Source organism: Musa acuminata, chromosome BXJ1-6, assembly GCF_036884655.1.
Source record: "Musa acuminata AAA Group cultivar baxijiao chromosome BXJ1-6, Cavendish_Baxijiao_AAA, whole genome shotgun sequence".
NCBI lineage: Eukaryota > Viridiplantae > Streptophyta > Magnoliopsida > Zingiberales > Musaceae > Musa > Musa acuminata.
Genome location: NC_088332.1, coordinates 33,036,794 through 33,108,882, shown reverse-complemented (window position 1 = coordinate 33,108,882; position 72,089 = coordinate 33,036,794). Strand labels below are relative to the sequence as shown.

General features: G+C 37.2%; 2 protein-coding genes across 5 annotated transcripts; both read right to left on the bottom strand.

The window, feature by feature from the left end:
* Window positions 1–11,494: 11,494 nt before the first annotated feature.
* Window positions 11,495–14,336, bottom strand: LOC135676685 (transcription factor bHLH68-like). 4 transcript variants are annotated; one of them, XM_065188134.1, is made up of 9 exons: window positions 13,974–14,135; window positions 13,504–13,828; window positions 13,216–13,341; window positions 13,034–13,099; window positions 12,776–12,841; window positions 12,537–12,587; window positions 12,311–12,358; window positions 12,091–12,141; window positions 11,495–11,968 (listed from the first exon to the last, which is right to left on the bottom strand). In XM_065188134.1, exons 1-9 carry the CDS (start codon window positions 13,985–13,987, stop codon window positions 11,810–11,812), a joined length of 906 nt encoding a protein of 301 aa, XP_065044206.1. In that variant the 5' UTR covers window positions 13,988–14,135; the 3' UTR covers window positions 11,495–11,809. The 4 variants fall into 4 exon arrangements, with proteins under 4 accessions (XP_065044206.1, XP_065044203.1, XP_065044204.1 ...); XM_065188131.1 differs by having other exon boundaries at window positions 11,544–11,968; window positions 13,945–14,335; XM_065188132.1 differs by having other exon boundaries at window positions 11,544–11,968; window positions 13,216–13,287; window positions 13,945–14,333.
* Window positions 14,337–37,920: 23,584 nt separating this feature from the next.
* Window positions 37,921–52,369, bottom strand: LOC135677495 (alpha-galactosidase 1-like). The gene is made up of 16 exons (XM_065189856.1): window positions 52,233–52,369; window positions 52,105–52,163; window positions 51,961–52,017; window positions 51,836–51,870; window positions 51,607–51,710; window positions 51,441–51,516; window positions 51,305–51,363; window positions 51,164–51,229; window positions 50,992–51,075; window positions 50,860–50,924; window positions 50,703–50,785; window positions 50,506–50,596; window positions 50,377–50,426; window positions 50,135–50,291; window positions 49,946–50,058; window positions 37,921–38,460 (listed from the first exon to the last, which is right to left on the bottom strand). The coding sequence occupies exons 1-16, from the start codon at window positions 52,367–52,369 to the stop codon at window positions 37,921–37,923; spliced, it is 1,776 nt and encodes a 591-aa protein (XP_065045928.1).
* Between the last annotated feature and the right edge of the window lie 19,720 nt (window positions 52,370–72,089).

The window sequence follows — 72,089 nt, the reverse complement described above, 5'->3', positions numbered from 1 at the left end:
ACCAGCAAATTCTTCACACTTTTTTTGCACCTTCGATATCACCTTGCTTTGGACAGTAGGCTTGTAACTTTCTCTTTTTGTATAGCCTTCTTTTGAACCATACCGAGAACTCTTTTCAAACTTCTATTGCTTCTCAACTTTTAATGTCAGCTTGCTCATATCATTTAAAGACCAATATGACTGCAGTTGAACCACTTTAGCAATATCATATTTCAGACCTCATAAGTATCTTACAATGGTTTGCTCTTCCGGTTCCATAAGCTCTCCTTTTAACATCAAATTATCAAATTTTATAGTGTACTCCTCCACACTAAGATCATTTTGCTTGAAATCATGGATTTTGAGAAAGATCTCTTACCTATAATTGTCAAATAAATATTTTCTCTTTAACTCTCTTTTCATTTTTCCCCATATCATAATCTTACTTTTCCCCTCATGTTCTCTTTGTTTCTTCATATTTTCCCACCAAAAAGATACATTTCGTCTAAGTTTAAGTGCCACAAGTTTTACCTTCTTTTGTTCTGGTAGTTCATAAAAATCGAAAATTCTTTCCACTATATTAAGCCAATCAATAAAGTCATCAACATTAATTTTACTTTCAAACTCTGGAATATCCAATCTTATGTTGTATTTGTTCTGCCACTCGTCTTGGACTCCATATCTTGCTCGAAATCTTCTCGACTTCCTTTGATGAGGAGGTGTATCATCATCAAAAGAAAATTCATGGACATCATTTTCATGTTGGTTGTGTCTACTTTAAAGTTCTTCGATTATTTCATTTTTTTCTTGTAGATTACGCAGCACAATCTTCGTAGCTGCAGCCTTAATGACTCAGTATCATCTTCATGGCAACTACCTTCACCAACTATATCTTTTCCATTCCACCTTTCCATGATCTCTAACCTTTAGCTCTGATACCAAACTAATACTGGGGGTGATACAGAATGAGAGGGTAAAGCAGAATAGATTTTGATAGAAAACCAATAGCAAAGCTGTATTTGCTAGAATGAATATTTCGGATAGAAAAGTCATAGTAGACAAGGAATAAACTCTCGAAGTAAAAATCACAGTACAATTGTATTTGTTGGAATGAGTGTTTTAAATAGAAAAAGCATGAACTCACGATAAAACTTAAATAAGATCGAAAAATAGCTCACCACCAAATTAAAATCACAAAGGAATACATAAAATTTACCACCCTAAGGATTATAAACGATGATATAGAACTGAAAACAAAAGACTCACTACTCAAGGACGCATCCAAGAGATATAGAATTTAAAAGAGTACTCCAAGAGAGCTTTTGTCAAAATATCATTGGTTTCTGAAGTCCTTTCTAAGCTCTAAACACCAAAATAAGTACTAGTGCATGAAATAACCCTTCATGCATAGAGAATTTCGAAATTAAGTGTTTAACAACTACTAACCAACTCCTTTAATGCATTCCTTGGTCATGAAGAAAAGCATATTGAAACAGTTTTAATTTTGTGCAGGGAATATGCTGATGAGTTATCATATTTTAGTGGGCTGAGTTGTAGAGGCAACATTATTGGCTGAAAAATATACCATAGCATCAGCAAGGTCCATATGAGCAGATTATAGCAAATTAGATACTCCCGTATCACTCTCTTTAATTATCAAGTAATTTATATCATAATGCATAGAACAACTATAGTACTTAATATTCTTAGAGAAGAAAACTGCTATAATATATTATAATCTTCAATGACCTAACAATTGAATCTAACCACATCAAATCCTGAAATAAAATTTTATGATTATAAAACTTGATTAGTAGTATCAAAACATGCTAAAAGATCAATTTTTATTATTGATAATATAATAATATATTACTTTATATTTTTTATGTAAATTACCCCTCAACTAATAAATATAAAATGTAAAGTGAACTTCCTATTATTAAGATAATTTACAAATTCAATAATTGAAAATATCATCATTTTAGTTTGATATATTTTCATATATATGAGTATATTTTGTAGTTTTTTAGTATTTTATTCCGGGGTAACTCTAATATATACATAGTGTTTTAACTACAAAATTGATATATGGTCTAGTATAAGCTTAAGCATATGATAAACTTTCAACTATGTATATATAATGAATATTTTTTTATCTGATTTCTTAAAGTCATTTTAAAAATACTTGTTTTGATTGAAATTTTTATTTTTATTATTTACTAAATAAAGTTGTATACTAAATTTCTTTAAGACTCGGTCAACATATTTTTTTGAGACAATCCTAGCAATCCTTAAGATATATCTCTAAATATTTTAATATCAATAATATAAGATATTAAACTAACAAATAAAATATTATCCATATATAAATCAATATAATAAACTAGCTTCCATTAATGTTTAGATATAAATATTGATTAATAGTTTTTTTAATATGAAAAAAGTAATGGCATCAAGAAACTTTATATCATTGTCCAAATGTTTATTTAAGGTCATAAATAAATTTTCTAAATTTACATACTAAATTTTATATTTTTTTATTTTCTTTATAAATCATTTAAGTTAATCCATATAAATCTAAATTCTCATTCATAAAACTTATTTTCATATCCATATAATGTACCTCAAAATCATCATAAGTCACCAATGTCACGACTATTCTTAATGAATTTATTTTAAAAACTAGATAAAATATCTCGTTATGGTCGATGCAATCTTTATAAGTAAAACATATAATCATAAGTCTAGCTATATATCATTTGATATTGTTTTTGGAGTTATGTTTATATAATACTCTTTTATAGTTACTAGGCAATTTGACGTATTCTCAGACACTATTCTAGTCCATTAATTTTAACTCTTCTTTTATTGTATCGTACCATTTTTCAGAAATATTATTTCTTATAACTTATAAAAATAATATGAGATTATTTTGATTCTTATGTCATAATATAATTTTTATAGACATACCATATAATAATTAAAAATAACGGATCTTCTTTTCCTTTGAGGTATTATCAAAACTATCGATTGTAATTTTCTTATAAGATCATTAGCAATAATATCAACTTCGTAGGGGAGTTTATCAATGTTATGTTACTATTCACTCTCATTAATTTTTTTAGTGATTTGAGAAACAATAATCCCTTGAAATTGATTAACGAATATTAACCTACATCTTATCAATTTCAAGATTAAATTTTGAGATTTTTATTCTCATTAATTTGTTATTTTTTTAAAATTTACATTATCAAATTCAATCATCCTCATACTATGATTAAAAAAATAAAATCTATATCCCTTTTTTTTAGGATAAATAATAAAAAATTAAAAAATAATCCTTGAATCCAATTTCCTTTTATGTGATTTAAAGATCCTTATCTCTACGGGACAATTCCAAATATATAAATGTCTCAAGTTGAGTTTTCTACTAATTTATAACTTAAAATGAGTTAATCAGGAAAAAAATGTTGACCACCTCTATTTTGCTTGTGATTATACTAATTGAATATGGAAGGAGATTCTATAGAGATTTGAATTAAATAGGCTACAATAGCCAAATTTGCATCAAGAATTAGGCAAACTCATGCAAAGCTTCTCAAGAAAAAGACATCTTACACAATTGGCAAAGGTTACTTTTAGATGCACTATTTGGTGGATTTAGAAGGAGAAATGTCACAAAATCTTTAAGTGTCAAAACACAAGCAATACTCAGCTTCTGATAGAGATTTTTAGAGACTCAAGATCATGTATAGAGCAAGATCTAAAAATGGAGCACTTCATATGAAGAGAGAAAGATATTTTTATCAGATTTAATTTTGCTATTAGTTAATGATCTCAGGAATGATGTTGACAAATTGTATATCCCATAGTTATCTGTTTTAATAATGTGATATACTCACAAGTAGTCTAGGCATGTTTGGGCATTACATTTTATTTGTTGACTACAATAAGGAGTTTGCCAAATTTGCATCAAGAATTAGGCAAACTCATGCAAAGCTTCTCAAGAAAAAGACCTCTTATATAACTGACAAATGTTACTTTCAGATGCACTATTTGGTGGATTTAGAAGAAGAAATGTCACAAAATCTTTGAGTGTCAAAACACAAGCAATACTCAACTTCTGATAAAGATTCTTAGAGACTCAAGATCATGTATAGAGCAAGATATAAAAATGGAGCACTTCATATGAAGAGAGAAATATAATTTTATCATATTCAATTTTGCTATCAGTTAATGATCTCGGGAATGATGTTGACAAATTGTATATCCCATAGTTATCTGTTTTAATAATGCGATATACTCACAAGTAGTCTAGGCATGTTTGGACATTACATTTTAGTTATTGACTACAAGGAGTCAGTCTACAACATGTGTAGTCATCACTACCTTTTTGTTTGACTACTGTTGAAGATAATTTGGTAGAGTGAGACTATTCCACCTTTTTGAGATGGGGTACACTCTCCTAGACTGCTCTAAAGAGATATCAGGCTTTTGTCTATGACTTGCGTAGATAGAGCTATTTTGTACAAACTTTATACTTAATCTATTTACTTTTACTTACTAAAAATAAAATAAAATGAGTTGATGAAATTAACTTACTAAGAATCCTATTCAAGATATACATAATTGTCATTAGAGCTACTCCTCACATTGATTCAAGTATAGAAGAATAATTTATTATGCTCCTAACCATATCCATAAGAGAGTAATGTTATCTTTAAAAAATCTCCTTCTATTGTAGCATATCTAGTAAGGCATATTGAGTACAAATACCTCACTTTTACAAAAATCTAACAAAAAAAAATAAAATTATATTCAGACTCATTATAACTACCATAAAACTTATCATCTCTTTCAAATCTGATAAATTTGACTCTTATATTTAATTATCTTTTGGCTTCATTTATGTACACCTAAAGCTGTTAATAGCCTTATACCTTAGATAATCAAATCTCAATAGGTAATCTATAAAGATGATAAAATATCCCTCTCTATTAAAACAGAAAACATTGAGTGACCTGTAGATATAAAGAATCTTATAGAGTTTATCAAACTATTTCATTCCAATATTTGTTTACAAAGTCATTGCAAACTCACGATTCATATAATTATATATAAACCATCATATAGAATTCAAAAGGTAACTTTTATTAAATTATAAATATATTAAATTCACAACCATCAAAAAAGAAATAATATCTTGATAATTCTATATAAAGAACTTAAATTTCTAGTAGGAATATAACATCATATAAATTATCTCAAGGCATAAGCAATAAATATAAACTAGTATTGTTCTTGTTTTAAGATGATTCTCTGTAATGATAATTATTTTATACTCTTTTGATTCTCATATTAAAATAAATCTTTATTATTAGTAACATAAATTAAAGCATCAGAATCAATTCATCAAGTACTAAAAAAGGACATATAATGTTTGATTTGAAACTTATATCTTTCCCTTATCAAACCAAGTCTTATAGTCTATCTTTACATGATTTTTTTTGCCAAAATAACACTTTACTATGAGTATATATAATATTTATAAACTTTCGTGATTTACACTTTAACTTTCTTTTTTTATTATCAACTTTTTGAGTAGTATCCAAAATATTATAAGTCTTTTCTACTTTAATCTCAATTATTTCTAAACATACATAGTAGTTAGCTCATTTAAGTTTTACTTATCCTCAATTTTATTATAGTAAATTTTAAATAAGTCAAACTAAAAAAATAAGATTAAAAATAAATTATATGAGAAAGAATTCAACTACATTTATGTCAAATATTCTTGAGCTTATAGCATTGTCAGCAATATTGAGGATATAATCTTGACTTTCTCAAATATTATCATATTGAATTTTAGTCAATTCTTTCATTAATATATCAGCCAATAATTTATTAGTAAATTTAATTAATCTTTAAATATTCTAGTGCACTAGTTATAGATTATAATAAAGTCTAAATATTATTAGTAATTATCATAAACTAAGTTTTTATATCTTTTTTATCATTTATCTCAATTATTTGTTTAATAGAATTTTCAGTAATTATGTTATTGATCTTTTCAACTAGTTAACACACTCAATATAAATTGTATATGCTCAAGCTATTTATAATAATTTAATTTAAAAATATAGAGACATTTATAAGAATATAATGATGAAAGTACCATTATAATAAAATAATATAATATTGATACTTTAAGCTTTTCAATAAATGTTGAATTAGTAATACCATCTCCATTTTCCCTTTGGGTAGAATATTAACATATCTTTTGTTACTCAAAATTATTTATGAATGACTGGTATTATCCCTATAAAATAGTATTGCTATCTTTATATATATAATCCTAAACTATAAGAATATCTAAAATAATATTATCCTATCCTGTTATATAATTATTTTAAGTAGATTCTCCCGTAGAATTATCTAAACCTCTTAATTATGTATATCTTTGTGAATATTATTTTATTAATATCATCTAGAACTAATTCTTTAATATAATTTTATAAATTATTATTCTAGGCTACTCCAACAACTACAAAACTAATCCAGTAATATGAATATAATTTAAAATATTTATTATAATTCATATCTTATAAGCCTATCATCCTAGACTACTTTGTTAACTAATGATTAGATAAAACTTAGGGATGTGAGTTACAAATAATATTTACTAATTTTTTTCAATCTAATATATATTAAAATAATTTAATAATAATAAAATAATAATCATAATAATTATTGAATATTAATCAGCATAAATAAAAACTCATATAATAATTATATTCATAATAAATTATAAATGATATCTTTATGTATAAATAAATATTATGTTATAATTTCAAACATATGCATGTCAATAACTAAACAAATATCCAAAAACAATAACTAGATTTTTATTTATCAAACATAAGTATTTTATCAATATGTCATATGAGAAACTATAAAAAAATTATAATTTTTATTTTCTAAAATTTCACATATAACCATAAATTAGATTAATCAATTCTATTTAATTGGGGAGGATTAGAATTGGGCTAAACATCAACTCAACTAAATCAATCAAAAATTAAATTTGACCAAAATCAAGATATCATCAAATTTTAAAATTTTCAAATTCGATTAAAGCTTTATTGATTGAGTCTAAATCCAATCAAGTAGTCAAAATATAACCATGATTAAGTTTGATCAAAATAAATTAAATTAGTCAATTTATAATTAAGATAATAAGTTAAATTTTTAATTTTTCAGTGGTAAAATTATAATTTTAAGTCAAATATATAATGAAAATATCTTATTTTTGATGGGCATAACTAAAAAGTAAATTTAAGTACATAGGTTATAATTATTTAAGTTTTAGAGAATAAAAATATCTTTTAAAAAACTCTAAGTCCTCACTTGCAACTATCATCACTACATACCACTACACCCATGCGTGTAGGTCGGCGACACAGTTGTTGTCCATCACCTACGTGCCACCTATGGTGGTGCGGCTTTTCTCAAGTGGTCGACCCAAGACCTCATTAGTCGTCGCCCCATGTCGTTGCATTCCTCACTGGTGGAATGCCTCTGCGGTGCGTTGCTATTCAAGCATCTTCGACAAATCATCCCACCATGCAATCATGCATATGCGCCAACCACCAACCCCCACGGTTGCCATAGTGTGCAATTGTGCCTATATGTCCACCACGTAGATGCTGAGAATTATGGCCTTCAACATCCAGTCAACATCGGTTGCGACCAACAAATGCCACAATGGCATTATTGTAGCTGATGGGAAACTTGAACAAAACATCATATATGCAATAGAAAAATAAAAAAAATAAAATCTCAGATTTCCTAAACAAAGGGTTCTCATCATCATGTGGAGATTGATGAGTAAAACAAGATGCAAAATCAAAACCCCGTGTATCAAGTAAGATTTATTACCTAGGGAGATCGTATATCCTTATAAAATCTCATATCTATAGGAGTGGATGAAGGAAATCAACTATCCTCCTATCTAGTGGTGATCCATATGGTAGATGCGACGAAGATGCTCCTCAAATTGTAACATGATCTTCCTCTCCATGCATACCACGTGATCAAGAAAGGATCGACCCTTTTTACTATCACACACCTCAAATTAGAATTGTCGGTTGAGAGGGAGGGAGGAGAATGAGGTAGCAACCAAAAAAGATCTAGCCTATGCTCATTTAGTTCCCTCTTATTTATAGATATCCATATCAATTTAACCCTAATGGATTATGCCCTATTGGGTATTGAATCTCTATCCAACTACCCAAGCCTCTTGGGTTAGTGGATCTCTACCAAATAATTTAGGGGCTTATTCGATATCCAATAATTTAGGGGCTTATTCGATATCCAATAAACTAGGGGTTCCAATGGATATCTTATATCTGAATCTCTGCTCATTGCAACACCTACCATATGTGTATGATCCTCTAGGCCCAATATCGAGCTGGCTATCAGTCATGTCTATCAAAAGTTTTTCTAACTCAGTGAATTATCATCTCTTATAATAATTCACTTACTCATCGACTACGGACGTACTAGACCACTACGCCATAGTCCCTAGACGATACAAGGGAATTTGATCCATTGGATCTGTTTGTCCTCAGTTACCATATATTTATAGTCTCTCATCCATCTAATATCTCAAAGACTATATATTGGGTATGGTGCTATTAGGCCCATGTGGAATCTACTCGAGTCTAATCGGATTTTCTTGGAGAACTCTTTCTCTCTCAATCCAAAAGACCCTAGCTTAGGGATTTGTTTGAGTAAGAACACATAGAATATTCCTCTCATGACACTGAGAGTGAATGATCCTCTATCAACACTCAATTGCCCTCATAAAGTTAGCGACCACTCCTAATGATCGGTTGTGCTAGATCTAGAATCTCTAGACCTATAAATCCGGTATCAAAGAGCGGATTACTCATATAAGGCATCCTTGGCGTTTCAAGTCTAAGGACTAGACACACAACTAGGATCACACAATTGTTATTTGATAATGAAGTATCATTAACCGTTCAGTATTCCATGAGTAGATCAATCAGTAAACTCATTCTCCAATGAGCACTTGCATTGTATCTCTAGTGTCCCCACACGAGCAGCTATATGACCAATCGCCTCCATCATATGAATGAGTATGCATCGCACTAATCTGTTCAGTTATCATGATGTCCCTCTCAAGCAACCTATGATCGGGTTTATTTAAGGTCTATGTTTAAAGGCGAATCAGTCTCATTATCGTAATCTCATCATGATCCGATTCTCATTTTACAGATCCATGGACATCACAATATATACAACATGCAATGTAAAGTGAGAAAATATCAATAATAATAATAAATAAAAAGATTGTGTAGCATGTCATATGTGCTTGCAGGGCACCTATGACTAGCAGTAGTCGTCGCAGGCATCAACGCTATTGCAACCGCACGTAGCGATGTTGTTATAGTCGCCACAACCGCTACACGCAGCGACGCTACTATAGTCACCTGTGACTAAGGTAGGTCAATCATCATAAGGCTATTGTATACAAGAAGTTATGCATGCAATCGTCGTTAATTATCGCACCCCATGGTGCTTTCGTTACGTACGTAGTCATTGCTCGCGATTGGGCTAGCGACCACTGGAGGTCGTCACCCTAAACAATTCTATTGCCAACAATAAGTTGTTAATAATGATCCATCGATCAAATACGAGGAACCTCGCATCGCCTACAAGTAGGCTATAGCATCGATTAGATAGAAAAACAGAACGATAACATAAATAGATTGTTTAAGCATTATAAATTAAAATCAAACAACACTTTTTCGTAAGTGAATGATGCTAATAAACAAATCTTAATATAAAATAGATCTAAAATACCTTGATAATTTAAATATTTGATTTTAAAACATAGCTTTGATATTAATTATAAGCATAAAAATTGTAATATGCTACTGTTATGTAAAAAACTTTAATAATAAAAATTAAAATCAAATAATAATAGATCAAATATACGATACGTATCTTTCGATGATACTCAAAAAGCCTTTATTTGATCTATAAGCAGGTCATTGTCAGATTCGAAAGCTATAGTAATATTGATCTATAAGAAAAGTTAGACTCGTATTCTTCTCTCTTTTTGTCTCTCATAGAGCCACTATAAGTGATGGATTATGGATGAAGAAGAGATGAGAGAAGATCCGTAATCTTTCACTAACTGATTATTTTGTCACTAGAAGGTCCTATCCTAGAATAAAGAGTCTACGATAAGTAATAAAGAGAATCCTAGAATAAACTTCTGACGAAGCCAGAAGTTTTGCCGTGGGAGAGGCAGAGGAAGGCGGCAAACCGTGCTCGTAAAAATCCTTAATTGAAAAATACATGCATAATCTCAGTTGTGACATTATTTATTGAATTCTTTTAAGGAATGAATAGATAAATATAAGCAAGCTCTGATTTCGGAATGAAAAGCAAATAACTAAGCTGAGAAGTAATAAAATGCAGTACTTGACAGAGATTTGAATCTGACCAACATTATTTAAGGAAACACATGAAAGATTTGAAGAAAATAATGCAGTTTACCATGACACGAGAGAGAGATTCTAAACAATATTAACTTTATTTAAATCCATTTAGAGTTCTAACACTAGGAGAGATCAAATAGTGTTTAGCATGATTTGGCATGTTGATGATAAGAAGAAAGTAGAGAGGGAGTTGATTTCATTTTAAATATATTATAAACTTCATTTTTGAATATTTCTTTTTTTTACTCAAAGAATGGTATAACATTAGGAAGAAGAATTTAATATCTAGTATGTCATGAAATGTTTATGCTTACTATTGTTGTGGTGTTGACTTTATTTTTTTTGCCTTTCTTCATTTGTTATGAATGTGAATACCTTTGAAATTTCATGATAAAAAGGCACATCAAGTGTTTGCGCTTTTGTTTTATATTTTTCAGCACACACAGATTTCTTGGTATCTTTTAATGCTTGTTGGTTGCAACATACAGTTGCTTTATAATTTGTTTAATTTGATCATGGGTGTTCATCGTAAACCATTTTATTTTGGATATTATTAAGTATTTTTGTAAGATTATAGTCATGGGACGAAAAGCCAAGTAAAGAATTTCAAGAGGAGAATTGCATCCGCATCGATGTTGAAAGAGGAATGATCGTTCGTTCTCTCTCTCTCTCTCTCTCTCTCTCTCTCTCTCTCTCTCTCTCTCTCTGTGTGATCAGACGAGCCACAAAGAAAGGATGATGAAGTTTTGAGTCGCCCTTGGGTCAACTATACAAGAAGAAGCGAACAACTGAATTCATCATACCGAATGACGACACTAAAGAGTCCATAAAATACTTGCATCAGCAGCAATTCCCAAATTAATGTAGAGATTAAACGTATAAGAACCATAACAATCAGCCCTTCAAGCTTATTATTATATGTATAACAATACATGCTTGCAGCATCAGCAAAAACAAGGTATTCCGAGCAATTCCGCAAGAGCTAATTTTGAGGCATTCACAGCCAATTTAATTGGTGGCCAATATTAGTAGTACAGTTCAATGAAATGAATTGAAGGAGACAATCGGTTCATTCCATGTCTGAAGATTACAAACCCATGCCCTGATGTCTACATGTACTCACTATTTGAAATCCCTAATATGCTACATTTGCCACATCCAATAAAGTACCCGAGTAAGAGGGCCCTAAGCTTTTCAATCATGAGGTGTAAGATTCCTTCCCTTTTCCTTTCTCTTGCTACAGTGAGATGTCAAGCGGACAAGCATAAATTGATGTGAAGACTTGTGCCATGCCCTTCTCATTGAAACCCCATCCCAAAGTTAGGAGCCCAGAAATCGGCTCCGTTGTCATTCCCAACATGCAATGTGAAGGACACAGGCACCAGGCACAGTCCTCTACTCCTCAGGTCCTTGGGCTCATCCTCATCTTCATCACCATCACCACCACCACCATCATCCTGTTGATATGAATGATATGCAATAACATGTGAAAGAAAGACCATCATTTGCAATCAATCATAACCCTTTAACGACAGGGCAAAAAGCTACTTTGAGTCACCTAATTAACATCACGATGTACCTGATCAGCTGGTGGACCTCTTCTCTTCATGCAGCTATCAGCACTCAACAGCTGTTCAAAGGAACAGGATAAATTGGATTTAATCATGGGTTTGATATCTCCTAAATCTGTCAATAAATAGCTAATCATGTTGAAGGCTGTAAAGTTGCAGCTTTATTCTTCTTTCGACGCTCTCTTTAAAGGAGGAAAAGAACATGAAGCAGGAGGTAGCCACATGTACCTGTACTCCAGGGTCTTCCACAAATATACTACTACTCTCTCCTTTACCCTGGAAGATAAGCATCCCACTGTTAAGCTCACATGATAAGTAGTAGAATCTCCATGCATGCATGCATGTGCAGGAGAGCTCATGAAACTTGCTGTTGTCTGCTTATGCTTCAGCCCTAATTAACAGAAGAGGTAAAGTGTTGGGAGCAGTTAAGGAATGGGGCATTTTGGATACTTACGCACTGCCTCGTGCTCCTTGATCTGCTGCCCAGGTACGGGGAGCTCAGAGCCTGCATGAAGCAAAAGGGTTGGGAATCGGGTGAAGAGGTATTAATCTCTGAAACACATGACGACGCAAGACAACAATAACTAAAGGATGGTTTGGCCATTGCATCAGCTTTTATCGCACGCGCGACCTCATCCATACCCAAAGATCTGTGCTTTTTGTTCATGAGAGAGAGAGAGAGAGAGATTGGACCTCAATTTGACCCTGGAGGAATCTGATGTAGCCAATGGCTTCTAACAGTACAGACGCAGTGTCAGTCTGCAAAAGGGAGCCATGTCAGGGCTTCTTTATTTGATGACCAGGAAGAATGACTGAGAGAGAGAGAGAGAGAGAGAGAGAGAGAGAGAGAGAGAGAGACAGATAGCCATGCGCAGCAGAAGCAACACTTGCAGCCGGCTAGTGAGTGACCTCTCGCATCTAGATCTAGTGCACATAGCCTGGTAGTAGTACCTTTCCGAATGGAGAAACTAGCTGATGTAGAGCTGCTATCCTATCTCCTAACTTCTCCTTCCTAACCTGGGAAGAAACACACATAAACCATCGTCAAATGCTTTCTCTCACTTGCTACATCTATAAATTATCTTTTCTATCGAGCGAGAGGGCAACTATTATGTAAGTATGGAGATAAAAACCTTGAGAGATGACTGTGCTGAGGAGGTCTGAACTCTAGCCTTCTTCAAAGCTGCACCACTGTTGCTGTTGCACTTGGCAAAGGAAGAAAGGAAAGTAAGACGTTGCACACCATAGAGTAAGAGTATCTGCAACAAATATTGGCTATAACGAGAACTTATATGGATCTGAAGAACACCAAATATAAGATTTTTTCTCTTCTTTTAATCGTTGAGTTGCCTTTTTGAAGAGCAAGATTATAACCGATAAGAACATGTGCAACAACGAAACCCTTTCTTTGCGTTCCTTACCTCGGACGAAAGGTTAGATTTGTGGTGCTTTCTCTGCGACTTGCAGTTGGAGAAGTCCAAGATGTTGTTGCTGAAGCTTGTCGTGACACATGACCTGGGAGAGGATGCTGGCACCATCTGACTCCATGAAGACCTACCCCCCTGAGCTCCTTGCTCTTTGCCATGGTAATAGGCATGGTGTCCGACCTCAGAGCCCTCTTGTTTGATATCAACCATGTGGGCATTCGCTGGTGTGTATGGCAGTTGGTACTCCCAGTTCTCCATCCTCTTCACTGGGAAATTACCAGTGTGGCTGCGCCCCTCCTCTTCCTCCTCCAATCCCCCCCTGTAAATTGTATTCCCACCATGCATGGGATATCAGAACAGATCTTATATTAGCAACAGTGAAGAGAGAGAGAAAGAGAGAGAGAGAGAGAGAGAGAGAGAAAGAGAGGGTATTACAGCAACAGCTGGCTCCATGATTCAGGTACCTCTTGGGATTCATGGCAAGGGATCATGGGGGCAAAACCAGCAGGCTTTGGGTACCTAGGGAAGACGGAGGAAGACAAAGGAGAAGGGGAAGAGGAGGAAGAAGCAAAGAGAGTGGACATCTCCTGAGAAGGTGGCATCAGGTTGTTGTTCATGCTCCACAAGCTAGGGCTTCTCCCCATCATTTGCTGCACTATGGAGCTCTGATAAGCTCCTCTACTCATGCCTACAGCTCCTCTTCCGCCCTATCCTTCTGCAGCTCCCACTCCTTTTCCCTGTCACCCAGGTCAACCTTTGCTTCTTTTCACTTTACTGGTTGAGGTTTGGAGAGGAAAGCAATACCAGCTCAGGGCTTGTAGGTTATGTTTACAAGGTATGGAGAGGAGCTTCCTTTCCACCCATCTTTTATTTAATGTTTTCTCTTACTTTCCTTGCTTTTCTCCCCCCTCCTTTCTTTTGCTTTATCACAAAGTGGGCAAACAAAAGGTAGTGGCAGTTTCACAGTGAAAGAACGTTTTAGGGAAATATGAGTTCTTAATTAGGGTAGAAGCTACAAGTTTGTATGGTAGGATTGGCCTAAGTATGTATTGTAGTCAACATTGTTTTATCTTCTGTAATCTATTGCATACGGAGTCCTTAAGGAGTGACAAAGGATAAGTCACCATAGCACACTGGAAATTAGTCTGCTCAAGGTGAGAGGATATGGACCACCCATATAGAAGACAAGTCCATAGTTAACAAATAATTAATTATATGTTGGCGGCCAGTTGATAGTTCATTAGTGGTGTGACTAAGAATGAATGATTACTCGGAATTTGACATTCTTATTATTGTAGTTCATGAAGTGCAAAAGTGAGAATATTAGAGTCAATTACCAAAAGCATGAAGGAAGAACATATCCTTTGAGCTTTGTTTTCTTGGGCAATTAAGATGGAGAAGAACTTATAGTCTATTTCTCACCAAGCATGAGTGAGAGATCATCTACATGTAGATGATCCATGCTAAAGCTAAGGAATTATACTCGTTGCATGATGTTCCATGATAAAGCTAGAAAACTATGCTTTTTGCTTGATTCTGTCTTTGAAGCCTTAATGTTATTGGCCACAAGATCGACTCTTGTGGCCACAAGACAAATGATTTATTATTATTATTATTATTATTATTATTATTATTATTTATACTTTCATTTTTAGTATTTAGAAATTTCTTTCATCGAATACACCCTTGATGTAAGTTGTTGTAGGAATGGATTAAGATGTGATACACAAATATTATTTATTTTGAGAGATTTTTTTTTCTTAATTGGTTTACAGCCCTTGAACTCATGTCTTTTTCTCTCTTCTAAATTCAATAATATTAAAAAGAAAAAAAAAAAGAGGCCAGATCATCAATCTCATCGCATCAGGTTGACGATAAAATAGATAATTTCATCATTAAAATCGTGTTTCCGAAGAACAAAAACATGTACATTCAAACAACATATGCAAAGTTTTATATCTTTGATCATTATATTAGACTCCATTTTAACAACCTAAGCTTAATTGGGTCCATAATGTATCTATCGATTCACACTCAATGATTCATGGAGACATGCATATAATGTACAAAACAACCTAATTATTTTCATGCAGTGTTCCTTAAAACATGCTCCAAAGCGGTAGGCTGTCCATGTCACACGTGTCAGTCAAAAGGTATGAAGCAGTACAGCCATGAGTTACCCGAGCATAAGTAGCAATCCATTTCTCCGATCTACAACCCCCTAAATGTCATCAATTTATATCCTCCAAGATTCCAAAAATTGCCTCAAAACTCCTAATCATGAGTGATTACTGCTCCAATGGTCATGCATTATGCTAATATAATCTTAATCAAAGAAGGAAGTATTTATTATCTTCACCAATACAAGGAGACAAAACAACTTGGGACAAACTCCAATCATTCTCAGTGAGCATTACATTTTCCACAAACCATAAACAAAATGCCCAAAACCATTGGACATTATTCATTGGGGAAAGAAACATATCAATAAATAAATATATATATATTTATATTCCTTGTGGAGATACAGCTTTGAGACCGTACACAGCTCAAAATCTGTGTCGGGTGCGCCATGTCCTTTGCAAGCACTCTTTTTCCTTTGATTACTCCTCTCCAACTCCTCTCCCCAGCGAACCCATCCTTCTTCCTTGTCTATATGCTGCCACCTCCATATTCCACACCATGCCATGCCGCAACCCTTAATTAAATAGACTCTCCCCTAATCATCATGATTAAACTACTCTTGTTCTCGGAAATTTTACATTTCTGAGGGACTTAAGAAGATGTTGTCACAAAAGAGGTGGGAGATCCATTAAAGTATCTCTCTAATTGTGCATGGTGCGATTATCTCTCAGGAAGCAGAAGCTCGGGTCTACTCTCAAGAAACATGGAGTCTTTTAGGTGGAGGTACCGAGGAAAGAAGTGGAAGTTGCAGTGATTGGAAATGGAGTTTCCCCACTCATTGTCCTTGTGGTTCCAATGGATCGATCTCATGCACCAAAAGGTAGCTTTGATTGCAAAAAGCTACACTGATCAGTTCTATTCCAGAAGCAGAAATCAGATGCAACTTGAACAACTGTGCCATATGATGATCTTTTGCTTTATGCGTTCTTAATCGGTTTTCCCTCTCATCTCAATTATTGGCGGTAGCTTGATCTAAGGTTAACATTCATTATCAAACCCTAAAAGCAAAGTAGTGATCTTATCATGGCACAAAGGAAGGATCCTCATCACTTTTTCTTCTCTTTGCCTCTTTTTTACTTTTTTTTCTCGTCTTTCGTCGAAATGCTTTATTTACATTGTTTTTCTTTCGAATTTAGGGGCGCGTGGTGGCTCTCGATCTTTACGATGGATGTCTCCTTGGATGCATGCATGGATCTGAAACTCCGATGCTCTGTATTAGATTCGATGCAAAAGAGAAGAAAGATCAACAGTGATGAAACTGCTCGTAGTAATTCCCCATGAAGTTAAAGATATCGAGAGATTGGTATTCCCAAGTTTCTCCAAAGGAGAGCATTATGCATGCTTTTGTTTCTTCTTTTCTCGAATCAAAATGCGTGTAATACATCCTTTTGCTGTTCTCTGCGTGCTTTGTTCATTGGGTTCCTAAATGCCCAATTTCAGCTTCTCTCACTTTTAACATCCACCTCCGGTGAGTTCCAACAAGAACCCTACTCTCATCAGGCTACTCGCATGATGGTCCTCCGGGTCTAAGAAATATTTTAAATGGATGGAGACAAGGTTGAAATATGCCCTAAGATTTTTCACTTGTAGGGTAGCTCGTCCATGGTGGACTGACTGGTCATCATGTCTTACGCATATGCAAGCTTGGCTTCCTATTCCATTAATGGTTGGCAATTTGCATGGTCTTCTTCAAACATGGAGATCGTTGTATGTGGTTTCACATGATTCCAAAAATGCCGAGAAAATTTTATTTTAATTTTTTATTTCTTTTTTATTACTGTACTAAACACATTGTATTCGCCTAAAATATCGATGGGTAACTTTTTATTCTCGTTATCGGTGGACAAGAAAAGTTTGAGCATAGTAATTTGCACGACGTTTTTTGCGCAGACCAAACAATGCAGTGGCCAATGGTAACATAATGATCACGAGCAAACACGCAGTACAAGTATAACGTTCCTCATACATACATGTACATGTACATTGTTAAGTAGAGCTAGAAGAGACAAGAATAGTGGTTGGCTGAAGAAGGTAAGAAGAACAGGTGACCTACCATTCTTGTTGTCTCATCAACTTGGTTTGATTCATATACAATTAATTACAAGAAAAATTGACCTATAGGAACATAATCAATGGTAAAATATAACCCATCGTCGGTCCGAGTCTGTCTCATCATGATTATACCACTGTAGTGACGAAAATAATGAATTTTTCGTTAAAATTATGGATTTTAGTGAAGATTTATATTTTCGAGTGTTGTCAATTTAGAAAATATGTAACGACGAGACTACTCTCACCGCATGCTGATGCTCCTTTAAGCTTGCCATGCCATCGTCAATCTTTGGATGCAAACTCTCTAAATAACTCTTTTTTTCTTTTTTTAATCTTAACAACAACATCAGATGGTTTGGCGAGCTTCTTAATCCATCATTTCTTATTTCACTATCTTCAATTCTTTCTTTCTCACCAGAACCCAGATGTTTATAAAGGATTGAGAATCTATGACAAAAGTGTAAGAGTATAAACGACCAAGAACATCTTTGGCACTTCTTTTTCCCATGCTGAGGATTGCCAACTTCTGTAGTTGTAGTGAGTGGAAGCTTGTTTCTTGTAGGAGTCGGAAGATGCTAACATTTTATTTTCTCTGTTGGATATCGGCAAATTCCTATTGGAAGCATCAGAAGAGGTCGTACATCTACAGACACTCGCTGCACCGTAAATCGATCTGCCCATCACTTCTGTCTGTTCCATGTTTCTCTCACATCTGCCATGTCCATCACATCTACAAGAAACCACATTTTGTTGGTTTCCATGACGAGGGAAAAAGAAATTATTTTCTTATTTATATTCAAATAAGAAGATATTTTGAGTTTTGTTTGTAGTTAGGGGATCTATTTTGTCAAACGAAAAGTTGACAAAATATTTTTACTATACATGAAGAGTTGACAACCTTATCCGATTAATTTATGTACATAAAAATATTTTTCTATCGAAAATAAAATTATAAAACATGAATAAAATCTTTTTTTTAAAAATTTATCTTAAGAATTTAAGAAAATTTTCGGATTTTTTAAAACGTATTATATTATGCGAGAATATATATATATATATATATACATATATATATATATATATATACATATATATATATATACATATATATATACACATATATATATACATATATATATATATACATATATATATATATATATATATATATATATATATACATATATATATATATATATACATATATATATATATATATACATATACATATATATATATACATATATATATATGTATATACATATATATATATATGTATATACATATATATATATATATATGTATATACATATATATATATATATGTATATACATATATATATATATGTATATACATATATATATATATATGTATATACATATATATATATATATACATATATATATATATATACATATACATATATATATATATATACATATATATATATATATATACATATATATATATATATATATACATACATATATATATATATATATACATATATATATATATATATATATATATATATATATATATATATATATGATTTATAATTTTCTTTTTTTGCTTGATACCCAATCCGAATTGGATTCCTTCTTTGAGTTCATATCATCATGCGACGTGTGGTGCATCGGATGTTCATGTATGCCTTTGTTTGTCCCAAAGGGTGTGATATTGACCAGCAGCAGAGCATCCAATCCATTCATTGCTTTATTCCTCACATGGAATAATAGCTTTATCCATAGAGATAAAATGCTTTCGCAAGGAGTGATTTGATTTAGACTCCAATCGGTTAATTGAATCGAATAACTAATGAGGTTCCGATTATTTATATTAAAATTTCTTTCGCATATAGTATTTGTTTTATTATTATTATTATTTTTTAATCTTATAAGTTACCTTTAGATATTATGTTCATACATTCGTGGCATTACCTCATCATGATTTAGCTCTATCCTTAACACCAAGTGTTTGTATTTTGCCTTAGATATGTAAGCTTCTTCCTCACCCTTCTTTCATGGCCAGCTTGTAGCTGAAGAGTCCAAGCATCTGCCTCCTGTATCGGACTGATGTGATACGGGTTATACAGACGAAAGGAATCAATCACCTACCGAAAGGAAGCAAAATGGAGGAAGCTCTGATGCAGAGATGTGCTATGGATGGATTCAACCACGGAATGATGCTGACATGGTGCACTGGCTCATTCTTGTGTTTCTTGTGCGGCTGAGGTGTATGACAAATTTCCTCAACCTTTTTTCGCTGGATTGTTGACAGTCCACTTTGTGATGAGGAGAAAGAACTTGAGCACATGCTCATCTTTCGGGAGGATGGAAGTCACAATGCTTTTCTGCAGTTTTGTTCCCCTGCAGTCAGAGAACAAGTAAGTTCTGTTAATCAACATGGACCATCTTTTTACTCACCCTTTTTTCCCTGCTTCTCTTTGCTGCTGCGACCTTTTTCTTTTCCCACCTCAGTCGATTTATTCCTCTTTTGTCTCTGATTGGACCCATTTTTTTTTGCCTAATCTTTTCAAATCTTGGCCAACTCTAATGATTGCATAATAAGATAGAAGACAATATTATTATTATTATTATTATTATTATTATTATTATTATTAATTTTATTATTAAACATGCAACATTTTGTTCATGTCTATTTCTTTCTAGTTGCAGCATAGATGTTTCTTTGGCATTGATATATCACAGAATACTAATATGTCACACAAATTATCCCTTCACACAAATGTCCTATTGCTAATTCGCTAGTGTGAGTATATATATATATATATATATATATATATATATATATATATTGATGCACTTCAAGTTTAGTCTCATATCGAACGTAGAAAGAGAATCGAGATTCCGCTATTTAGATTAGTGATTCAGATCTATTAAGTTAATTCTGTTTTGTAGAAGAGATATTGTTGCGATGAGCATAAGTCCGGTCGGTCTACAAGCCAAGTAGAATCAAGCATCCAAGAAAGTGAAAGGAGCTGAGCATGTATGTGCGGTAAGAAGCCAAGTAGAAGAAGAAGGCTCACCAAGACACAACACAAAACAACAGTAGGGTGTGTGCAGGGCAATTTGGATTGGAAGTAGACTGTGGTGGTGTGCCAAAAGCTCATGCGGGGAAGATGGTGAGCAGGATGTGTCAACCACCAGAATAAAGCATTCGATCCGGTGGCTCCACCAGCAGCACGCTTGTCACTGCTCAAAGAATGTTTCAGGGCATGGAGAGAGAGTGACCCTCGAGAAGGAACAACAACATCCCACATGGTTGTTCAGATTCCTCCATCATTTTCCTATGCCTTTTTTTTTTTCCTTTCCTCTCACTCAGTGATTCATCAGGCACCTTCAAAGCTGAAACCATGGTGCTTGGGTTGGGTTGAAGGCCAACGCCATCGACCCTATGATCGGACGGTAATAAGCGTTAAGTCCATGACAAAGTAGTATCGGTTATGATTGAATATGGTAAAATGATAAAAAAATAACCTAGAAAGAAGACAATCACAGTTCTTTGTTAGAAATATTGATGGTCGGTTACTCAAGTGAATAGGGTGACAAATTTACACGCAAAATTTGTAATAAACTTGAAGGTTTCAAAGATTTGGAAGGATAAATGACCTCATATGAGTAGGGTTATTATGATTTTCACCTTTGAAATTAAAAAAAAAAAAAAAGTGAATACTGTTGATTACTTCTGCTTTGATGGATTGAGACTTTTGTCTCAAAAAACACAACCTTTTTGTTGTTAGAAAACCAGTTTCTCTGCCTGTGTGTCACCACTCAACTTATGCTTTTGCTAGTTTCAGATAATAATGTGCTTCTCATGTAGGAATCTTACATCGACACAAGTCTCCAAAGAGTTATCATGTTTTATTTGCTATGCTTCTTTACCAGATGATTATAATCTTCTTATGGATATCAGTGTCTAATAGGCTCTCCTGAATAAAATGTGGGAGAAGAATTTAGCTAGATTATAGGATAAGATGAGTCCACATTTTACTCTGTGATTTATATCTATTAAGTTAATGAATCGATTATCTCATCTGATTTTATAGATAACAAAATACTTTTTTTTAATATTAATTAATTAAAAGGGTAACTTGGAATAATGACTATGATGTAGTAAGAAGCATTAGTAGCTGCTCAATATCTAGCATTCACAAAATTAACGATATCAAGATTGCAAGTTACCATTATAATGAGTTGTACATTTGTAAGCAATTTTGAAAAGTGAACGAATGAGGGTTATGATAAATGGACTGAACCCCATTGGGGTAGAGATCCATGTGAGTCTTTCTTTCTTTATGGGCCATCGACTCATATGATACGAGAATCTATTATAAGTGCTAATTTATCCATAATGATTTATCAAATAAAATATAGTAAATAAATGATGCAGGACGAATACCAGCGGATTCCTTCTCATAATAGACTAACAAAAAAAAAGAGATATATAAAAAAATAATAGCTAAAAAATAATTAAAAATTATATATATATATATATATATATATATATATATATATATATATATATATGTTTAAAGATGATTTAATGGCTTGATTGTATGTTGTGTCATACTGATAAGACAGCAGTCCATGGAAAGAAACCAGATCAACAAGTTTTAGTTTTATCTGAACCTGAGCTACAACTCCATCCAATTTATATTTTGCTTGTCCTAACGTTGACCGACTTCCAATGTTCTCACGGCTTAAATTTATGTCATCACTGTGTATATACAGATAATGAATCTGATTCTTTATCCTTATAGAATAAGGCGAAAGAAGAATTAACTTCCAATTTAGAGTATGAGTTGACCTTTGGATGTGAACAGCATTTGAGTCTTAGCGGTCTGTGTCATAGTTAAGAGGTGCATTTCGTGCCTTCTTCCATGAACGAAACCATCTTTGCAGTAAGAAAAGCCATCTCTCCATTATCAGTTTCTTTGGTGAGTCTCGAAGCTAAATCGACACGTTTAGTTTCATTATTGATCCTGGAATAGGAGAACAAAAGCCTTATAAGCCCTAATATAATATAAATGTAAATGGTTTAAGAATACAAATGGTTGAGAAATTACCTAAGATATTAAACTGAAATGATACAATCACATAATCTGATAGTAGTCCTTCACACCGTGGTAGAGCAAGTTGACACGGCTTCGTTCAGTCCTGGGGGCGTAGGATCATCCATGTCGGTGTTCGGTCAGTGAGGATCGTAGTCTAGCAAGGTCGAACTTGGGCTCTGGTTTCAAAGTCGGGGACTCCCTTGAGTTGACCGCCTACTTCTTGGCCTCCGGTCCCTGCACACAGGTAGGGGTCGGGAAGGGACTCCCGATTTCGACCCCTCCGAAGATCTTGTTAGAATTGAGTCGCAATCCCCACTCTGGCCGACCCCACGAGGGGTTTTTTTTCCTCCCATAGGGGACCAATTGTACTTGTCATATTTATTGCTGTCGACGCTGTACTCAATCGGTGCCGTCCCGACCTTTACGGGTCGGTGCTGCACTCGGTGGGCATCGTCCCGGCCCTCGCAGGACAGCGTTGTACTCGGTGGGTGCCGTCCCGGCCTTTGCGGGACGGTGCTACACTCAGTCGGCAACGTCCCGGCCCTCGCGAGACGGCGTTGTACTTGATGGGCACCGTTCGGCCTTTGCTGGACGGCGCTGTACTTGGTCAGCATCGTCCTGGCCTTTGCGGGACAGCACTGTACTCAGTGGGCGCTGTCCCAGCCTTTGTGGGACGGCACTATACTCGGTCGCCACCGTGTTGACTCGATCTTTGCAGGTCGGTGCGATACTCGTTTGGCGTTGTCCTGACCTTTGCGATACAGCGCTGTACTTAGTCAGCGTCGCCCGACCTTTGTGAAATTGGCGTTGACCAGGGGGTATAATCCGGCCTGTTATCCTTGATGTTGATGTGACTGAGAATAGTGGTCGGAGGGTAGGTTCCTAAGATATGCTCTATCATTCTCTCTCCACCCCTCAGAGAGCAGCTTGCACTGGGTCACTTCACGAGGGCCTGGGTGCATGGCGTGGTGCGATCTTGTAAGTCGGGTCTGACATGTAGTGGCTGGTTGTACCCTAGGGGCCTTTGGGGGCAGGGATCGATCATGGACAAGGCACATTGGGAAAGGTTGTCGGGATTATGGCTAGTCGAGCGAAGTCGTTCGACGTTGGGCGCGGTGATTCGGCTAGAGTCGGTATGCATCTCGGCTCGGACTCGGAGGGGTTGATGCGGCCGAGTGTCACGACTCGGGTTGACGTGAGCGGGATTGACGTGACTGAGGGGCATGACTCGGGCATTGTATGACCAATGCGACTGAGTGGTACGACTTGAGTGTTGTATGATTGATATGGCCGAGCGGCATGACTCGAGCGTTGTATGACTAATGCAGCCGAGCGGCATGACTCGGGCGCTGTATGACTGATGCGGCCGAGCGGGAGATTCCCGCCATGTCAGTTTTGGTGGGAAATCTTCATCCTTGACAGCTTTTGCCTTGGTGGGAAGTTTTCACCTTGGCGAGAAGTTTTGCCCTAGCGAGAAGTTTCCCGCTATGGGGAAGAGAGAGAGATGTCCCGCCGCTTGTCTCGGAAGTTGTGTTTCTCCAGAGTCTTTAAGGCAAGGGAAGCAACTGGTGGCCTTCTGGGGGAGGTGAAGGGTTGCCTCGGTTGGTAGGGCTTCGCCCTATAAATGCACCGAAGAATCGGACGAAACGTCGAGGGACCAATGACATGCCAGACAACATGATTAATGCTTAGTATTAATTGTCTAGATCGAAGTGTGTTTTTACATGTGCAGGATTAACTATGATAGCAAGGCATAAAGCAAAATGAAATCCCGGAGTCAAGAACGCGATTTCATTGGGAGTTCGAGAGTTCGTCGGAAGTCCAAATGTTCATCGGAAGTTTTGTAGGAACCAACCGAGAAGTCTTGGAGCTTACCAGAGAAGCTCGTCGGAACTTGCCAAGAAGATCTTTGTGAAGTCCAGGAGCTTGCTGAGAGTCCACTAGAACATTACCGAGAGATCGTCGAAAGTTCGCCGGAAGATCGCCGGAAGCTCATCGGAAGAAACTAGACTTACGGACTTGTTTAGCTTAGAATATGTCTTAGGAATTGTAGTTAGTATGTAATTGGGTTTGGAATTGGGCCAAACCAATTATGGGCCAGTTGGGCCCATGTAGGGACTATGTTGGGCCGAATAAGAGGTCTAAACAGTGACCCAAGAGGTGGCACCGTCGTGGCATAGTCTCTGAGACTATGTCAGGTGATGGTACCGTCGGTCTGGGCGGTGGTACCGCCCAGACACAACCTCCAAGAGGCTGCAGGAGGTGGTATTGCCAGTCTGGGTGGTGGTACCACCTAGTGTCAGGCGGTGGTACCGCCCAGTGCAATGTCAGTGTTAGACTGACACTGGCGGTGGTACCGCCCATACCCGAGAAACCCAGGATGAGATGTTTTTAGGCTCCAAGTTTTAATCAACTTAAAGCCTATAAATACCCCTCTCATCCCTGGTTAAAAAACACAAGCATATAGAATTTAAAAGTGAGAAAACGCTACTGCAATCTCTTGATAAATTCCCTCATCTACTCTAAGTTTAGAATTCTGTAAGAGAGGAGTGAGTGCTTGTAAGGGTTGTCTCCTAAACCCAGAAAAATGAGAAGACGGGTGTAAAAGGTGGTTGGTCTTCGCCTATTGAAGGAAGGCCGATAGTGGATGCCGGTGGCCTTGACGGAAGAGGAATCGGCAGAGTGTATGTAGGTCATGACAACCGAACCACTATAAAATTTGGTTTGCATTTCCTTCTTGCAATTTACATTAACTGCAAACTGCCTTCAATACTTTTATGAACACACTTTCAAGTTAAGTTTCCAAAATCGGTTTTCAACGTACGAAGAAATTTTTGTAACCGACGTGAATTTACTGCTACACTAATTCACCCCCCCCCCCCTTACCCCTTAGTGCCAACCCTGTTCCTAACAATTGGTATCAGAGCTTCGTTTTCTCATTTGGTTTAACAGCCAACAAGAAATGGTTCTTTTCGGCTTTCAAGAGGGTCACTCTCTTATTCGTCCTCCCTTTTTCAATGGGATGGACTAACTTATTGGAAAACTCGAATGAGAGTTTTCTTGCTTTCATTGAATCTTGATTTATGGCACATAGTTGAATTTGGTTTTCAAAGGTCTTCTCTTCCAATGAACGATTGGAATGATTTAGAGAAGAAGACATTTTCTCTAAATGCTAGAGCTATGAATGCTTTATTTTGTGCCTTAGACAAAAACGAATTCAATCAGGTTTCTTTGTGCGACACGGCTTCGATATTTGACATATTCTCGAAATCACATATGAAGGCATGAATAGCGTTAAAGAGTCTAAAGTCAATCTTTTATTGTATGATTTTAAACTTTTTCGAATAAAGCCTAGCGAAACTATTGTTGACATGTACACCCGTTTTACGGATGTCGTCAATGGTTTAAAAGCTCTTGGCAAATGGATTTCAGATTTTGAACTTATAAACAAAATTTTAAGTTCTCTTAATAAGAATCGGGATTCAAAAGTAACGGTAATTCAAGAATAAAAAAATTTGAATACCTTTCCGATTGAAGAACTAATAGGGTCTTTAATGACTTATGAATTGACGTGCAATACACGTGAAGAACTCAAGAACGACCTTCCAAAGGACGAGAAGGATTTCAAACTAAGAACAATCGAAGACCACTCAAGCATAAGCTCAAGTGATGGTGAACTTGAACTCCTCACTATGAAATTTAGAAAGTTCATAAAATAAAAATTAAAGAACAAAAAGAACACAACTACTTGCTATGAATGTAAAAAGAAGAAGGTGACTTTGGATGAATCAAGCTCCTTTGAAGACGAGGAGAAAATCAACAAAGGCGAGGTGGCAAACTACGCCTTAACGGCTTTCGACGATGAGATAATCAAAATGCCCTTAATTTATTTTAAAATTACATAATACTTTTCAGGAGTTATTTTAAATTTAGTTTATAATTAATTTTCTTAAAAATTGCATGTTTACTAATGAAAATACAAAAAATTAGGAATCATGCTTATCTAATAATTTTGAAAATAATCATAAAAATTGCATGTGTTACGATAAAGGAACAAAATGTTAGACTTAAATCATGCTAGATGTTTTAATGATAATGTGTATCTTAATGATTTCCGTATTTCTTTTGATTGAAAACACTTTATGAAAACATGCTTGATGAAATAATGTAATGATGCATAATGATAGTGCTTAATGAATTTATCTTTTGAAACTATGCATGATGAGTTGAAATAATAATGGTTTGAATGCATGAATTGAAATCCTTTATGTGTTCTCTCATGACTTTATTTGCTATGGGAAAATCTTTATCTATATCATTGATCTTGAATTCTCGGAATCAAAACTTGATAATTTCTTTATATAAATCAAGATCCCTCACTTTTATTCTCGAATGACTTCTTGTATTATAAATGATTGAGTATCTTGTATGACATGATGAGTAATGAAAATATTAAATGTTTTGATACCATGATTGACGATTTTATGCATGGGATTTTAAAGTTATACATGATAATTTATGGTTTATTGATCTTAATGGTTTTTATGATGAAATTTATTTTTTGATCCTAAATGATTGATGCATGTTTTTCTTTGGCATAAAAAGATAAAGTCATACTTGTATGAAACCAATAACTTAAAATGAAACATCTCCATCTTATACATTTTGATGAATCTATGTGTATCATTTTTATGAATCTCTAAAAAATGACTTTGTTGATTTAACAAGTTGAATGATTTGAAGATAAATGATGATTTTTCTCTTGATTATAACTTGTGATATTTTTTATATATGAATCATCATCTTGATTTCTCGATATTTGATACATGAGATTTCTCTATGAATCAAGATCTTATCATTTGATCTCCTATGTTTCTTTTTGCTATTTATAAAAAGAAGAGATTTGATGAAACAAATCATATCTTGTGGCATTCATGATTTGATATCTTTCATTTTTTATGATTGAAATAATGATTAGAATATTAATAATAATTTGGAATCATGCATATAATGATGATTTTATATTTTGGAAATATATATGATGATTTGGTATTAGGCATGCTATACTTCAACTTATGATAATGATGCATGCAATGATGAAATATTCATGATGAAAAATTATTTTGACATTCATAACTTGATTTTTCATCTTTGTTATTTATCCTCTATCATGATTTGAAGATTGCAATAAAAGGAAATGAATTGCACTATTGTGTTGTTCTTCCCTTCTTTTTGACAATGACAAAGGGGGAGAAAGAATTGCTAGTGTGCAATTTTCAAAAGAAAAGAAAGAACTTACTATCTTGAACATCACTTAGTTTGTTAGCTTGTATATTTCAAGAAAATGCAAAAATATGCTATCTTGTACATTGTAAAAAAAAGCAAATTTATTAACTTGCATATCATAAAAATTGCTTGTATGATATAAAACTTGCTAGAATTGCTAGCTTATAATCTAAAGAGAAGCAAAGAATTGCTATCCCAAAAGAAACAAAAGTGCTATCTTGCCTATCTCAAGAAGCAAAAATACTGAACTTACACATCTAGCAAAATTTACAAACTTGCAAAATTCAAAATTTTTGCTAGCTTGCATGATGATAAAACTTGATATTTATTATGCAACAATTTGAACTTATATCTCAAACACTTGATAATTGAACTTCTCCTTTTTGTTGATGACAAAGGGGGAGAAGTATGTTGATGTTATGCATGATTTTAATCATGACATGTTTGCTTGGATTTTTGAATCCAAGAGTTTTCTATCAGTATGGCATATTGATAGGGGGAGTTAATGTTAATTCCGTCATCAATTGGTTGTCATCATCATAACGGGGGAGATTGTTGAATCTCATATTTTGATGATGAAATTAATTAATAAGTGTTAATGATTTGATCTACGTTTTGAGTGACACAGGATGCTTCGATTAGGGATGAGACAATTAAAGCAGGAAGAATCATGTTGGATTAGAGGAAAACATGTCAGAAGATTGGACGTCGGGCCGGAGGATCGGTCGACGTATCGATAGAAGGCTTCGGGCTATGGATTTGGGCATCGGACCAAGAAGAGCAGATATTGCATCAAGGATATCAGAGTTGCGGATTCAACTGGCCGATTGGGCAATAGGTCGCAAGAGAGGACGATGCACCGAAGAATCGGACGAAGCGTCGAGGGACCAATGACATATCGGACAACATGATTAATGATTAGTATTAATTGTCTAGATCGAAGTGTGTTTTTACATGTGCAAGATTAACTATGATAGCAAGGCATAAAGCAAAATGAAGTCCCGAAGTTAAGAACGTGATTTCGTTGGGAGTTCGAGAGTTCGTCGGAAGTTCTGCAGGAACCAGCCGAGAAGTCTTAGAGCTTGCTAGAGAAGCTCATCGGAACTCGCCAAGAAGATCGTCGTGAAGTCCAGGAGCTTACCGGGAGTCCGTTGGAACATTGTCGAGAGATCGTCGGAAGTTCGCCGGAAGCTCGCCAGAAGAAACTAGACTTACGGACTTGTTTAGCTTAGAATATGTCTTAAGAACCGTAGTTAGCACATAATTGGGTTTGGAATTAGGCCAACCCAATTATGGGCCATTTGGGCACATGTAAGGACTATGTTGGGCCTAATAAGAGGCCCAAATAGTGACCCAAGAGATGGTACCGTCGTAGCATAGTCTTTGAGACTATGTCAGGCGGTGGTACTGCTACCGCCCAGACACAGCCTTCGAGAGGCTGCAGGCAGTGGTATCACCAGTCTGAGCGGTGGTGCCGCCTAGTGTCAGGCAGTGGTACCACCCAGTGCAGTGTCAGTGTTAGACTAACACTAGCGGTGGTACCGCCCAACGCAGGTGGTGGTACCGCCCGTGCCCGGGAAACCTGGGATGAGATATTTTTAGGCTCCAAGTTTGAATCAATTTGAAGCCTATAAATACCCCTCTCATCCCTGGTTAAAAAACACAAGCATAGAGAATTTAAAAGTGAGAAAACGTTACTACAATCTCTTGAGAAGTTCCCTCCACTCTAAGTTTAGAATTATGTAAGAGAGGAGTGAGTGATTGTAAGGGTTGTCTCCTAAACCCGGGAAAATGAGAAGAGGGGTATAAAAGGTGGTTGGTCTTCGCCTATTGAAGGAAGACCGATAGTGGATGTCGGTGGCTTCGATGGAAGAGGAATCGACGGAGTGGATGTAGGTCACGACGACCGAACCACTATAAAATCTGGTTTACATTTCCTTCTTGCAATTTACATTAACTGCAAACTGCCTTCAGTACTTTTACGAACACGCTTTCAAGTTAAGTTTCCAAAATCGGTTTTCAACGTACGAAAAATTTTTTGTAACTGACATGATTTTACCGCTGCACTAATTCACCCCCCTTTTAGTATCGACCCTATTCCTAACAATGAAGTCCCTACACGACTCCGATTCTGTCGTGATTGTAGAGTGGCTTGGCTGCATCAGGGATCGCTATGGTATCCTAAGTGAGTATGAGCTGCACGTCCCTTAGTCTGGGCAAAGGGCTTATGGCCCGTTTCCGGGCCAGTTTGGACTAACCCTCGATGCCCTTGAGGTTGGGCTTATGTTTACCTTACACCCGGTAATCGAGGCCTGTCTCTCTTGGTGGGGAATCTCGCCATCAGAGATGGTCCCCAACTCATGGAGGTATATGGTGGCCTTCCTCGGGGAGTGCCGGGGGGGGGTGGCCATTACTCCGACCCACTCTCTTTTTCTATCTTGCTTCCATTTGTCACAAGGGTCGGGCGACTTTTTTTTGTCCTCTCGCGGGGGCTTTAGGGTGAGCGGAGCGCCTTCTAACAACAAAGGGTGGAACAACTGCTACATTTTTGTTAGTTGTAGTCAGGGGTGGGGGTTTAGCCTCAGATGGTCTGCTCGAGTAATCAACAACAGTTGTCCCGGGTTGTCTAACGATAAGCGTGAGCAGCTAGAGCAACTAAATGGGATTCTTGCTACCTCGCGGGCTATTAGGGACATGACCAAGGAGTGGTTGTTCGAGGTCGGCCTTAGTCCGGCGCTTTGGGGTACAGCTCGAGCCAATCCCCTTTTACTAGTCATCTCAGCGTCGTTTGACGGTACTGACACTCTTGATTTCTTGGGCAGATACAATGAACCACAGGAACCTACGGGGAATGCCTCGCGCTTCTGCAGCTCCTTAGTCTGATCTTCCCGCTGCACAACTCGCAGGAGATCCGGGTCGACCAGGGGGTCCGGAGCTCGACCACCCGCGCAAGAGGCCAAAAATCGGGACACCGAAGATTCCCACGTCTGTCATAGCTTAGGAGGCTACTGCCAAAGCTGCAGTAGCCCCCAGGGCGATCCCGGGGTCCCACCCCGAGGGAGGCAGCTGGGAGCTCACAGGGCAAGGAGTGAGCTGGGAAGTCGGGGTCGGCCAAAGCGGCTCGTCCGGCCATGGTGCAAGATCTTTGCCACACCCAAGCCCACTCCAAGGATGAGCCTTTCCAAGCTCTCTCCATGGGTGGGCTGCTCGAGGGCGAGGCGTCCGACCCTCTTATGACACGCTGGCCAGGTTTGACCCTTAGCGATCGGGTCTGGACGGATAGCACGGCTTCCGTGACTTATCCCCGAGGTGCTCTTATTCCAGATATCGCCATATAGCTATATGGTTCACCTTCCAAAGTGTTGATCGAGAAGGTTGCCAAGTCTTTGGTCTGGGTATGAATATTTTTTCCCTCTCGGCCCTTGTTCGGTCTTTTTTGCTTACGCCCGGTCATTTCTTTATGCAGAACCTGCATTACTACACAGCACTCGTGGACCGCGTTCAGGACGCTAGTCGGATAATCAGTAGCCTGGGGGACAAGAATGCTGAGCTCTGCGGCCAGGTCGAGGAATTGAAAGCCGGGGCAAGGCCGGAGGCAGTGGCGGCAGCCAAGCAGCGAGCCGTCGACCTAGAGGGCAAGGTTGCATGGCTGAAGTTGGAGCTCGAGGGCACCGGGCAACAATAAGCGAGTCTTCAAGAACAGATGAAGGAGTCTCACGGTCGGGTTCGCTTGATGGAGGGTGAACTACTAGACCTGTCCCGGAGCCTAGAAGAGGCTCGTTCGTCGACGACGAAGGCCGAGGAGGCTTTGGCAGAGGAAACCCGAGTGGCCCCTGCAAAGAACAAAAAGGTGATTGAAGAGTACAAGGAGTCCCTCAGGTTTCAGCTTGGGCTACAAAGGTCAGGGTAGATTTCGTATGAGTATGGATACCGTGTCGCGGTGTCACAGTTTCGGGCTCAGTTTCCTGACATGTACTTTGAGGTGGATCCCTTCTCATGTCATCCTGAGGATGAAGATGTCAAGATGCTTATGGAAGTACCTTTCGACGACACAGCGGATCCCCCCGGGGCATAGGCAGTGTCTCCCTTTTCTTCTTTTCTTTTTGGTGGCCACTCGCAGCTTTTTTGTTTTGTATGCCGTGACCAACCAGGTGATGTAAAAATCCTTTTTATCATGAAAATTTCCCTTGCTACTTTCGCATATATTTTCTTCTTTGTTCAGAGATAGGGCTCTTGCCCGATAGACCTTTCAGACGTAAAACTTCCTTAAATTCGATATGTGTCATGTCCTTGGTACTAATCGTCCTTCTTGTGTCGTTAAGCGATAAATACTGTCTCATATTATTGCAGCTACTCGGTAGGGACTTTCCCAACTTGGGGCTAACTTGCCTCGGGAGTGCGTTGGGTCGCTAACCTTGGCCTTTCGTAAGACCAAGTCACCAAGCTTGATCGGCCAAGGGCGCACTCTTCGGTTGTAAAGTCTTGCGACGACATTTTTATAAGAGAGGGTGCAAAGATGTGCGTCAGCTCTCCGTTCCTCGATGAGATCCAAGCTGGCTCGAAGCTCACTTTTCAATGTGGCACCATCGAAGTTTTCGACTCGGGGGGTCAGGAAGATCACCTCGGGCGGAAGCATTGCCTTGACGTCAAACGACAAGCTAAAAGGTGATTCCCCCATGACGATCTTCGATGTTGTTCGGGAGGCCCATAGTATGCTTGGGAGCTCGTCAACCCAAGTACCCTGAGCTCCCATGACCCTCTTCTTTAGACCTTCTAGTATCGCCCGGTTAGTTACCTCGGTCAGGCCATTGGTCTATGGGTGGGCCACCGAGCTAAACCATAGTTGTATTCCGTAGTCTGAGCAAAATCTTTTAAAATTTTCATTATTGAATTGGGTGTCATTGTCGGTGATGATGGCTTTAGGGATGTCGAAACGAGTAATGATGCTTCTCCATGTTAGGATCGGAGCGGCACTAAGAGGAGGGGGGGGGGGGGGGGGGTGGGGTGGTGAATTAGTACAGTGGATTAAAACTCGTAAATTTGAAAATAATTTCGTAAATGTATAGAGATTTCGATTCGACTTAGTAAAAGTAGCTCAAGTAAAGTAAGGAGATGAAAACCAAAAGCTTGCTGCTAAGTAAATAAAAGTTTCAGAAAGTTAAACACTCACACATTCAAGGAACACAACAATTTAAAATGGTTTGGTCAAATGACCTACATCCACTTGCGAAGCCTTCTTTGATGAGGCTCCCAACTTCCACTAGCAAATCACTTTGAAGGGGAAGGACCAAATACCCCTCTTATAACCTTTTTACAAGTGGTTCATACTCTTATAGATTTTTCAAAGAGAAAGAGGGAGGTAAACACTTAAGCTATTGAAAACAAGACTTTGCTAAAGCTTTTTCTCAATTTCTAACTTCTCAAAAGGTTATGTTCTCTGCTGAGAATTGAGGGGTATTTATAGGCCCCAAGAGGATTCAAATTTGGGCTCCAAATTTGAATTATTTTTGGGTTTCCTGGTGTTGGCGGTGCCACCGCCTGTTAGTGTCGGACACTAACAGTGTATTGGCGATGCCACCGCCGGAACTCTCGGGTTCTGGGCGGTGCCACCGCTCGACCTTACGAGTCACTGGTTGTGCTCCTAATTTGGCCCAAACCAGTCTGTATCGGGGCCCAATTGGCCCCTAACCAAGTTATAGGATTAACCCTTAATCCTAACCCTAATTACATGCAAACTATAAAATTAAGACATAGTCCTAAGCAAGTTTTTAACCAGCAACGTCAAGTTTCCTTCCAGTGAGCTTTTCGGCGAACTTCCGGTGGACTTCCGATACACCCTCGCATTTCTTCTCGCGGACTCCTAGCAGGCTCCTGGTCTTGTGGCGAGTTCAGTGAGTCTTTAGCAAGTAGCCGAACCTTCTCGGTGATCTCCTGAACCTCCGACGATCTCTACGGTGGACTTCCAAAAACTTCAGTAAGTCCCCGATTTCTTCTCGGTTGGTTTTGGCAGCACTTCCGACGAATCTTCAGACTCTCGGCAGAATCTCGAACACCCATCAAATTTGACTCTGGTAGACTTGCTTTATGTCTTCAAGCTATCGTAGTCAATCTTGCACACTTAACTCAATAATATGGATTAGAACAATTGATTTCATCATCAAAATCCAAGATTCAACACTCCACACAAATCCTTCTACTTGCTTCTCAGTGATGGATGCTAGCGGCTCGACCTCCAACCACTTGGTAAAGTAATCCACCCCGACGACGTGGAATTTTCTCTATCCCGAAGCTAGTGGGAAGGGACCGAGGAGGTCCATTCCCCATTGCGCGAAGGGTCAAGCGCTGTCTAGGGGGGTCAGGGGAACCGCAGGCTGATGATGTGCTTGAGCATGCTTTTGACAATGCGGGCACCGCTGTACATAGGCCATAGCATCCTGACGCACGGTCGACCAGTACTATCCTTGTCAGAGGACTTTGACGGCTAGGGTCTGACCACCAATGTGTTCCCCATAGATTCTTTCGTGAACCTCGGCTAACACCGACTGGGCTTCCGTGGGGTTCAAACAATGTAGGAATGGTTAGGTGAATGACCTTCGATAAAGCTGCTCGTTCATCTCGCAATACTATGCCTATGTGCATCGGAGTCATTGGGAGGCCATCCTATCGGCTAGCAGTGTCCCATCTTTTTTGTAATAGAGGTTTTCTTCAACCCAGGTTGGGGTCACGTTTGCGGTGGCCACCTCTTTGGTCATAATAGTTCGGTAAGGAAGTCGTTTGACCTCCAGTGGTGGTTTAGTGTCTTGACCCAAGGCGAGCCTCACCAAGGCATCGGCTTGTGCGTTTTGCGCTCGTGGCACCCTCGTTATGACGAAGCCCTAGAAGCGGCTAACGAGTTTCTTTACCTCAGATAGGTATTTCGTTATGGTGGTGTTCCGAGCCATATAGTCTCCGTTGATATGGCTGACCACTAGCTGAGAGTCAGTGAAAACTTGGATGCCTTTGACTTGCAGCTCGAGGGCCAACTTGAGGCCGGATAGGAGCGCTTCGTATTTGGCTTCATTGTTGGTGGCCTTGAACCCGAAGTGGAGTGCGTTCCTGAATGTCTAGCCATCGGGGCTTTCAAGGACAAGGCCAACCCCGCCTCCTTTTGCATTTGCCGAGCCATCGACGTGCAAGCTCCACCATTGCTTAGTATGCTCGCCATCGCTATTGCCGAGGGGAGTCAATTCTGAGATGAATTCGGCTATGGCTTGAGCCTTGATGGCCATCCTCGGGACATATTATATGTTGAACTCCCCGAGTTTGACCGACCACTTGAGCATTCGTCCGGACACGTCAAATTTGGACAAGACCTGCCGCGGTGGCTGGTCGATTATCACTTTGATAGGGTGGGTCTAGAAGTAGGGCCATAACTTTCTTGCCATCTGTACGAGTGCTAAGGCCAGTCTTTCCATCGATTGTTATCTCACCTCCGGCCCATCGAGGACGTGCTCAGGTGGTAGATCGACTATTGTACTCTAGAATCGTCTCGAGTCAGGACGAAACTGACAGCATGCTCGAAAGCCGCAAGGTGGAGGTTAAGCGGTTCTCTCGGAGAGACCGTAGCAAGTCGGGGTAGGTGCGCCAGGTGCTCTTTTAGTTGGCCAAAGGCCTCTTGACATTATGGGGTCCATTCAAAGTTCTTCGGGCACTTCAGGATTTGGAAGAAGGGAAGGCACTTATCCCCTAACCGAGATAGGAACCGAGCTAGGGAGGCGAGCCTTCCAGCTAAATGTTGGACCTCCTTTGCCGACCAAGGGGGCTCCATGTTGATGATAGCTCAAACTTTTTTTGGGTTGGCGTCTATTCACCTTCGGTGGATTATGAATCCGAGGAACTTTCTTGAGCTGACCCCGAAGACACACTTGGCGGGATTGAGACGCATGCTGCATTTCCATAATTTCCTGAATGTCTCGATGAGATCCATTAGGTGAGTCCAGGAGGATTTGCTTTTGACGATCATGTCATCGATGTATACTTCCATGTTCCTTCTGATTTGGTGGGTGAACGTCTTGTTCATCATCCTTTGGTAGGTTGCCCCTGCATTCTTCAACCCGAATGGCATGACTTTGTAGAAGTAAACTCCTCGGTTTATGATGAATGTTGTATGTTCCTAGTCTTCGGGCGCCATCTTGATTTGGTTGTACCCCGAGAATGCATCTAGGAACATGAGGAGCTCGTGCCTTGAGGTTGTGTCAACTAGCTGGTCAATCCTCGACAGTGGATAGCAGTCCTTCGGGCACACCCAATTGAGGTCGGTGTAGTAAACACACATCCTCCAACTTCCATTTGGCTTTTTAATGAGGACTACATTCGATAGCCATCGCAGGTATTTTGCTTCTGCGATGAATCTCATCGCTAGGAGTCACTCTATTTCATCGTCAACCACCTTTTATCGGTCAAGCACTAGCTTTCGAGGTCGCTGCTTCACCAGTCGCGCTTGGGGACTGATGTTCAAGTGGTGTTGTGCGACCGCTCGGTTGATCCCGGGAATATCCGCTGGTGACCAGGCAAAGACGTTGGCATTTTTAACTAGCAGGTTGATGAGCTGCTCTCTTTCCTCCTCTAGTAGCCCCGACCCGACCCTAACGACCCTATCTGGTCGGTCGTGGCATAGCAGGACTTCTTGGGTGTGCTCGGTCGGTTTGGGTCACTGTGTTGGTTTGGCGACGTCCCGAGGGTCGGCAATAGGATGTTCATGTCTCGGCTTCTTTGGTAATGCGACGGCCACCAAGTAACAATGTCAGGACTCCCGAGGATCACTCCTTGCTTGCCCGACCCCTTCTCGTGTCGGGAATTTTATCGCCCGGTGATATGTGGAGATGACTACTCTGAGCTTGTTGAGGGTTGGTGACCCAGGATAGCATTGTATGTCGAGGGGAGTTCCACCACCATAAAGGTCACCATGGCCGTCTTGACTTGCGGGCCCTCATCTAGGGTGACCGATAGAACGGTTGTGCTGAGGGATGAGATGGAATCTCATGTAAATCCGGTGAGTGCCGATTGACTCGGGGCGAGGTCTTCCTTGGTCAGGCCGAGTTTTCCGAAGGCGTCGAAGTATAGGATATCAGCAGAGCTCCCGGTGTCCACCATGATCCTTTTAACCCGAGCATTGGCGATCCTGGCCGAGATGACTAGCGCATCATTGTGCTCTGGGTATTCGGTCTCTCCTGTTGGGAAGGTGATCTCGGGCACCTAGGGTTGCCTCGAGCGCTTCTCTACGACTGCTCGGGCATAAGCCTTTCGTCCTGCCACGCTATCTCCCCCTATCGCCGGACCACCGCTGATCACGTCAATCTACTTCTCGACCAGCCTGAAGGGACGGGGAGACATTTTGCGTGGCCTCCTAATGTAGTGCCCCAGATGCCCCCAGTATATGAGTTCTTCAATTTGATTATTGAGGTCGTGACATTCCTCGGTGTCGTGTCCATAATCGCAATGAAACCAGCAGTACTTCAAATGGTCCCTGAGCTCGCCTTCATCGGGTTTGGAGGCTTCATGAGTCCTCTCTCCCTGATCTACAGGAATATCTTGGTCCTGGAGGAATTCAAAGGCGGGAGTGGGGGTCTCGATAGTGTCGCGTCAGGTCGATCGATTCTCCTTCTTGGTGAAGTCGGGAGCTGCCCTCGGGTCGATTCTGGTCATGGCCTCTTGTTCTCCTCCCGCTTTCCCGCACCAATGCTTCGATGACCACGTATTGGTTGGCTTGTTAAAGCATTTGGGGAATGGTCATAGGGGGCCACTCGACCAGTGACCAAAAGAATTTGGAAGGTCAGAGTCCCATTAGAAAGACCTGCATTATCAAGGAAGGGTGAGTGTCGGGTAGCCCCCGGATTTCAGTAGCAAAACATGTCACAAAATGAGAAAGTGTCTCGTCGTCCTTTTGGCTGAGACCGAGGAGTAGAGCCGCAGATGGCCTTGATCGCACACTGGCCATGAAGTTGAGCTTGAACTCTTTGGCAAGTTGGTTGAAAGAGGCGATCAAGGCCGGTCTGAGATGGCTATACCACATTCGAGCTGGGCCTCCGAGCGAGGTGGGGAACACCCTGCACATGAGGGCGTCAGAAGTACCATATACGACCATCTGGGTCTGAAAGGTGACGACATGTTCCGTTGGGTCATAGCCGCCATCATAGGCTTCGAGAATAGAGAGACGAAAGCTTGTAGGGATTGGCTTGTCCTGAACCTTGGGTGTGAAAGGAGATGCTCCTGAAGAGGCCTTGCCGAGCTTATCCTTGGATTTACGAAACTCATGTTGAACCTCGTCCAAGCACCGATTTACCGAGCGTAGTTGTGCCTGGAGGGAGTCCACCTAGTCGAACGATAGGGTGACGGGCTTGGGGCTACCGATGCGGGGAGTCGAAGGCTTCGCGCATCGTGCATGGGCATCAGCCTCGGGCTCAGTCGCCATTTGGGCGATGTGGCGACAATCGTCGTCGCGAGCTATCGGGGAGCCAGGGGCGGTGCAGGAGAGGGTGGGGGCTATGTGGGAGCCGAGGGTGGCAACTCCCACTATGGCGTCGGTAGTTGTCCAAGAGGCAAGACGAGGGGAACGATGGTTTGCATCATCCCTGCCAGGACTTGAACTTGGTGTGTTAGCTTGAGGCACGCCTTAGAGGAGACGGAAGGTTGAGCAGCAACCATTCCCCAGGGTGATAACCCCGGGTCAGTGAACAGCCTCTAGTAGCGCCCCGTGGTTGCTATGTTGAATCTCGAATTTTAATGATGAAATCAATTGATGGGTTAATTGATCTAATCCATATTATTGAGTTAAGTGTATAGGATTAACTATGATAGCTTGAAGACATAAAGCAAGTCTACCGGAGTCAAGTTCGATGGGTGTTCGAGAGTCCGCCGAAAGTCCGAAAATTTGTCGAAAGTGCTGCCGAAACCAATCGAGAAGGAATCGGGGACTTGCCAAAGTTTTCGGAAGTCCTCCGAAGAGATCGTCGAAGGTTTGCGGAGATCATCGAGAAGGTTCGGCTACTTGCCAAAGACTCACTGAACTCGCCACAAGATCGGGAGCCTGCTGGGAGTCCGCCGGAAGTTCACCCGAAAGCTCGCCGAAAGGAAACTCGACGTTGCCGGTTAAAAACCTGCTTAGGACTATGTCTTAATTTTATAGTTTGCATGTAATTAGGGTTAGGATTGAGAGTTAATCTTATAATCTGGTTAAGGGCCAACTAGGCCCAAATTTGGACTGGTTTGGGCCAAGTTTGGAGCCCAACCAATGACCCATAAGGTCGGGCGGTGGCACCGCCCAGAACCTGAAAGGTCGGGCAGTGGTACCGCCGGACTGGGCGGTGGCACCGCCTAGAACCCGAGAGTTCCGGTGGTGGCACCGCCAGTATACTGTCAATGTTAGACACTGACAGGCGGTGGCACCGCCACTAACAGGCAGTAGCACCGCTAGCACCGGGAAACCCAAGAGGATTCAAATTTAGGCACCGTTAGTACACTGTCAGTGTCAGACACTGACAAGCGATGGCACCGCCACTGACAGGCAGTGGCACCGCTAGCATCGGGAAACCCAAAAGCAATTCAAATTTGGAGCCCAAATTTAAATCCTCTTGGGGCCTATAAATATCCCTCAATTCTCAATAGAGAAGACAACTTTTGAGAAGCAAGAGATTGAGATAAAAGCCTTAGCAAAGTCTTTAGCAAGTTTTGTTTTCAATAGCTTGAGTGTTCACCTCCCTCTTTCTCTTTGAAAATTTGTAAGAGTATGAACCACTTGTAAAAGGTTGTAAGAGGGGAATTTGTCCTTCCCTTTCAAAGTAATTTGCTAGTGGAAGTTGGGAGCCTCATTGAAGAAGGCTTCGCAAGTGGATGTAGGTCATTTTGACCGAACCACTTTAAATTGGTGTGTTCCTTGAATGTGTGAGTATTTACTTTTCTGAAACCGTTATTTACATAGCAGCAAGCTTTTGGTTTTCTTCTTCTCACTTTACTCGAGCTACTTTCTTCAAGTCATTAACGAATTGAAATCTCTATGCATTTATGAAATCATTTTCAAATTTATAAATTTTAATCCACTACACTAATTCATCACCCCCCCCCCCCCCCCCACCCCTCTTAGTGCCGCTCTGATCCGAACAATTGGTATCAGAGCTAGGCTCACTCTCATATTTAGTTTAATACCCAAGAGAGATAGCTTACTCCAGCATGCATGAGGGTCATTCCATTACACATCCACCTATGTTTAATGGGTCGGATTACACGTATTAGAAAACTCGAATGAGGATCTTCCTCATTTCCATGGATTTCGAGCTTTGGACTATTGTCGAAAATGAATTTCAAAAATCTTCTCTTCCGATGAGCGAATGGGATGAATCGGAGAAAAAGGTTTTTGCTTTAAACGCAAAGGCTATGAATGCCTTGTTTTGTGCATTGGACAAGAATGAATTTAATTGCGTTTCAATTTATGATTCGACTTTTGATATTTGGAGAACTCTTGAGGTCACTCATGAAGGCACTAGCCGAGTGAAAGAATCCAAAATCAACAATCTTGTGCACTCTTGCGAACTTTTTCGAATGAAATTAAGTGAGTCCATCGGAGACATGTACACCCGTTTTACAAATGTCATCAATGGACTCAAAGCTCTTGGTAAAAGTTTTTCTAACTTTGAGCTAGCAACTAAAATTTTAAGATCCCTTCCAAAGAGTTGGGATCCAAAAGTTATGGTCATTCAAGAGGCCAAGGACCTTAAAACATTTCCTCTTGAAGAACTTATTGGGTCTCTAATGACCTACGAAATGACGTGTAATGCTCATGAAGAGCTCGAGAACCCTCTTCCAAAGAATAGGAAGGATATGGTGCTTACATCACAAAAAGACCACTTGAAAGGAACATAAGTGATGAGGATAGTGACGATGACATTGCACTTTTAACTCAAAAATTTTAAAAATTTATAAGAAAGAACAAATTTAAAAATAACACTAAAAATAAACTTGAATATAAAAAGGACCAAGTAATATGTTACGAATGCAAGAAGCCGGGGTACTTTAAAAATGAATGCCCCCAAGCCAAGAAGAAGCAACCGAAGAAGAAGAAAGCTTTAAAAGCGACTTGGGATGATTCAAGTGATTCCGAAAGTGAAGAAGCTAGCAACAAAGAGGAGGCAAACTTCGCGCTAATGGCTTTAGGAGAAGAGGTATATGATTTAATTAATGAAGATTTATCTTTTGATGAACTTTCTATCACTTTTCATGAATTATTTGATGAGTGTAGAAATATTAGTAAGAAGTTTAATCTATTAAAGAAAGAGCATGTCTTACTACAAAATAAGCTTGATAGTCTTCAAACTCCTCCATGCTCTAAGTGTGAACACTTAGAAGCAATAAAAAATAAAAATTTACTACTTAAAGAGACCTTAAACAGGTTTAAGGTCGGTAGCAAGGGATTGGACATGATCCTTGCAAATAAGGGTCACATCGTAAATAGAAGTGGAATTGGTTTTGTGAGAGGATCTCACCAAAATCCTACCACTTTCATTAAAGGACCCACATTACATGTTTCACCTCGTTTGAAATGCAACTTTTGTTGTAAATCTGGACATGTTGCTTACAAATGTCCATTTAGGAAAATTAGTCCACATAAGTTGATATGGGTTCCTAAAGGAACTATAAATAGTTCAATGATGAATAATAAAATTGGTAGATCAATTTTTGAGGCACCCAAAATCAAATGGGTACCTAAAAACCATCCTCTTTTGTAGACAAACCCACAAGCTAGGAGCAAGAGATGGTATCTTGATAGTGGATGCTCAAGACACATGATTGGAGATCCATCTCATTTCTCTATGTTCACTAGCAAAGAAGAAGGGTACGTCACCTTCGGAGACAACAACAAAAGCAAAATTATTGGCAAGAGAACCATAGGTAACAAATTAGAATTTTCAATTGATGATGTATTGCTAGTTGATGGATTAAAACACAATCTCTTAAGTATTAGTCAATTATGCGATAAAAGTTAAATCGTTATATTTGAATATAATGTGTGCATTATTAAAAAACCAAACAATAACATGTCAATGATTGCTTTAAAACAAAATAATGTCTACACCATCAACTTTGACGAACTGAGTAATGAAATGTGCTTCTTTGCTTTAAATGATGATGCTTGGCTTTGGCATAGGAGATTAGGCCATGCAAGTATGAAACTAGTAGCTAAGATCTCATCTAGAGAGTTAGTACGAGGGATTCCCAATATGAAGTTTGTTAAGAACAAAGTATGTGATGCGTGTCAACTAGGTAAACAAATAAAAACTAGTTTCAAACTAAAAAATCAAATTAGCACCACTAGACTATTACAATTGATCCATTTGGACTTATTTGGACCAATTGACATAACGAGTCTAGGAGGAAGCAAATATGTATTTGTAATTATCGATGACTATAGTAGATACACTTGGACCTATTTCTTGGCTCATAAAAGTGATTGTCTCAAATGTTTCTCTAAATTTTGTAAACTTACTCAAAATGAAAAATGCTTCATGATTTCATCAATTTGGAGTGATCACGGTGGCGAATTTCAAAACTGTGACTTCCAAAGTTTTTGTGAATCCAATGGATATAATCATAATTTCTCCACTCCAAGAAATCCTTAACAAAATGGGGTAGTTGAAAGAAAAAATAGAAATTTACAAGAAATGACAAGAACCATGTTAAATGAACATAGTCTACCTAAGTATTTTTGGGCCAAGCCGTTAATATGGCTTGCTATGTCATGAATAGGGTTCTAATAAAACTATCTCTATCAAAAACTCTCTATGAATTATGGAATAACAAAAAAAACAAATGTTTCTTATTTTAAAGTTTTTGGTTGTAAATGCTTTATTTTGAATGAAAAGGATGCCTTAGGAAAATTTGATGCTAAATCCGATGAAGGCATTTTTCTTGGTTACTCTTCTGTTTCTAAGGCTTTTCGTGTTTTTAACAAAAGAACCTTAGTTATAGAAGAGTCTATTCATGTAGTTTTTAATGAAATTTTCGAGTTAAAGAAAAATGATTTTGATGATGATCTTGGTTTTGATAATTTGAATTTAAATGAACCCCCTCCTTAAAATAGCAACTTGGATGTATCTTCTTCTGAAATTTCCTTACCTAAGGAATGGAAGTATGTAGATGCTCATCCAAAGGAGCTAATTATAGGAGATACATCAAAAGGGGTTCAAACTCGTTCTTCTTTTCAAGAATTTTTATGATAACGCCGCCTTCCTTTCTCAAATTGAATATAAATGCATTGACGAAGTCTTGAAAGATGATTCATGAGTTATTACAATGCAAGAGAAATTGAACCAATTTGAGAGAAATGAGGTATGAAAACTTGTTCCTAGACCTAGTGACCATTTAGTCATTGGTACTAAATGGGTCTTTAGAAACAAGCAAGATAAATGTGATATCATGGTTAGAAACAAGGCTAGACTAGTGGCCAAAGGTTTCAACCAAGAAGAATGTATCGACTACGAAGAGACCTTCGCTCCTGTGGCAAGATTAGAAGTTATTAAGATGCTTCTTGCCTATACTAGCAGTAATGATTTTAAACTATTTCAAATGGATGTCAAAAGTACTTTCTTGAATGGTTTTATTTCTGAAGAAGTGTATGTTGAACAACCTCCCAGATTTGAAAATTCTCTTCTTCCTAATCATGTATTTAAATTAACTAAGGCTCTCTATGGCTTAAAACAAGCTCCTACAGCATGGAATGAAAGGCTTAGTTCCTTTCTTATTTTAAATAATTTTATAAAAGGCAAAGTTGATACTACATTGTTTATTAAATATTTTAAAAATAATTGTCTTATTGTTCAAATTTATGTTGACGATATTATTTTTTGTTCTTCGGATGAATCAATATGTGAATCATTTGCCAAATGTATGAGTCATGAATTTGAAATGAGTCTAATGGGTGAATTAACCTTCTTTTTAAGATTACAAATTAAACAATTTAGTGATGGTATATTTCTTAATCAATCTAAATATACATTAGAATTGTTAAAACGATTCAACATAGATGGTTCAAAAGTGATAAATACAGTTAGATATGGATAAAAATGGTGAAAACTTTAATTAAAAAATATATAAGGGAATGATAGGTAGTCTACTTTACCTCACTATTACTAGACCAGATATCATGTTTAGTATAGGACTTTGCGCTAGGTTTCAATCTAATCCTAAATTATCTCATCTTAAAAGTGTTAAAAGAATTTTTAGATATCTTAAAGGAACTCCTAATTTAGGATTGTGGTATCCGAAATTTGATAAATTTGATTTAATAGCCTATGCAGATGCCGATTTTGGCGAATGCATGATAGATAGAAAAAGCACATTCTGAACATGCCAATTTTTAGGGCATGCACTTGTTTCTTGGACTTCCAAGAAACAAAATTCGGTTGCACTATCGACATTAGGCATCATTTTATACACGATCATGTTCTTAACAATAATGTCATTCTAGAGTTTATTGATACAAAGCATTAATTAGCAGATATTTTTACAAAAGCCTTAAATGAAGATCAATTTGACTTTATTAGAAGGGAACTAGGCATGTTAAATTGTCCTTATGAATGAGCTTGATTGTATGTATTTTCCAAAATTTTTCATCCTCTTTTCGATTTTCGTGGATTTGACTTTTTCTTTGTTTTTCGATTACAAATGACATCTTAAAGAGCAATCCAAGACCCTATTCTATCTTGAATCAAACACCTCTGAAAAAAAAAAAAAAAAAAAAAAAGGGAGGGAAAGAAAAATTTTTTTGTCATGCCCGTGGTGGCACCGCTAGAACTGGCGGTAGCACCGCCTGGGCGCTCGATCCCTAGGTGGTGGCACCACTTGGATTGGCGGTGGCACCGCCCGAGAATCCTCATCAGTACATGAGTTAGGGTTGGCGGTGGAACCGCCCCCAACCCATGAGAACCCTCCCTAGAACCCTCTAAACCTCTCTCACCCTCATTATAACCTTTAGAAGCCTAAGAGATGGATTCTTGTTGGATCAAACTCTCTTCCTCGCAAGGAACTATGACAAATGAATCAAAAGATAGATGTCATATATAAGAACTATGGATTTCCTCCTAAGGATTAATCGATATGCCTTCTTATTCTGCTATCTTGACATGTGATCCTTGTATAGTTAATCTTAATGCAAAGTTAAAGCTTTGTCATTTTGCCATCTCCTTTTTGTATGAATGCTGAATTTTTCTAATGAGATGAATTTTGTATGATCGATCTTTATGCTGAACTCCTTTTCCAATGATTTTATAATCATAAGTTGTATGCTTAAAGTCTCATCTCCTTTTTGTTGATGACAAAGGGGGAGAAGAATGAGCAAAAGATTGATGACTTGTACCAATGTGATAGCATGACTTATATGAATTGCAAAAGCTAATATGTTGTGATAGCATGACTTATATGAATTGCAAAAGCTAATATGTTGTGTAATACAAATGTCTTATATGCATCGATAGCATGACTTATATGAATTACAAAAGCTTATGTAATACAAATATCTTATATGCATCGATAGCATGACTTATATGAATTGCAAAAGCTTGTGTAATGCAAATGTCTTATATGCATCGCAAATGTAATAGCATGACTTATATGAATTGCAAAAGCTAATATGTTGTGTAATGCAAATGTCTTATATGCATCGCAAAAATATCTTATATGCATCACAAAACTTTTTAAGAATATCATAATATGAAAGTTTTTAGATTGGTTGTCGTTTCATCTCATGATCATATGAAATCATGCCTTACATTTATATCATGAGATTTATGTTGAAAGTTCATATCTCTTGTTGAAATAATAATTGTCTTTTATCATTCGACTTGAAAATAATTTTCATAGCTTGAAATTATAAGAAATACGAAGTTTTGTATTTGCTCATGCTTATAGAAAATAACGATAAGTTCAACGGATAGAACTTATCGGTTTAGGCTTGAATTCAAAGAGATTGAATTCAAGTGTTTTTATCTTCTCATTATATGGTATATAGATAGGGAGAGTTATGTTTAACTCCATCATCAATTGATTGTCATCATAAAAAAGGGAGAGATTTTTGATGATGAAATCAATTGATGGGTTAATTGATCTAATCCATATTATTAAGTTAAGTGTGCAGGATTAACTACAATAGCTTGAAGACATAAAGCAAGTCTACCGGAGTCAAGTTCGATGGGTGTTCGAGAGTTCGCCGAAAATCCGAAGATTCATTGAAAGTGCCACCGGAACCAACCGAGAAGGAATCGAGGACTTGCCGAAGTTTTTGGAAGTCCACCGGAGAGATCGTCGGAGGTTCGCAGAATCATCGAGAAGGTTCGACTACTTGCCAAAGACTCGCTGAACTCGTCACAAGACCGGGAGCCTGCTGGGAGTCTACCGGAAGAAATCCGAGGGTGTATCGGAAGTCCGTCGGAAGTTCATCGGAAAGCTCGCCGAAAGGAAACTCGACGTTGCCGGTTAAAAACCTACTTAGGACTATGTCTTAATTTCGTAGTTTACATGTAATTAGGGTTAGGATTAAGAGTTAATCCTATAATCTGGTTATGAGCCAATTGGGCCCGAATTTGGACTGGTTTGGGCCAAGTTTGGAGCCCAACTAGTGACCTATAAGGTCGGGCGGTGGTACCGTCAGACTAGGCGGTGGCACCGCCCAGAACCCGAGAGTTCCGGCAGTGGCACCGCCAGCACCGGGAAACCCAAAATCAATTCAAATTTGGAGCCCAAATTGACGAATTCGTGCCCCCCACATCCCATTAGTCCCACATCAGATGTGGGACTAATGGGATGTTACAATATCCCCAACTCAATTAGCTTGACGTCCTCTTCAAGGCCCAACATATCCCAGATCGAACCTAGGAGGTTTAACTCGACTCCACGCCGAGTTCTCGACTCCATCAAATAACTCGACTCCACGCCGAGTTCTCCTTAATTCAAAACGGTGAGCTTTATATCCAAACCATGATACGATTTATCAAGATCTCCTTAATATTTTAATATTATATTTTTATAATATTAAATTATAAACTTTATAATAATATAGTATAATGATTCTAACAATAATAAAGAACATGTTTTTCTAAATTATGAAATAATATAGATATCATTGATATAAGATTATCACAACCTTAGAGATATTTGGAGAATATATTATTATAATTTTAAAATATAAAATATTAACTTAATTATATCAATGATAAAGATTAGATCCCAAAATGATTTCCAAAATTATGAAATAATTTAATAAATATTTTTTATAATTATTTTTGAAATAAAACATATAATTAATATTTATTTATGCATATAAATTTATAATTATTATCAATAAATTTAGAATTATTGATAATAAATTTATAATTATAAATTTATAATTATTTATAATTTATAACGGTGAAATTTCTTAACAACCAAATTGCCCTATCAAAATCAAAAATAAAAAATCAAATGAAAAGTGATCAAATCTACAAATAAGTTCCTAAAATGCTTCGAAAATTATAAGCACGAAATTCAAAAATAGTTCGTAACACATTTAATGGGACGCGTACGATGACGGGATGACTCCTCGAGTCGGCACAAGGATGAGATGAGATCCCCACAATCCACTTGCTCGTCGCGTGATCTTCGAACGTTAAAATCGATCCCCGATCGGAACCATGAATGACCATTAGAGTTGATGAAACACTAAAACGGATGCCTTGAAGTATTTATGAGCAATACACTTGATGCATCATATCATAAATCAGTCAATAAAACTTCATTTACAAACCGTTGAATCGCGATCATGCTCAGCCCAACAATCATCTACATGTCCATGCCATAGACAATTCATCAGATTTACTCTCTCTAAATCTAAAGAAAATGAAATTGTGAGTTAGGTTGTGAAAGACATACCTATGTTGACATATCGATATCCAAGTTTAGCAAGCCCAGTTGACACCAATGCATCCGCTATAATACCGAAACAAAGCATCACTAGCATGTCATAAACCGATCTACTTATTTTTTGTTAGAGAAAACACATCAATATATTTGTACCTGATTCTCTAATTATAGTCTCGTTGATATCGCAATAAAAGTGATTCCAGTGTTCCAATTGCTCTTAAAAATCTTATGATCGGAAAAAAAAAACATACCCCATGGGAGGAGTCATCCCAAACCCATTCGCGAGCAGATTCCGACGCTCGACGATCGATCTTGCTTCGACGCTAATCAAACATTGGCTACACAACATCACCACCGCGATCATCATCATCACCAAACCGATTTGCTTCTCATAGATATTTTTAGAATATATTATTATAATTTTAAATTATAAAACATTATCTTGATTACGTCAATAATAAAGATTAGATCTCAAAAAGATTTCCGATATGATTTATCACGATCTCCTAAATATTTTAATATTATATTATCATAATTGTAAATTATAAAATTGATAATAATATATTATCATGATTCTATCAATAATAAATTAATAAAAATTTAGCGAGTCATAACGGTGAGCTTTATATCCAAACCATGATACGATTTATCAAGATCTCCTTAACATTTTAATATTATATTTTTATAATATTAAATTATAAACTTTATAATAATATAGTATAATGATTCTAACAATAATGAAGAACATGCTTTTCTAAATTATGAAATAATATAGATATCATTGATATAAGATTATCTTATAGATATTTGGAGAATATATTATTATAATTTTAAAATATAAAATATTACCTTGATTTTATCAATAATAAAGATTAGATCTCAAAATAATTTTCGAAATTATGAAATAATTTAATATTTTTTTATAATTTTTATATTTATTATATTTTTATATTTTTATTTATGCATATAAATTTATAATCGTTATCAATAAAAATTTAGTGAGTCATACTTTTGGTACCTTCAATTCATGACATCATAGGGTGAGCTTTATATCCATACAAAAAATCTCTCTAAAATGAGTTATTATAAAAAAAAAGTGATTAAAAGATTCCAAATCATTTTCAACCATGATATGATTTATCATGATCTACTTAATATTTTAATATTATATTATAATATCTTAAATTATAAAATTTATAATAATATTTAATAATGATTCTATCAATAATAAAGATTATAATTTTCTAAATTATGAAATAATATAGATATCACGATCTCATCGATATTTTAAGAATATATTATTATAATTTAAATTATAAAATATTAACTTAATTATATCAATGATAAAAATTAGATCCCAAAATGATTTCCAAAATTATAAAATAATTTAATAAATATTTTTTATAATTATTTTTAAAATAAAACATATAATTAATATTAATTTGTGCATGTAAATTTATAATTATTATCAATAAATTTAGAATTATTGATAATAAATTTATAATTATTATCAATAAATTTATAATTATAAATTTATAATTATTTATAATTTATGACGGTGAGATTTCTTAACAACCAAATTGCCCTATCAAAATCAAAAATCAAATAAAAAGTGATCAAATCTACAAATAAGTTCCTAAAATGCTTCGAAAATTATAAGCACGAAATTCAAAAATAGCTCGTCGCATGATCTTCGATTTACGCGCATGAAAAGGAATATCACAGTATGCGATTTCTTAGGAGAAACAAGTCATGAATAAAAAAAGCTCGTATTCCTCAATTTTATTAAAATACCTTCAAATTCACGAATTTGTACATGAATTTATTCATCCTACGAGCCATCTACTTCATTGAAATACCAATAAATTCAAACATCGAATTTGTACATGTATTTATTCATCTGAGCAGGACTAGACTTTCGGTTCATCCTCTTCTGATAGTGTAAGAGGCGTCAACAGGAACATCTTGCAGGCATGGTGGTGCACGTCGGTTGTCAGTTCGTTCACAACTTGTTCTCCAGAGTCGCATGCTACAGCAACCAATAATGTACAACCATGTTAACTATAATTGTCAATCGGTGACTGCAATGTGTAAAAGAAGATGACGAAACATTTGGAGTACCTTCCAAAGATCTCTGACTTCCACAACCGTGTTTGGTGGAAGACCGATGTCATCCCATTGGGCTGTGATGGTTCTGAATTCAGGGGAACGGTTCAACAGAATGACTACAGTTCTGTATCCAGAGAGAGGTCCTGCCCAAACCTACATCCAAACTTCATAATCTCAAGACTTGCGTGCTTCATAGGATGGCAGAATATGAGAACAACTTGCAATGCCAATTACCAACCTCGGAATCTCCATACATTCGCACCTTCTTAGCTTGAACACCGAGAGGATCTGTTCATCAAAAAACAAACCATATGTGAAAGTCATGCACATGAGAGCCCCATCGTTCGAACTCGTCGCATATGCCTACCTTGATTTACAGCAATCACTTCCTCGTTGCCAAGGATAGCCAAGGTTTCCTTGGTCATGCTCCTTACATCACAACCGATAATAAGAGGAGCCTGCAAGGATGGATTAGATTGGAGTGGAGCAATATGTAAATAGAATCTTCACCATGCAAAAAGATAATGAGAGAGAGAGAGAGAGAGAGAGAGAGAGTTATGCTACCTTGGAAGCAGCCCAGAGGCTGAAGTGCACGGTGTACTCATCGTTACTCATACCACCATTTCCAACTTCGAGCATGTCTGGATCTATAGACATAAGCCGACATGTCAGACGTCTTGCACAAAAAATGATGGGATCGGCTAATTATGCAGGCACTTACCATTCCAACCACCAGGCCTTGCATGCTCAGCGTAAACCTCATTCTGATCTGCCCTCGAGACCATACTGCAACATAAAGAAACAACAAACATTATGCCACACAAGAACATCAAGAAGAAACGAATGACCATACCTTTCCCATGAATCGTTTATGTCGAAAGTTGTTCTCCAACTATTCCCTAACTTGTCAGCCCAAAGAGCTGGATGCATGTCTCCCCTAAATCAAAGAGAACAAGAGCAAAGTCGATCAGCGAAGAAGCAAGAATTGTTTGCTCATATTCTCTAGTATTCTTTTTCTTTTTTACCATTCACATAGAGAGACAAAAATTGGTTTGCCTGTTCTCATCAGAGCTCGAGTCATCTCAGGATACCTATATCGATAGTTCTTCCTTGTTTCAGTGGCACACACGAAATCTCACCGAGACGGAAAAAAAAGAAAACCTTACCGCTTCATCGGTTTCAAATCATCATTGTTACAGTTGTCGTACTTAAGGTAATCAATGCCCTGGTACAAGAATAAGAAGAATCAACAAGCTAATTCGTATTAGAGAAAGCTTCAACAGTTCGACCACGCATGCTCACCCATGAAGCAAAAGTTTCAGCATCTTTCTGCTCATGACCAAGCGAACCTGGCATCGTCTGGCTGCATGTTTGGTGCCTGCAATGCCCGACAAGTCTTATTTCAAGAACTCACAGATCGAGACAGTCATGAAGAGATGATCAAGATTCATTGTTCCGCTAGACTTACCCTGCGTCCGAGTAAATACCAAGTTTAAGCCCCTTGCCATGAACATAATCTGCGAGAGCTTTGATTCCTGATGGAAACGTTAACCTTTTTGGCACCATATAACCCTGGAAGCATCCATGAATGACCATGAGAGTTGATGAAACACTAAAACGGATGCCTTGAAGTATTTATGAGCAATACACTTGATGCATCATATCATAAATCATTAAATAAAACCCCATTTACAAACCGTTGAATCGCGATCATGCTCAGCCCAACAATCATCTACATGTCCATGCCATAGACAATTCATCAGATTTACTCTCTCTAAATCTAAAGAAAATGAAATTGTGAGTGAGGTTGTGAAAGACATACCTATGTTGACATATCGATATCCAAGTTTAGCAAGCCCAGTAGACACCAATGCATCCGCTATAACACCAAAACAAAACATCACTAGCATGTCATAAACCGATCTACTTATTTTTTATTAGAGAAAACACATCAATATATTTGTACCTGATTCTCTAATTATAGTCTCGTTGATATCGCAATAAAAGTGATTCCAAGTGTTCCAACTGCTCTTAAAAATCTTATGATCAGAAAAATTTACATGAATCTATCAAATAAAAAAAAAAAAAACATACCCCATGGGAGGAGTCATCCCAAGCCCATTCGCGAGCAGATTCCGACGCTCGACGATCGGTCTTGCTTCGACGCTAATCAAACATTGGCTACACAACATCACCACCATAATCATCACCAAACCGATTTGCTTCTTCATCTTCCTCACACAGTTGTACTTTCTCATACACAGTATTTCCTTATAGTACTTTCTTATACTTACGTAGAGCTTTATAGCAATAGCAACACTTTCCTTATAGTACTTTCTTATACTTACGTAGAGCTTTATAGCAATAGCAACACTCTATTCCGTTAGTATTGATAGGGATTTTCTGTTCTGAAAAGATATCGATAAGATTATCACGATCTCATAGATATTTTTAGAATATATTATTATAATTTTAAATTATAAAACATTATCTTGATTACATCAATAATAAAGATTAGATCTCAAAAAGATTTCCGATATGATTTATCACGATCTCTTGAATATTTTAATATTATATTATCATAATTGTAAATTATAAATTTGATAATAATATATTATCATGATTCTATCAATAATAAATAATTTTTTATTATAAAATAATATAGATATCATTGAGATAAGATTATCAAGATCTCATAGATATTTTAAAAATATTTTATTAAAATTTCATATTATAAAATATTATCTTGATTATATCAATAATACAGATTAGATATCAAAATGATTTTCAAAATTATGAAATAATTTAATAAATATTTTTAAATTTTTATTTGTGCATATAAATTTATAATCATTATCAATAAAAATTTAGTGAGTCATACACATCGTTAAATCATGATGTCTTAGGGTGAGCTTTATATCCATATCTAAAATCTCTCTAGAACGAGTCAATGTAACAAAGAATCTAAATCATGAACGTGAAATTCTAAATCATGACAAACCATGATACGATCTTCTTAATATTTTAATATTATATTATCATAATCCTAAATTATAAATTTATAATAATAAAGAACATGTTTTTTATTATGAAATAATATATATTATTGAGATAAGATTATCATGATCTCATAGATATTTTGAGAATATATTATTATAATTTTAAATTATAAAATATTATCTTGATTCTATCAATAATAAAGATTAGAACTCAAAATGATTTTCGAAATTATGAAATTATTTAATAATTATTTTTTTAAAAATAAAATATATAATTATTATATTTTATAATTTTTATTTATGCATATAAATTAATAATATTATCAATAAAAATTTAGTAAGTGATAATCATCAGTACCACAAAGAATCGAGATCATGATTAAGGGATTCTAAATCATGATTTATCACGATCTCCTAAATATTTTAAAATTATATTATCATAATCTTAAATTATAAAATTTATAATAATAGATTATCATGATTCTATCAATAAAAAAGAATATGTTTTTTTCTAAATTATGAAATAATATAGATATCATTGAGATAAAATTATCACGATCTTATAGATATTTTAAAAATATATTATTATAATTTTAAATTATAAAATATTATCTTGATTCAATCAATAATAAATATTAAAATAATTTAATAATTTTTATTATTATTTTTTTAATATTTTTTTATACATATAAATTTATAATTATTATCAGTAAAAATTTATTGAGTGATAATCATCGGTTCTAAATGATGATAAACCATGATATGATTTATTACTATCGCATTAATATTTTAATATTATATTCTCATAATCATAAATTATAAAATTTATAATAATATATTATCATGATTCTATTAATAAAAAATAACATGTTTTTCTAAATTATTAAATAATATAGATATCATTGAGAAAAGATTATCATGATCTCAAAAATATTTTAAGAATATATTATTATAATTTTAAATTATAAAATATTATCTTAATTCTATTAATAATAAAGATTAGATCTCAAAATGATTTATGAAATTATGAAATAATTTAATAAATATTTTATTATTATTTTTTAAATAAAATATATAATAATTATAGTATTATTTGTTCATATAAATTTATAATCATTAAAATAAAAATTTAGTGAGTAAGAATCATCGGTACCATTAATTCATCACGTCTTAGGGTGAGTTTTATATCCATTACCAAAAATCTCTCTAAAATAAGTTAATGTAACAAATAATCAAGATCATGATTAAGTGATATGATTTATCAAGATCTTCGTAATATTTTAATATTATATTATCATAATCCTAAATGATAGATTCTATCAATAATAATGAACATGTTTTTCTAAATTATGAAATAATATATATATTATTGAGATAAAATTATCACGATCACATAGATATTTTGAGAATATATTATTATAATTTTACATTATAAAGTATTATCTTGATTCTATCAATAATAAAGATTAGATCTCAAAATGATTTTTAAAATTATGAAATAATTTAATAAATATTTTTATAATTATTTTTTAAAATAAATCGATATCATGACTAAGGGATTCTAAATCATGATAAACCATGATATGTTTTATCACGATCTCCTTAGTATTTTAATATTTTATTAATATAATCTTGAATTATAAAATTTATAATAATATATTATCATGATTCTATAAATAATAAACAACATTTTTTCTAAATTATGAAATAATATATATATCATTGAGATAATATTATCATGATCTCATAGATATTTTGAGAATATATTATTATAATTTTAAATTATAAAATATTATCTTAATTTTATTAATAATAAAGATTAGATCTCAAAATTATTTATGAAATTATGAAATAATTTAATAAATATTTTTATAATTATTTTTAAATAACATATATAATTATTATATTTTATAATTATTATTTTTACATATAAATTTATAATCATTATTAATAAAAATTTAGTGAGTCATACTCATTAATACCGTTAATTTATGGCCTCTTAGGGTGAGCTTTATATTCATACCAAAAATCTCTCTATATTAAGTTTGTGTAACAAAAAATCATGATCACGATCAAGGGATTATCACGATCTCCTTAATATTTTAATATTATATTATCATAATCTTATATTATATAATTTATAATAATATATTATCATGATTCTATTAATAATAAAGAACATGCTTTTCTAAATTATGAAATAATATAAATATCATTGAGATAAGATTATCACGATCTCATCGATATTTTAAGAATATATTATTATACTTTTAAATTATAAAATATTATCTTGATTATATCATTGATAAAGATTAGATCTCAAAAAGATTTCCAAAATTATGAAATAATTTAATAAATATTTATTATATAATTATTTTTTAAATAAAAAATATAATTATATTTTTATAATATTTATTTATGAATATAAATCTATAATAATAATTATTAAAAATTCAGTGAGTCATGCTCATCAATGCCGTTAATTTATGACGTCTTAGAATGAATTAGTATAACAAAAAATCGTGATCACGGTCAAGTGATTATAAATCATCATAAACCATGATATGATTTATCTGTTGAATCTCGAATTTTGATGATGAAACTAATTGATTGCGTTTAGATGTTTAATTGCATTTTGAGTAATGCAGGTCTACTCGATCAGGATTAGACAGTTAACGCACGAGGAATTGACGTTGCGCCGGACGAGATCACGATAGGATATTGGATGGCAAAAGGCTTCGAATATTGGGCATTGGGCCAAGAGCGGAATTGTGCCAAGGATATCGGGGTTGCGGAGGTCAACCGCCTATTGGGCAACAAGCCGCAAGAGAGGACGATGCGCCGAAGAATCGGACGAAGCGCCAACCAATGACGTGCCGGGCAACAGAATGTCAATTCGCATTGTAATAATTGTCTAGATCGGAGTAGAGTTTTGGCTTATGTGTGCAGGATTAACTACGATAACGACGCAGACATAAAGCGAAACAAAGTGTTGGAGTCAAGCGCGAAGGATTTGTTATGAGTTCGAGAGTTCGACGGAAGTCCGAAGGTTCGTCGGGAATGCTGCCGGAACTAGCCGAGAATGAGTAGGGAGCTAGCCGAAGGGTTTTTCAGAAGCTCGCCGAAAGGTTCGTTGGAAGTTCGCGGAGCTCGCCGAGAAAGATCAGAGCTTGCCGAAGAAGCTCATTGGAACTCGCCAAGATCAAATCGTGAAGTCTAGGAGCTTGCCGGGAGTCCGCAGAATGGTTTCCGAGAGTTCGTCGGAAGACCGTCGGAAGTTCGCCGGAAGCTCGAAGGAAAAAGTCTTGACTTGCGGACTTTGTAATAGCCTAGAAAATGTCTTTAAATTCGAAGTTAGCACGTTAATTAGGGTTAGGATTAAGTATTAATCCTATAACCCAAGTAGGGGCCAATTGGGCTCGAGTTCGGACTGGTTTGGGCCAAGTTTGAAGCCTAACCAGTGAGCTGAAATAGTGTAGGCGGTGGCACCGCCCAGAACCCGAGAACCGAGCGATGGCACCGCTGGATTGAGCGGTGGCACCGCTCAGCACCCGAGAGGTCGGGCGGTGGCACTGCCAGCATCGAGAACCCAAGAGAATTCAAAATTTGGAGTGCAAATTTGAATCCTCTTGGGGCCTATAAATACCCCTCAATTCTCAGCTGAGATTACAACCTTTGAGAAAGCAATAGATTGAGATAAAAGTCTTAGAGAAGTCTTTAGCAAGTCTTGTTCTCAATTGCTTGAGTGTTCACCTCCTTCTTTCTCTTCAAAAATTTGCAAGAGTGTGAAACATTTGTAAAAGGTTGTAAGAGGGGTATTTGTCATTCCCCTTCAAAGAGATTTGTTAGTGGAAGTTGGGAGCCTCATTGAAGAAGGCTTCGCAAGTGGATGTAGGTCATTTGACCGAACCACTTTAAATTGGCGTGTTCTCTGGTTTGCATTTACTTATTGCTATTTACCTTACTGCAAACTTTCATATATGCTTTACTTTCTCATTACTTTTGCTGCACACCTTTACGAATATGCTTTCAAGTTAAGCACTTCCAAGTTCGATTTTTATCGTACGAAAGATTTTCCAAAACCGATGTTTTAATCCGCTGCACTAATTCACCCCCCCCTCTTAGTGCCGCTCCGATCCTAACAATTGGTATCAGAGCCTGGTATTTTTCATTTCAGATTTACACCCGAGGGAAATGACTCTTCATGGCTTTCAAGAGGGCTTATCGGTTGTTCGTCCACCGTTGTTTAACGGATTGGACTACACTTATTGGAAAACTCGAATGAGAGTTTTCTTGATTTCTATGAATTTGGATTTATGGAATATCGTTGAAAACGGTTTTCAACTTCCCTTTAAACCGATGAACGAATGGTCGGATTTGGAGAAGAAGTATTTTTCTTTAAACGCAAAGGCTATGAATGCCTTATTTTGTGCTTTGGACAAAAATGAGTTCAATCGGATTTCTACGTGCGAAACGGCTTTTGATATTTGGCGAACACTTGAAATCACGCACGAGGGAACTAGTAGAGTAATAGACTCGAAAGTTAACATTTTATTGCATGATTTTGAGCTTTTTCAAATGCAACTAAGCGAGACTATAGGTGACATGTACACCCGTTTCACGGATGTCATCAATAATCTAAGAGTTCTTGGTAAATCTTTTTCGAATTTGGATCTCGTAAGCAAGATCTTAAGATCCCTTCCAAAAAGGTGGGATCCTAAAATAACCGCAATACAAGAAACAAAAGATTTAAATATTTTTCCACTTGAAAAACTAATTGGTTCGTTGATGACATATGAAATGGTGCACAATACACATGATGAACATGATGAACAAAACCACCTTCCAAAGAATAGGAAGGATTTGGAACTCGGGACAAATGAATACCACTTGAGTCATCACTAAATCTTAATAGGTTTATTAAACAAAAATCTAAAATAGACAATGAACTTGAACGAAGGAAGAGGCCAAAGAAGAGGAAGGCAACCAAGGATGATTCAAGAACTTCCAAAGGTGAAACGGCGAATTGGGCTTTCCGAGAGTTCGTCGAAAGACCGTCGGAAGTTCGCCGGAAGCTCGAAGGAAAAAGTCTTGACTTGCGGACTTTGTAATAGCTTAGAAAATATCTTTAAATTCGTAGTTAACACGTTAATTAGGGTTAGGATTAAGTGTTAATCCTATAACCCAAGTAGGGGCCAATTGGGCCCGAGTTCGGACTGGTTTGGGCCAAGTTTGAAGCCTAACCAGTGAGCTGAAATAGTGTAGGCGGTGGCACCGCCCAGAACCCAAGAACTGAGCGGTGGCACCGCCCAGCACCCGAGAGGTCGGGCGGTGGCACTACCAGCCTCGAGAACCCAAGAGAATTCAAAATTTGGAGCCCAAATTTGAATCCTCTTAGGGCCTATAAATACCCCTCAATTCTCAGCTGAGATTACAACCTTTGAGAAAGCAATAGATTGAGATAAAAGTCTTAGAGAAGTCTTTAGCAAGTCTTGTTCTCAATTGCTTGAGTGTTCACCTCCTTCTTTCTCTTCAAAAATTTGCAAGAGTGTGAACCATTTGTAAAAGGTTGTAAGAGGGGTATTTGTCCTTCCCCTTCAAAGAGATTTGTTAGTGGAAGTTGGGAGCCTCATTGAAGAAGGCTTCGCAAGTGGATGTAGGTCATTTGACCGAACCACTTTAAATTGGCGTGTTCTCTGGTTTGCATTTACTTATTGCTATTTACCTTACTGCAAACTTTCATATATGCTTTACTTTCTCATTACTTTTGCTGCACACCTTTACGAATATGCTTTCAAGTTAAGCACTTCCAAGTTCGATTTTTATCGTACGAAAGATTTTCCAAAACCGATGTTTTAATCCGCTGCACTAATTCACCCCCCCCTCTTAGTGCCGCTCCGATCCTAACAATTGGTATCAGAGCCTGGTATTTTTCATTTCGGATTTACACCCGAGGGAAATGACTCTTCATGGCTTTCAAGAGGGCTTATCGGTTGTTCGTCCACCGTTGTTTAACGGATTGGACTACACTTATTGGAAAACTCGAATGAGAGTTTTCTTGATTTCTATGAATTTGGATTTATGGAATATCGTTGAAAACGGTTTTCAACTTCCCTTTAAACCGATGAACGAATGGTCGGATTTGGAGAAGAAGTATTTTTCTTTAAACGCAAAGGCTATGAATGCCTTATTTTGTGCTTTGGACAAAAATGAGTTCAATCGGATTTCTACGTGCGAAACGGCTTTTGATATTTAGCGAACACTTGAAATCACGCACGAGGGAACTAGTAGAGTAATAGACTCGAAAGTTAACATTTTATTGCATGATTTTGAGCTTTTTCAAATGCAACTAAGCGAGACTATAGGTGACATGTACACCCGTTTCACGGATGTCATCAATAATCTAAGAGTTCTTGGTAAATCTTTTTCGAATTTGGATCTCGTAAGCAAGATCTTAAGATCCCTTCCAAAAAGGTGGGATCCTAAAATAACCGCAATACAAGAAACAAAAGATTTAAATATTTTTCCACTTGAAAAACTAATTGGTTCGTTGATGACATATGAAATGGTGCACAATACACATGATGAACATGATGAACAAAACCACCTTCCAAAGAATAGGAAGGATTTGGAACTCCGGACAAATGAATACCACTTGAGTCATCACTAAATCTTAATAGGTTTATTAAACAAAAATCTAAAATAGACAATGAACTTGAACGAAGGAAGAGGCCAAAGAAGAGGAAGGCAACCAAGGATGATTCAAGAACTTCCAAAGGTGAAACGGCGAATTGGGCTTTCCGAGAGTTCGTCGAAAGACCGTCGGAAGTTCGCCGGAAGCTCGAAGGAAAAAGTCTTGACTTGCGGACTTTGTAATAGCTTAGAAAATATCTTTAAATTCGTAGTTAACACGTTAATTAGGGTTAGGATTAAGTGTTAATCCTATAACCCAAGTAGGGGCCAATTGGGCCCGAGTTCGGACTGGTTTGGGCCAAGTTTGAAGCCCAACCAGTGAGCTGAAATAGTGTAGGCGGTGGCACCGCCCAGAACCCGAGAACTGAGCGGTGGCACCGCCCAGCACCCGAGAGGTCGGGCGGTGGCACTACCAGCCTCGAGAACCCAAGAGAATTCAAAATTTGGAGCCCAAATTTGAATCCTCTTAGGGCCTATAAACACCCCTCAATTCTCAGCTGAGATTACAACCTTTGAGAAAGCAATAGATTGAGATAAAAGTCTTAGAGAAGTCTTTAGCAAGTCTTGTTCTCAATTGCTTGAGTGTTCACCTCCTTCTTTCTCTTCAAAAATTTGCAAGAGTGTGAACCATTTGTAAAAGGTTGTAAGAGGGGTATTTGTCCTTCCCCTTCAAAGAGATTTGTTAGTGGAAGTTGGGAGCCTCATTGAAGAAGGCTTCGCAAGTGGATGTAGGTCATTTGACCGAACCACTTTAAATTGGCGTGTTCTCTGGTTTGCATTTACTTATTGCTATTTACCTTACTGCAAACTTTCATATATGCTTTACTTTCTCATTACTTTTGCTGCACACCTTTACGAATATGCTTTCAAGTTAAGCACTTCCAAGTTCGATTTTTATCGTACGAAAGATTTTCCAAAACCGATGTTTTAATCCGCTGCACTAATTCACCCCCCCCTCTTAGTGCCGCTCCGATCCTAACAATTGGTATCAGAGCCTGGTATTTTTCATTTCGGATTTACACCCGAGGGAAATGACTCTTCATGGCTTTCAAGAGGGCTTATCGGTTGTTCGTCCACCGTTGTTTAACGGATTGGACTACACTTATTGGAAAACTCGAATGAGAGTTTTCTTGATTTCGATGAATTTGGATTTATGGAATATCGTTGAAAACGGTTTTCAACTTCCCTTTAAACCGATGAACGAATGGTCGGATTTGGAGAAGAAGTATTTTTCTTTAAACGCAAAGGCTATGAATGCCTTATTTTGTGCTTTGGACAAAAATGAGTTCAATCGGATTTCTACGTGCGAAACGGCTTTTGATATTTGGCGAACACTTGAAATCACGCACGAGGGAACTAGTAGAGTAATAGACTCGAAAGTTAACATTTTATTGCATGATTTTGAGCTTTTTCAAATGCAACTAAGCGAGACTATAGGTGACATGTACACCCGTTTCACGGATGTCATCAATAATCTAAGAGTTCTTGGTAAATCTTTTTCGAATTTGGATCTCGTAAGCAAGATCTTAAGATCCCTTCCAAAAAGGTGGGATCCTAAAATAACCGCAATACAAGAAACAAAAGATTTAAATATTTTTCCACTTGAAAAACTAATTGGTTCGTTGATGACATATGAAATGGTGCACAATACACATGATGAACATGATGAACAAAACCACCTTCCAAAGAATAGGAAGGATTTGGAACTCCGGACAAATGAATACCACTTGAGTCATCACTAAATCTTAATAGGTTTATTAAACAAAAATCTAAAATAGACAATGAACTTGAACGAAGGAAGAGGCCAAAGAAGAGGAAGGCAACCAAGGATGATTCAAGAACTTCCAAAGGTGAAACGGCGAATTGGGCTTTCCGAGAGTTCGTCGAAAGACCGTCGGAAGTTCGCCGGAAGCTCGAAGGAAAAAGTCTTGACTTGCGGACTTTGTAATAGCTTAGAAAATATCTTTAAATTCATAGTTAACACGTTAATTAGGGTTAGGATTAAGTGTTAATCCTATAACCCAAGTAGGGGCCAATTGGGCCCGAGTTCGGACTGGTTTGGGCCAAGTTTGAAGCCCAACCAGTGAGCTGAACTAGTGTAGGCGGTGGCACCGCCCAGAACCCGAGAACTGAGCGGTGGCACCGCCCAGCACCCGAGAGGTCGGGCGGTGGCACTACCAGCCTCGAGAACCCAAGAGAATTCAAAATTTGGAGCCCAAATTTGAATCCTCTTAGGGCCTATAAATACCCCTCAATTCTCAGCTGAGATTACAACCTTTGAGAAAGCAATAGATTGAGATAAAAGTCTTAGAGAAGTCTTTAGCAAGTCTTGTTCTCAATTGCTTGAGTGTTCACCTCCTTCTTTCTCTTCAAAAATTTGCAAGAGTGTGAACCATTTGTAAAAGTTTGTAAGAGGGGTATTTGTCCTTCCCCTTCAAAGAGATTTGTTAGTGGAAGTTGGGAGCCTCATTGAAGAAGGCTTCGCAAGTGGATGTAGGTCATTTGACCGAACCACTTTAAATTGGCGTGTTCTCTGGTTTGCATTTACTTATTGCTATTTACCTTACTGCAAACTTTCATATATGCTTTACTTTCTCATTACTTTTGCTGCACACCTTTACGAATATGCTTTCAAGTTAAGCACTTCCAAGTTCGATTTTTATCGTACGAAAGATTTTCCAAAACCGATGTTTTAATCCGCTGCACTAATTCACCCCCCCCTCTTAGTGCCGCTCCGATCCTAACAATTGGTATCAGAGCCTGGTATTTTTCATTTCGGATTTACACCCGAGGGAAATGACTCTTCATGGCTTTCAAGAGGGCTTATCGGTTGTTCGTCCACCGTTGTTTAACGGATTGGACTACACTTATTGGAAAACTCGAATGAGAGTTTTCTTGATTTCGATGAATTTGGATTTATGGAATATCGTTGAAAACGGTTTTCAACTTCCCTTTAAACCGATGAACGAATGGTCGGATTTGGAGAAGAAGTATTTTTCTTTAAACGCAAAGGCTATGAATGCCTTATTTTGTGCTTTGGACAAAAATGAGTTTAATCGGATTTCTACGTGCGAAACGGCTTTTGATATTTGGCGAACACTTGAAATCACGCACGAGGGAACTAGTAGAGTAATAGACTCGAAAGTTAACATTTTATTGCATGATTTTGAGCTTTTTCAAATGCAACTAAGCGAGACTATAGGTGACATGTACACCCGTTTCACGGATATCATCAATAATCTAAGAGTTCTTGGTAAATCTTTTTCGAATTTGGATCTCGTAAGCAAGATCTTAAGATCCCTTCCAAAAAGGTGGGATCCTAAAATAACCACAATACAAGAAACAAAAGATTTAAATATTTTTCCACTTGAAAAACTAATTGGTTCGTTGATGACATATGAAATGGTGCACAATACACATGATGAACATGATGAACAAAACCACCTTCCAAAGAATAGGAAGGATTTGGAACTCCGGACAAATGAATACCACTTGAGTCATCACTAAATCTTAATAGGTTTATTAAACAAAAATCTAAAATAGACAATGAACTTGAACGAAGGAAGAGGCCAAAGAAGAGGAAGGCAACCAAGGATGATTCAAGAACTTCCAAAGGTGAAACGGCGAATTGGGCTTTCCGAGAGTTCGTCGAAAGACCGTCGGAAGTTCGCCGGAAGCTCGAAGGAAAAAGTCTTGACTTGCGGACTTTGTAATAGCTTAGAAAATATCTTTAAATTCGTAGTTAACACGTTAATTAGGGTTAGGATTAAGTGTTAATCCTATAACCCAAGTAGGGGCCAATTGGGCCCGAGTTCGGACTGGTTTGGGCCAAGTTTGAAGCCCAACCAGTGAGCTGAAATAGTGTAGGCGGTGGCACCGCCCAGAACCCGAGAACTGAGCGGTGGCACCGCCCAGCACCCGAGAGGTCGGGCGGTGGCACTACCAGCCTCGAGAACCCAAGAGAATTCAAAATTTGGAGCCCAAATTTGAATCCTCTTAGGGCCTATAAACACCCCTCAATTCTCAGCTGAGATTACAACCTTTGAGAAAGCAATAGATTGAGATAAAAGTCTTAGAGAAGTCTTTAGCAAGTCTTGTTCTCAATTGCTTGAGTGTTCACCTCCTTCTTTCTCTTCAAAAATTTGCAAGAGTGTGAACCATTTGTAAAAGGTTGTAAGAGGGGTATTTGTCCTTCCCCTTCAAAGAGATTTGTTAGTGGAAGTTGGGAGCCTCATTGAAGAAGGCTTCGCAAGTGGATGTAGGTCATTTGACCGAACCACTTTAAATTGGCGTGTTCTCTGGTTTGCATTTACTTATTGCTATTTACCTTACTGCAAACTTTCATATATGCTTTACTTTCTCATTACTTTTGCTGCACACCTTTACGAATATGCTTTCAAGTTAAGCACTTCCAAGTTCGATTTTTATCGTACGAAAGATTTTCCAAAACCGATGTTTTAATCCGCTGCACTAATTCACCCCCCCCTCTTAGTGCCGCTCCGATCCTAACAATTGGTATCAGAGCCTGGTATTTTTCATTTCGGATTTACACCCGAGGGAAATGACTCTTCATGGCTTTCAAGAGGGCTTATCGGTTGTTCGTCCACCGTTGTTTAACGGATTGGACTACACTTATTGGAAAACTCGAATGAGAGTTTTCTTGATTTCGATGAATTTGGATTTATGGAATATCGTTGAAAACGGTTTTCAACTTCCCTTTAAACCGATGAACGAATGGTCGGATTTGGAGAAGAAGTATTTTTCTTTAAACGCAAAGGCTATGAATGCCTTATTTTGTGCTTTGGACAAAAATGAGTTCAATCGGATTTCTACGTGCGAAACGGCTTTTGATATTTGGCGAACACTTGAAATCACGCACGAGGGAACTAGTAGAGTAATAGACTCGAAAGTTAACATTTTATTGCATGATTTTGAGCTTTTTCAAATGCAACTAAGCGAGACTATAGGTGACATGTACACCCGTTTCACGGATGTCATCAATAATCTAAGAGTTCTTGGTAAATCTTTTTCGAATTTGGATCTCGTAAGCAAGATCTTAAGATCCCTTCCAAAAAGGTGGGATCCTAAAATAACCGCAATACAAGAAACAAAAGATTTAAATATTTTTCCACTTGAAAAACTAATTGGTTCGTTGATGACATATGAAATGGTGCACAATACACATGATGAACATGATGAACAAAACCACCTTCCAAAGAATAGGAAGGATTTGGAACTCCGGACAAATGAATACCACTTGAGTCATCACTAAATCTTAATAGGTTTATTAAACAAAAATCTAAAATAGACAATGAACTTGAACGAAGGAAGAGGCCAAAGAAGAGGAAGGCAACCAAGGATGATTCAAGAACTTCCAAAGGTGAAACGGCGAATTGGGCTTTCCGAGAGTTCGTCGAAAGACCGTCGGAAGTTCGCCGGAAGCTCGAAGGAAAAAGTCTTGACTTGCGGACTTTGTAATAGCTTAGAAAATATCTTTAAATTCATAGTTAACACGTTAATTAGGGTTAGGATTAAGTGTTAATCCTATAACCCAAGTAGGGGCCAATTGGGCCCGAGTTCGGACTGGTTTGGGCCAAGTTTGAAGCCCAACCAGTGAGCTGAACTAGTGTAGGCGGTGGCACCGCCCAGAACCCGAGAACTGAGCGGTGGCACCGCCCAGCACCCGAGAGGTCGGGCGGTGGCACTACCAGCCTCGAGAACCCAAGAGAATTCAAAATTTGGAGCCCAAATTTGAATCCTCTTAGGGCCTATAAATACCCCTCAATTCTCAGCTGAGATTACAACCTTTGAGAAAGCAATAGATTGAGATAAAAGTCTTAGAGAAGTCTTTAGCAAGTCTTGTTCTCAATTGCTTGAGTGTTCACCTCCTTCTTTCTCTTCAAAAATTTGCAAGAGTGTGAACCATTTGTAAAAGTTTGTAAGAGGGGTATTTGTCCTTCCCCTTCAAAGAGATTTGTTAGTGGAAGTTGGGAGCCTCATTGAAGAAGGCTTCGCAAGTGGATGTAGGTCATTTGACCGAACCACTTTAAATTGGCGTGTTCTCTGGTTTGCATTTACTTATTGCTATTTACCTTACTGCAAACTTTCATATATGCTTTACTTTCTCATTACTTTTGCTGCACACCTTTACGAATATGCTTTCAAGTTAAGCACTTCCAAGTTCGATTTTTATCGTACGAAAGATTTTCCAAAACCGATGTTTTAATCCGCTGCACTAATTCACCCCCCCCCCTCTTAGTGCCGCTCCGATCCTAATAATTGGTATCAGAGCCTGGTATTTTTCATTTCGGATTTACACCCGAGGGAAATGACTCTTCATGGCTTTCAAGAGGGCTTATCGGTTGTTCGTCCACCGTTGTTTAACGGATTGGACTACACTTATTGGAAAACTCGAATGAGAGTTTTCTTGATTTCGATGAATTTGGATTTATGGAATATCGTTGAAAACGGTTTTCAACTTCCCTTTAAACCGATGAACGAATGGTCGGATTTGGAGAAGAAGTATTTTTCTTTAAACGCAAAGGCTATGAATGCCTTATTTTGTGCTTTGGACAAAAATGAGTTCAATCGGATTTCTACGTGCGAAACGGCTTTTGATATTTGGCGAACACTTGAAATCACGCACGAGGGAACTAGTAGAGTAATAGACTCGAAAGTTAACATTTTATTGCATGATTTTGAGCTTTTTCAAATGCAACTAAGCGAGACTATAGGTGACATGTACACCCGTTTCACGGATATCATCAATAATCAAAGAGTTCTTGGTAAATCTTTTTCGAATTTGGATCTCGTAAGCAAGATCTTAAGATCCCTTCCAAAAAGGTGGGATCCTAAAATAACCACAATACAAGAAACAAAAGATTTAAATATTTTTCCACTTGAAAAACTAATTGGTTCGTTGATGACATATGAAATGGTGCACAATACACATGATGAACATGATGAACAAAACCACCTTCCAAAGAATAGGAAGGATTTGGAACTCCGGACAAATGAATACCACTTGAGTCATCACTAAATCTTAATAGGTTTATTAAACAAAAATCTAAAATAGACAATGAACTTGAACGAAGGAAGAGGCCAAAGAAGAGGAAGGCAACCAAGGATGATTCAAGAACTTCCAAAGGTGAAACGGCGAATTGGGCTTTCCGAGAGTTCGTCGAAAGACCGTCGGAAGTTCGCCGGAAGCTCGAAGGAAAAAGTCTTGACTTGCGGACTTTGTAATAGCTTAGAAAATATCTTTAAATTCGTAGTTAACACGTTAATTAGGGTTAGGATTAAGTGTTAATCCTATAACCCAAGTAGGGGCCAATTGGGCCCGAGTTCGGACTGGTTTGGGCCAAGTTTGAAGCCCAACCAGTGAGCTGAAATAGTGTAGGCGGTGGCACCGCCCAGAACCCGAGAACTGAGCGGTGGCACCGCCCAGCACCCGAGAGGTCGGGCGGTGGCACTACCAGCCTCGAGAACCCAAGAGAATTCAAAATTTGGAGCCCAAATTTGAATCCTCTTAGGGCCTATAAATACCCCTCAATTCTCAGCTGAGATTACAACCTTTGAGAAAGCAATAGATTGAGATAAAAGTCTTAGAGAAGTCTTTAGCAAGTCTTGTTCTCAATTGCTTGAGTGTTCACCTCCTTCTTTCTCTTCAAAAATTTGCAAGAGTGTGAACCATTTGTAAAAGGTTGTAAGAGGGGTATTTGTCCTTCCCCTTCAAAGAGATTTGTTAGTGGAAGTTGGGAGCCTCATTGAAGAAGGCTTCGCAAGTGGATGTAGGTCATTTGACCGAACCACTTTAAATTGGCGTGTTCTCTGGTTTGCATTTACTTATTGCTATTTACCTTACTGCAAACTTTCATATATGCTTTACTTTCTCATTACTTTTGCTGCACACCTTTACGAATATGCTTTCAAGTTAAGCACTTCCAAGTTCGATTTTTATCGTACGAAAGATTTTCCAAAACCGATGTTTTAATCCGCTGCACTAATTCACCCCCCCCTCTTAGTGCCGCTCCGATCCTAACAATTGGTATCAGAGCCTGGTATTTTTCATTTCGGATTTACACCCGAGGGAAATGACTCTTCATGGCTTTCAAGAGGGCTTATCGGTTGTTCGTCCACCGTTGTTTAACGGATTGGACTACACTTATTGGAAAACTCGAATGAGAGTTTTCTTGATTTCTATGAATTTGGATTTATGGAATATCGTTGAAAACGGTTTTCAACTTCCCTTTAAACCGATGAACGAATGGTCGGATTTGGAGAAGAAGTATTTTTCTTTAAACGCAAAGGCTATGAATGCCTTATTTTGTGCTTTGGACAAAAATGAGTTCAATCGGATTTCTACGTGCGAAACGGCTTTTGATATTTGGCGAACACTTGAAATCACGCACGAGGGAACTAGTAGAGTAATAGACTCGAAAGTTAACATTTTATTGCATGATTTTGAGCTTTTTCAAATGCAACTAAGCGAGACTATAGGTGACATGTACACCCGTTTCACGGATGTCATCAATAATCTAAGAGTTCTTGGTAAATCTTTTTCGAATTTGGATCTCGTAAGCAAGATCTTAAGATCCCTTCCAAAAAGGTGGGATCCTAAAATAACCGCAATACAAGAAACAAAAGATTTAAATATTTTTCCACTTGAAAAACTAATTGGTTCGTTGATGACATATGAAATGGTGCACAATACACATGATGAACATGATGAACAAAACCACCTTCCAAAGAATAGGAAGGATTTGGAACTCCGGACAAATGAATACCACTTGAGTCATCACTAAATCTTAATAGGTTTATTAAACAAAAATCTAAAATAGACAATGAACTTGAACGAAGGAAGAGGCCAAAGAAGAGGAAGGCAACCAAGGATGATTCAAGAACTTCCAAAGGTGAAACGGCGAATTGGGCTTTCCGAGAGTTCGTCGAAAGACCGTCGGAAGTTCGCCGGAAGCTCGAAGGAAAAAGTCTTGACTTGCGGACTTTGTAATAGCTTAGAAAATATCTTTAAATTCGTAGTTAACACGTTAATTAGGGTTAGGATTAAGTGTTAATCCTATAACCCAAGTAGGGGCCAATTGGGCCCGAGTTCGGACTGGTTTGGGCCAAGTTTGAAGCCCAACCAGTGAGCTGAAATAGTGTAGGCGGTGGCACCGCCCAGAACCCGAGAACTGGGCGGTGGCACCGCCCAGAACCCGAGAACTGAGCGGTGGCACCGCCCAGCACCCGAGAGGTCGGGCGGTGGCACTACCAGCCTCGAGAACCCAAGAGAATTCAAAATTTGGAGCCCAAATTTGAATCCTCTTAGGGCCTATAAATACCCCTCAATTCTCAGCTGAGATTACAACCTTTGAGAAAGCAATAGATTGAGATAAAAGTCTTAGAGAAGTCTTTAGCAAGTCTTGTTCTCAATTGCTTGAGTGTTCACCTCCTTCTTTCTCTTCAAAAATTTGCAAGAGTGTGAACCATTTGTAAAAGGTTGTAAGAGGGGTATTTGTCATTCCCCTTCAAAGAGATTTGTTAGTGGAAGTTGGGAGCCTCATTGAAGAAGGCTTCGCAAGTGGATGTAGGTCATTTGACCGAACCACTTTAAATTGGCGTGTTCTCTGGTTTGCATTTACTTATTGCTATTTACCTTACTGCAAACTTTCATATATGCTTTACTTTCTCATTACTTTTGCTGCACACCTTTACGAATATGCTTTCAAGTTAAGCACTTCCAAGTTCGATTTTTATCGTACGAAAGATTTTCCAAAACCGATGTTTTAATCCGCTGCACTAATTCACCCCCCCCTCTTAGTGCCGCTCCGATCCTAACAATTGGTATCAGAGCCTGGTATTTTTCATTTCGGATTTACACCCGAGGGAAATGACTCTTCATGGCTTTCAAGAGGGCTTATCGGTTGTTCGTCCACCGTTGTTTAACGGATTGGACTACACTTATTGGAAAACTCGAATGAGAGTTTTCTTGATTTCTATGAATTTGGATTTATGGAATATCGTTGAAAACGGTTTTCAACTTCCCTTTAAACCGATGAACGAATGGTCGGATTTGGAGAAGAAGTATTTTTCTTTAAACGCAAAGGCTATGAATGCCTTATTTTGTGCTTTGGACAAAAATGAGTTCAATCGGATTTCTACGTGCGAAACGGCTTTTGATATTTGGCGAACACTTGAAATCACGCACGAGGGAACTAGTAGAGTAATAGACTCGAAAGTTAACATTTTATTGCATGATTTTGAGCTTTTTCAAATGCAACTAAGCGAGACTATAGGTGACATGTACACCCGTTTCACGGATGTCATCAATAATCTAAGAGTTCTTGGTAAATCTTTTTCGAATTTGGATCTCGTAAGCAAGATCTTAAGATCCCTTCCAAAAAGGTGGGATCCTAAAATAACCGCAATACAAGAAACAAAAGATTTAAATATTTTTCCACTTGAAAAACTAATTGGTTCGTTGATGACATATGAAATGGTGCACAATACACATGATGAACATGATGAACAAAACCACCTTCCAAAGAATAGGAAGGATTTGGAACTCCGGACAAATGAATACCACTTGAGTCATCACTAAATCTTAATAGGTTTATTAAACAAAAATCTAAAATAGACAATGAACTTGAACGAAGGAAGAGGCCAAAGAAGAGGAAGGCAACCAAGGATGATTCAAGAACTTCCAAAGGTGAAACGGCGAATTGGGCTTTCCGAGAGTTCGTCGAAAGACCGTCGGAAGTTCGCCGGAAGCTCGAAGGAAAAAGTCTTGACTTGCGGACTTTGTAATTGCTTAGAAAATATCTTTAAATTCGTAGTTAACACGTTAATTAGGGTTAGGATTAAGTGTTAATCCTATAACCCAAGTAGGGGCCAATTGGGCCCGAGTTCGGACTGGTTTGGGCCAAGTTTGAAGCCCAACCAGTGAGCTGAAATAGTGTAGGCGGTGGCACCGCCCAGAACCCGAGAACTGAGCGGTGGCACCGCCCAGCACCCGAGAGGTCGGGCGGTGGCACTACCAGCCTCGAGAACCCAAGAGAATTCAAAATTTGGAGCCCAAATTTGAATCCTCTTAGGGCCTATAAATACCCCTCAATTCTCAGCTGAGATTACAACCTTTGAGAAAGCAATAGATTGAGATAAAAGTCTTAGAGAAGTCTTTAGCAAGTCTTGTTCTCAATTGCTTGAGTGTTCACCTCCTTCTTTCTCTTCAAAAATTTGCAAGAGTGTGAACCATTTGTAAAAGGTTGTAAGAGGGGTATTTGTCCTTCCCCTTCAAAGAGATTTGTTAGTGGAAGTTGGGAGCCTCATTGAAGAAGGCTTCGCAAGTGGATGTAGGTCATTTGACCGAACCACTTTAAATTGGCGTGTTCTCTGGTTTGCATTTACTTATTGCTATTTACCTTACTACAAACCTTCATATATGCTTTACTTTCTCATTACTTTTGCTGCACACCTTTACGAAAACGCTTTCAAGTTAAGCATTTCCGAGTTCGATTTTTATCGTACGAAAGATTTTCCAAAACCGACGTTTTAATCCGCTGCACTAATTCACCCCCCCCCCCCTCTTAGTGCCACTCCGATCCTAACATTATAATGATCTCCTTAATATTTTTATATTATGTTATCATAATTCTAAATTATAAAATTTATAATAATATATTACCATGATTCTATCAATAATAAAGAATATGTATTTTAAATAATAAAATAATATATATATAATTGAGATAATTTTGAGAATATATTATTATAATTTTAAAATATCAAAAAATTTTCTTGATTATATCAATGATAAAGATTAGATCTCAAAAAGGTTTCTGAAATTATGAAATAATTTAATAAATATTTTTTTTATATTTATTTTTTAAATAAAATATATAATTATTATATTTTTATATTTTTTATTTGTGCATATAAATTTATAATCATTATCAATAAAAGTTTAGTGAGTTATATTCATTAGTACCGTTAATTCATAACGATGAGCTTTATATCAATACCATGATATGATTTATCACGATCTCATTAATATTTTAATATTATATTTTTATAATATTAAATTATAAAATTTATAATAATATAGTATAATGATTCTATCAATAATGAAGAACATGTTTTTCTAAATTATGAAATAATATAGATATCATTGATATAAGATTATCATGATCTTAGAGATATTTGGAGAATATATTATTATAATTTTAAAATATAAAATATTACCTTGATTTTATCAATAATA

Coding starts and splice junctions, on each gene's coding strand:
- LOC135676685 (XM_065188131.1), bottom strand. CDS start 14,195: ATGAGTAGAGGAGCTTATCAGAGCTCCATAGTGCAGCAAATGATGGGG. Junction 13,100..13,215: donor CAGCACAGTCATCTCTCAAG/GTTTTTATCTCC, acceptor GTTTCTTCCCAG/GTTAGGAAGGAGAAGTTAGG. Junction 12,359..12,536: donor CAAGGAGCACGAGGCAGTGC/GTAAGTATCCAA, acceptor CTTATCTTCCAG/GGTAAAGGAGAGAGTAGTAG.
- LOC135677495 (XM_065189856.1), bottom strand. CDS start 52,369: ATGAAGAAGCAAATCGGTTTGGTGATGATTATGGTGGTGATGTTGTGT. Junction 52,018..52,104: donor GACTATAATTAGAGAATCAG/GTACAAATATAT, acceptor TTGGTGTTATAG/CGGATGCATTGGTGTCTACT. Junction 51,230..51,304: donor GATTTGAAACCGATGAAGCG/GTAAGGTTTTCT, acceptor CTATCGATATAG/GTATCCTGAGATGACTCGAG.